The 61,601-nt window shown below is 50.0% G+C and overlaps 2 protein-coding genes across 2 annotated transcripts in view; both read left to right on the forward strand.

Annotated features, from left to right (window-relative positions):
- Window positions 1-9,965, forward strand: part of NWD1 (NACHT and WD repeat domain containing 1) — a 55,184-nt gene extending 45,219 nt beyond the window's left edge. Inside the window, 4 exon segments of the mRNA XM_023763285.1 lie at window positions 2,595-2,871; window positions 5,481-6,031; window positions 8,019-8,124; window positions 9,664-9,965. Coding sequence (XP_023619053.1) covers window positions 2,595-2,871; window positions 5,481-6,031; window positions 8,019-8,124; window positions 9,664-9,965 — 1,236 coding nt within the window.
- A 9,173-nt stretch (window positions 9,966-19,138) lies between these two features.
- SIN3B (SIN3 transcription regulator family member B) lies at window positions 19,139-60,167 on the forward strand. The gene is given in 21 exon segments (XM_023763293.1): window positions 19,139-19,257; window positions 19,509-19,615; window positions 20,796-20,949; window positions 26,920-27,120; window positions 28,943-29,089; window positions 31,022-31,165; window positions 38,915-39,037; window positions 40,308-40,397; window positions 40,860-40,978; window positions 42,724-42,931; window positions 44,831-44,965; window positions 47,186-47,424; window positions 48,140-48,323; window positions 50,266-50,905; window positions 51,373-51,542; window positions 54,837-55,010; window positions 55,566-55,658; window positions 57,074-57,168; window positions 57,831-58,003; window positions 58,006-58,034; window positions 58,143-60,167. Coding segments are annotated over 21 exon segments (3,561 nt in total). The 5' UTR covers window positions 19,139-19,152; the 3' UTR covers window positions 58,374-60,167.
- Window positions 60,168-61,601: the final 1,434 nt, after the last annotated feature.

A 61,601-nucleotide genomic window follows, 5' to 3' on the forward strand; every position in this document is an offset into this window, starting at 1 on the left:
TCTGCAGCGTTCTGAGCTCACCACGTCTTTACATTCTTAAAGGTTTTTGCGATACCCACCCCCCAAGAGCTTTTGTTTATGCGGATTATATCAATTTGATCTATATGTTTTTAGTAAGTGATTTATTTTGAAATACTTTTAGTATTTGAAGAAGAGTCATGTCTAAGAGAGCCCCCAAATATATATCTACTCTTCCCTTAGCTTGCCCCAACTGTCACATATCATATTATCTTGGTCCCTTTATCAAAACCAAGATATTAACATTGGAATAATACTCTTAACTGACCTGCAAATTTTGTTCCAATTTCACCAGCTTTCCCATAAATGTACTTTTTTCTTTAAAAAAAATATTTTTATTGATTTCAGAGAGGAAGGGAGAGGGAGAGAAAGATAGAAACATCAATGATGAGAAAGAATCATTGGTCGGCTGCCTCCTGCATGCCCCTACTGGGGATGGAGCCCACAACCCAGGGAATGTGCCCTGACCTGGAATGAACCATGACCTCCTGGTTCATCGGTCGATGCTCCACCATTGAGCCACACCAGCCAGGCCAGTTGTACTTCTTTTCTATTCCAGGATCTAATTCAGAATCCCACATTGCATTTAGTACTTATTGGCAATTGTCATATTAAAAATTAAAAATAAGGAAACCCAAAATTAATTATCCATTAATTCAGTAACATGAAATGTCAGCATAATATCTTACTTTTATGAAAATAATTCCATTTTCTGAAACAAACCAAATAACTCATCAGAAGAGTGTCACTGTTTCACATTTTAGCAAATCTCTTTCATGTCTGACTTAATAGAAGACTATTGAACTCTCCTACTTGATTCTGCATACTCCTATCTACACTAATAAAAGAGAAAAATGGTAATTGGCGTACGACCGCTACCCTTCCCATTGGCTAATCAGCATATCCTTATGCAAATTAACTGTCAGCCAAGATGGCGGCCGGCAGCCAGGCAGCTGGAAGCGAACATGAGGCTTGCTTGCTCCAGTGACTGCAGACTCCAAGTTCCCCGCCTGACTTGCCGGCCTCTGAGCTGGCAGTTTGAAACATTCTAACAAATATAGCCGGCTGGGATCTCAGAGCTGAAGTTATACATTGTTTCGATTATAGAACGGCAAACAAACCAGCAGCGGAAGCCTCAGAGCTAGAGCCAGAGCTAAAGCTGGCCCAGAAGAAAAAAAAAAAAAGAAAAAAAGGAGCGGTTGGGAGCTTCAGTCAGCCTGAAAGCAGCCCTCAGCCCCTCACCCAGACTGGCCAGGCACCCCAGTGGGGACCCCCACCCTGAAGGGTGTGTGACCAGCTGCAAACAGCCATCATCCCCTCATCCAGGCTGGCCAGGCACCCCAGTGGGGACCCCCACCCTGATCCAGGACACCCTTCAGGGCAAACCAGCTGGCCCCCAGGCCTCTATCCTATATAGTAAAAGGGTAATATGCCTCCCAGCACCGGGATCAGCGGAGCTGTGAGGCCTCCTGGCACCAGATCAGCATGACAGGGTGCAGCGCCCAAACCCCCTGATCACCCTGCGGCTCTGTGTGTGACAGGGTGCGGCGTCCCAACCCCCTGATCGGCCCTGCTCTGTGTGTGACAGGGGGTGGCGCCCCAACCCCCCCCCCCCACGGGCCCTGGTCTGTGTGTGACGGGGTAGAGCCATAACCTCCCCATCGGCCCTGCCCTGAGTGGGACAGTGGGAGCGCCCCAACCCCCTGATGGGCCCTCTCTGTGGGTGATAGAGAGCGGCACCCCAACCCCCTGATCCGCCCTGCTGTGTGTGTGACAGGGGGCGGTGCCCTAACTCCCCTATCAGCCCTACTCTGTGCGTGACAGGGGGGAGCTCCCCAACCCCCTGATTGGCCCTGCTCTGTGCATCACGGGGGGGGAGCAGTGCCCCAACCCCATTGACACTGCCTTGAGTGTGATAGGGGGTGGTGCCCCAACCCCCCAATCAGCCCTACCCTGAGCGTGACTGAGGGTGGCATCGCAACCTCCCAATCCGCCCTGCTCTGTGCATGACAGGGGCGGCGCCCCAACTCCCCAATCAGCCCTGCTGTGAGCCCGACCAGGGGCTGCACCTAGGGATTGGGCCTGCCCTCTGCCACCCAGGAGCAGGCCTAAGCCAGCAGGTCGTTATCTCCCGAGGGGTCCTAGACTGCGAGAGGGCACAGGCCAGGCTGAGGGACCCCCCCCTTCCCCCCCGAGTGCACAAATTTTTGTGCACCGGGCCTCTAGTCTGTTATAATATCACATGTCCCATAACTCTGGAAAACTCCAATGTTTGCTCGTGAGAGGAAAAGAATGGAAAAAGCAAATAATATCTTAGAATTATTATGAAAATAATCTTGCTTTTGCAGACAACGCTGGGGGGGTACCCTTCAGGGGTTCCCTGGAACACACTTTGAGAACTGCCATGATGGTAGACTGGTGAGATGTAGCGATGTTCTAGGGGGTGGGGAGACACAAAGGCCTTTGAACCTCAGCCTAAGAATTCACTTTAGTTGGACAAATGAACTTAAGCATATTTTCAAGCTACAGCTGCCTAAGGAAGAAGTCAGCTCTGCCCCTCTGCTCTCCATCCTCAGGTGTGGAGTCTGTCAGAACAGGGGACCCTGCTGGACATCCTGGAAGGCGTCGGGGCCCCCGTGAGCCTGCTGGCCCAGGGTGGGGCTCTGGTGGCATCCGCTTCCCAGCAGTCCTCATCCTTCAAAGTCTGGGATCTCACTTACACTCAGAAGCCGCGGGCCTCCGCCCCGTTTCTGGACCGCACTGGCCTCACTGCTGTGTCACACAATGGACGCTACATTTACTTCCCCAAAATTGGGGACAAAAACAAAGTCACCATCTGGGATTTGGCAGAAGGTTTGTATAAGCACGGTCAGTCTGTGTGGGTGAGCACTGAATCCTGTCTTGGTCTCTTTGGGCCGCTGTAACAGAACACTATCAATTAGGGTCGTGGAAACAGGGAAATTGCAGTAGCCAATTGAAGCTTATGGATAATGAAAGCATTGAAAAAACCGTGGGATGAGAATTTCTATGATCCATTCTTTTTTTTTTTTTTAATTGATTTCAGAGATGAAGGGAGAGGGAGAGAGATAGAAATATCAATGATGAGAGAGAATTATTGATCGGTTGCCTCCTGCACACCCCACATGGGGATCCAGCCCAAAACCCAGGCATGTACCCTGACTGGGAGTCAAACCATGATCTACTGGTTCATAGGTCGATGCTCAACTGCTGAGCCACACCCACCAGGCCTATGATCCATTCTTAAAATTTTTTATTTTTTGTTAATCCTCTCCTGAGAATATTTTTCCATTGACTTTTAGAGAGAGTGGAAGTGGGGGTGGGGGGAGATATAGAGAGAGAAACAACTATATGAGAGAGACCTATCGATTGGCTGCCTTCAACACACAACCTGCCAGGGCCAGGAATCAAGCCTGCAACCCAGGTAAGTGTCCTTGACCAGAATCGATCCCAGGACCCTTCAGTCTGCAGGCCGATGCTCTTTCCACTGAGCCACACCAGCTAGGGCTATGATCCATTCTTGATGCAGGCTTAAACAACAGACATTTATTCCTCACGGTTTTGGAGTCTGGGAGTCCAAAATCAAGTGTTGGCAGACCCAGTATTCAGTGAGGGTTCTCTTCCTGGTTTGCAGATGGCCATCTTCTCATCGTACCTTCACATGGTGGAGAGCAAAGAGAGAGCAAGTTCTCATGTCTCCTCTTAGAGGGGCCCTCCTCCTACTGTGAGGGCTCCGCCCTCATGACCTAATCACCTCCCAGTGATCCCCACCCCCAGATACCATCACATGAGGGGTTAGGATTTCAACGTATGAATTTGGGAGGGGCACCAACATTCAGCCCATATCACCCCCATACTACAGTAAAATTGAAGTGGCTGATAGGAAACAGGATTCGTTTTATAAATTTCTGGCACAAGGCAATTGATAACTGGTTGTCAGTTCTGTTTTAGTTCAGGTTCCAAGGAAAGCAGGGCATGTGATGGGGAGATTTGCCCAAGTGCTGTATGGAAGGGAGCGCCCAGGAGAAGCCTGAGAGGTAGTGAGGAAGCAGGCAGGGCCGGGGGTTCAGCCTGGTCCCACGGGGAGCTCCAGAGCATAAATCGCACCTCCGAGTTTTCCCATTCAAAGCAAGGGGGCCAGCATTCTGTAGCCCATTGGCCCGATGCCATCCTTGGGGGTGGGGTGGGCATAGCCCCCAGGCATTTCCAGATGAAGCTTCCCTTCTTCAGGGCAGTGGCAGCCTTGGGTCTGGGTGAACTGGCCCGTAAAAGGAGTCTGGGTGTTTTACCAACAGCACCGGCTCCCACGGTGTGAACAGAAATATAGAAATTCCTGTTTATGATAAAATAATGTAAGAAAAGAAATATATTCTCAAGTTCATGCACTCACTGATCTGACAGATGTTTGTTTAGTGCCAGGCTCTGGGAGGTGAGTAAGACAGATTGTCAAGGTGCTTGCCCGCTAGTTGTGGGGCAAAACCAGCCGGAAAGGAATGGAGTGTGGTTGGAGGTAAGATAGGAGCCTGCGAACTCTGGCCCACGGGCCAATTCCAGACACCCACTTGCTTATATGGTGTCCGTGGCCGTTTGGCGGATACAAAGGCAGGGTTCAATGGTTGCAACAGAAAGCATATGTCTGCAAGGCTAGAGTATTTCCTCTTTAGCCTTTACAGAAGTCTGTAAGGAAACATTTGGGATGAGGTCAAAGAGGTCATGTGAGAGGAGTGGGAAGTCACTGGTCAGTATGCAGAGCAGTGAGATGGTGGAATTTTCTTTTCTTTTTGGTTAATCATCACCCAAGGATATTTTTCCATTGACTTTTAGAGAAATGAAGGGGGGGAGGAGGGAGAGAGAGAGCGAGCCAGAGAGAGAGATCAATATGAAACACATGGATTGGTTGCCTCCTGCACGCAGTCTGACTGGGGCCAGGGATCAAACCTGCAACCCAGGTACATGCCCTTGACCGGGAATTGAATCTATGACTCTTCAGGCCACAGGCTGTTGCTCTAAACACTTAGCAACACCAGCCAGGGCGAGATGATGTAATTTTCTTTTTTAAAAAAATATTTTTTTTCCAAATACATTTTTATTGATTTCAGAGAGGAGTGGGGAGGGAGAAAGAGATAGAAACATCAGTGATGAGAGAGAAACATTGATCGGCTACCTCCTGCACGCCCTCTAGTGGGGATCGAGCCCACAACCTGGACATGTGCCCTGACCAGCAATCGAATTGTGACCTCCTGGTTCATAGGTTGGTCCTCAACCACTGAGCTACATGGGCTGGGCATAATTTTCATTTTTAAATCCTCGGATGGTTTTGTGGCAGGAGTGGAAGCAGAGAAACTTGCAGAAGCCAAGTTGAAGCTTATGGATAATAAAAGCATTAAAAAACCGGAAATAAACATGGAGTGAGCATTCTTGATGTGGTCTTGTCCCTGCGGCAGGTAAAGAACAAGATGCCCTGGACACCTCCAATGAGGTCAGGTGCCTGGAGGTCGCCCAGCAGGCCAAGCTCCTTTTCACTGGCCTCGTTTCCGGCATCGTCCTCGTGTTCCCGCTGAACTCCAGGCAGGATGTGATGTGCATCCCCCCTCCAGAGGCCCGGAAAGCTGTCAACTGCATGGCCCTGAGTAAGGGCGAGGAGCACCTGGCCATCGCCTATGACAGCATGGTCCTGGTGTTGGACATTCACCCTGGGGACCCCTGTCCAGTCATCGATGGGCCAACCTACACCTTCTACACCCAGCTGCCTGCGACCATATCCAGCGTGGCCGTTCTGGCTGACTACTGTGTGATTTACGGCATGACCAGCGGCGACCTCTTCCTTTATGAGTGTGCGAATTCCAAAGTGTTCCCTCTGGAGGCCCATGGGAGCCGGGTCACCTGCGTGGACGTCAGCCACAAGGAGCAGCTGGCCGTAAGCGGGTCCGAGGAAGCCCTGCTATGCCTCTGGGACCTGGAGGTGTGCAAGTGGAAGTTCGAGATGAGTTACACGGTAGGTGGCCATGCTAGGTCCTGGTGCTAGAAAACCAATGACCGGAGTCGTTTATTAAGCACACACACCACGGGTCATTGACCAGGGTCGGGACTGGGGTAAGAAAAGTGAGGCACTCGCCTTGGGAGTAGAGTTTAAAGGGGCACCCAAAACTCAGTAATGAAGAGAAATAATATTTTAGTACAATGTTTTTTTAAAAATCACAACAAGCCCTAACCGGTTTGGCTCAGTGGATAGAGCATCAGCCTGCGGACTCAAGGGTCTCAGGTTGGATTCCGGTCAAGGGCATGTACCTTGGTTGTGGGCACATCCCCAGTAGGGAGTGTGCAGGAGGCAGCTGATCGATGTTTCTCTCTCATCGATGTTTCTAACTCTCTATCCCTCTCCCTTCCTCTCTGTAAAAATCAATAAAAATATATTTTTAAAAAATCACAACAAAGGCAAAAGATCCACGAAGAAAAAAAAAATCAACATTTTAAATCAAGACAGGAAAAAATCCTGCACTGGCACAGCCCCGCCTCACTCGCCCCGATCCTGACTATGTCGTTCTTTCACTCACTGGCTCTGACTGCACAAGCCATGGCAGGCTTCTTTCCAGCACCGAGGAAGCAGCTGTGACCAGGGAAGACACGCACCGTCCCACCTCTTGGAGCCATGTTCTGTTGGGGGAGACACTAGATCCCTGTGAGGGCAGAATTTTTTGTTTTGCTCATTGAGATGGTCCCCATCCTTAGGGGAGCTCCTAACATATCCTCAATAAAAGTTTGTGAAATAAAAATAAAGCAGTAAATATGTGATGGATTGGGGAACAGGCCTTTGGGAAAAAATAGGACAATGTCAAGAGGGTGGAGAGTAGCATTAAGTGCACTCACCAAGGGGTGCTGGTTAAGGTCAAATAAGTCCTGTGGAACAGCATTCTAGGCAGAAGGAACAGTAGCTGCAAAAGCTCTGAAAAGGGAAACCAGTGACTCCTTTATACACAAAGTATCTTGGAGTCCACACTGCCTATCTCCAGGAGCTATTATAATTTTGTATTAATATTATGAAGAACTATATTATATATTCATATATTCAAATTATATACACATTATATAAAAATTTACATATTAAAATATTCTCTAATTTAACCCTCACAATGCTCTTGTACCATTGGGGTTATTATTCCAGTTTTTCAATTAGGTAACAAAGGCTATACCTTAGGTTGCAAGATGTAAAAATTGTTAAACACAGGGAGATGACCTTGTATTAAGTGAGCAGAGTATGAATAGTTTCATCTTAAAAAACCTTTGTCCCACCTGACTTATTTCTTTTTATGAAGCCACTATGAGGCTGGGATATAAGTAATGTTTTGTCTTGTTGAGATGGGAAATGTCACTGTTGCAGTTAAATACACCTAGCTTTCTGGTTTTGTTTTGTTTTCTTAAAAAAACAAACAAACTTAATTTTGGAATGATTTTAGAATTACAGAAAAGATTTACAGGTAGTACAAAGGTTCCCATTTACTCACCCTTCACCCAGCTTCCCCTGGTGTTAGTATCTTATGTAAAAAGAATGTGTTTGTCAAAACTAAGAACTTAACATGTTAATAATATTTTACTAACTAAACTATCAACTCTATTGGGACTGTATGTTTTTGACAAATTCCCTTTTTCCATTCTAGGATCCAATCCAAGAGCCCATATTGCATTTACACAGAGCTTTTAATTAAAGTCAATTATAGCTAATACTAGTATAACTGAGGCCATTTAAGAATTAAATCCTAGAATTTCTGCTCTCTAATGCAAAATATCTCTAAGACTCACAATCTAGTCCCAGTGAAGGTATGCTTTGATCCTGGAAATATCAATACTACCCGTTTCTCCAGGTTTTCACTGGATCCATCCTCCATGGGGTGCTTACAAGCCTTGCTTCCTACACACATGCCTTGGGGCTGGCGTCCTGTGTACCTTTCAGTCTGAAATCAAGATCACATTGTCTTTTTCAACAGAACTCTTACTGTCGAGGAGTCCAATGTGTTTGCTTCTCCAAGGATGACAAGTATGTGTACGCGGGCTTGAGGGATCGCTCCGTAATTGTCTGGAGTGTGCTGGATGGTGAGTCATTTTACTTTGAGAACAGGACTGAGCTTAGATCTGGAGAAGAAAGCCCTGTTCTGGGTCATGGGAGTCTTGTTCTGGCCTCCTCTAGCTGGTTCTCTCCCAGGTCTCCATAGACCAAGGTGACAGGCCTACCTGGAGCTACAGCCCCTTGTCTAGACCCATGCTCTAGGTACTTGGAACTCACCCTCCCCATCTGGCCTGCAGCCCTCTTTAGGGTCTAAACAGGCCTCTTCCCCGGGTCCATCCTTCTGGGGGTGGACCATGCCACCAATGTGCATACCTCTAGGCTCAGGGGGTAGCCATGGGGTACTGTGCAGGGAATCTGGATATGTGAGGCCTAGGAGTTTAGGATCAAGCTGGGTGTGGGAAGAGAAGGGAGCTGAGCCACAAACAGCTGGAGGTTGGCTCTCCCACACCACTGCCTTCCAGCATGGAACTGCAGAGACTGAGAATTCTCAACCTAAACTTGACCTTCCAAAGGTATATCCATCAATGTAAGAGGATATAATATATTTCATTTAATAGTTTATTAGCTGGATTTGCAACATTTACATATTGTGTCTTATAGGATATGAGCCTTGATTCATTCTCTTGCATCAGGCTTCATAAAAGTTAGGAGCAGCCTAACTTTTGAAAACCCCACATCTCTGGTCTGTTCAATATTACACTAAGGGAATATTAACAATAGTTAACCCTTCTTTTGTACTGGGTACTGCCACTGAGCCATTTAATTTTCTCAACAGTCACCCCCATTTTACAGAGTAAAAGCTGAGGCCCTGAGAGATGGGGTGACTTGCACAAGGTCACACAGTGAATAACTGGTAGGCTGTGGTTGGAGCTGGTCTGCCTGCTCCCCATGCTCACCTTTTTCACCTTCCTACACTGTTTCCTATAGACAGTGGCTGAGAGGTAAGTGCCATTGCCATTTGACAAATGAAGAAGCTGAAGTTCAGAGAGGTTAAAAGACTTTCCCAAGGTCACAAAGCAAGTAAGTGGCTGAATGAATATTAGGTAGAGTCAAATATATTATAATAGAATACATTATAATAGAATACAGTGTAATTAAACACATTATAATAGAATACATTTCAATCCAATACATTGTAATCTAATACATCATAGTCTATTACAATGTAGCAAAGATGCCTAGAAAAATGACACATGGCTCAAAAGCTCAAAAGCTGAGGTCTGTGGATTGTGGCCTTAAAAGCCCATCCTGGACAGGTTCAGAACTTCTCTTTCATCATCATCATCATCATCACTGAGCTCACTCTGGGATGAAATTGATATTAATCATGTACATGACATCTTCAAACCTTCAGAATTCCCCTAGGCACATAGTTTCAGTTATCATTCCCATATTGCAGATGAAGCAAGAGAGACTCCGAGAAGTTAGATGTCATGCCTGGCCAAGTAAAGAGCATAGCAGATATTTGACCCCATGCAGCAAACTCTTGAACATGTGAAATTGAATTTTTGTGGCCCTGATTTTCTCATTTGTGCTGCCCTGACCTCCACCCCTACTCTCCGCAGGCACCCTGCTGGCCAGCCAGTTTGTCCATGCCATAGTGAACAGAATCATCCCAACCACCAATGGCTTCATTGCCCCCACCAGACATGGCTATCTCATCCGTGAACGATTCCAGTGCCCTACATCAAGAGCCTCACAACAGGACCCTCTCAAGAACTTCAAGAAGGCAGTGTGGATGGTCAAATCAAGGCAGAGAGAAGAGCTGGCTGCTACTGCAGGGGCACTGCAGGACTCAGGAGTAGGGGGTGCCCAGAGAAATGAATGCAAATCAAACAAACGCTCACAAGTCTGCCTGATAGTGTAGAACCACCTGTGGGGGTATGGGGCTCCAATCTGGCTAAAGTGAAGAAAATTATGTATTGATGTATATCTGGACACAAGGCCTCATATCATGGGACCCAGATCTTGCTTCTCAACATCTTTCCATTCCTATATCCTCCTTGTGGGCTCTATTTGCAGACCTGCCATCCCTAGGTTAGCAACATGGTAGCCAATTCAGTAGGAAAGAGAGCTTCCCTTTCCCTGCAGTTTGAACTAAAGTCCTGGCCTTAATTCTATTGATCCCATTTGGCTCATATGCCCATCCCGGAACCAATCAATTGTCTAAGAGAATGTAGAACTGTGTTAAACCATACTGACCCAATGACCCAACTGCCCACTTGGGCTGAGCATGGAGTCAACACCATCCAACTATGTGGGCTGAGAATGGGAGAAGCTATTCCCAGGACAGAAACTGGGGTACTGGTACCAGGCAAAGTGGGGATGGCTGGATGTGAGACTGACCAACCACAGATGTGGATTACAAAGCTTTACAGTTATAAAGCACCAGGTGCTATGGTCTGATCCTTATCACAGCCCATACTTCAGGAAGGGCATGAGTTTCTGCGTCCATTTTACAGGTAAGGCAGCTGAGCCTCGCTGTGATTTGCTCAAGGTAACAGCCCTAGGTGCATGAGCTCTGAGAAACAAGAACCAAGAGCCTTCCTGTCCCATCCTTCTTGTACCACCTGGCTCCAATTTTAGTCTCACAAGTACAACTACCTATTCCATAGGTGGCACGCTGACATGCCCACAGGGGCCAGTGAAAAATCGTAATGATTATCATGCATCTGGGAGAGGAGCCGAGAGTGGAGACAATGGGAACATGGAGGACATATGCTCGGTCTAGGGTGGGCATGGGCACCTTGGCTGTACCTCAGAATCTCCATGAGGAAAGCAGACTACTTTTGCCAGAGCTTTCTGTTGTCGGCAAAGCCAGAAGTCTTGACTTTTACGCAAAATATTTCCATTTTTACAAGTTGGTGATTGCCTCAAATTTACATCTCCAGACACCTTTAGCCCATGTTTCTCTAATTCATAAGCTGACTTCATGACCCAAGCTGGCATTAAAACAATAAACTCGTTAGAATTCGTCCATCTCTACCCTCTAGCTCCCAAACTTTGAGGATAAAGATGCTTTTTTAAAATCTTAAAAACCGGAGGCTCTTGGAAGCAGACGGAAAAAGCTGCCAGCATCTCCCTGATATGCTTTTGGACCATCTCTGCCCTGTGCAGGTTCAACAGCCCAACTGTTTCCATTCCACTCCAGCAGATCTTGCTTCTGTGTCCGTAGTCTTCTAAAAGACCCACTTGGTTCTGGGGCTTTTGTTGAAGGAGAGGAGAGTCCAAATCTTTAAGGTGCTATTCCTTCTTCCTTCTGTGATATTCAGAATTCCACAAAAAGTAAACTTAGAAAAACAGAAGCTTTTGAACTGGATGTGACCTTACTATCTTGTTTAGTTGTTTCCAAGGAGGGGCTTTGGCAGTTCTGCATATAGCATCAAATTTTAACTGTAATTATAAAGCATGCTCAGGTGCATTGGGCAGCAAGGTTTTAAGGTGTTGGAGATAACTACCTTAGGATTCTCCTGCCATCTGCGTTTAACTTAGAGCGCAAGGGGGACCCTGGAAAAATTACTTACTCTTTGCCACCAGTTCTCTGTCAGTCAGGGAACAAAGTGGATGTGTGACCAAGTAAGATTTCTGGTTTAACATGTACTAGTATGTGTCCATCTCAACCGCCTCAGTGAGAATCAATTGCTGTATAAATACTAAATTAAACATAGAAAAGGAATTTTTACTTAAAAAATGCTCTTCCGAATTGTTGCTCACATTGGAGGCTCTGCAGTGAGTTTTCACTTGAGAAAGAGTTTGGTTGCTGTGAATGTTTGACAAGCGCTGTACTTGGAGGAGGGACTTACCTCAGGTCTCCCCGCTGTGGAGGAGTCAGGATGAGAGTGGGGTTATAGAAATCCTCACGTTGTTCTCTTATGCTAAGTAGGACCATGTAATGTATCATCCAAACAGGGATACGTTTTGGGAGTAAAAAGGGATGCTTTTACCAGTTATTCCCAGAGTACCGGACTAAACTGGACTGTCCCAAAACTACTGAAATCTACAACCCCTCTAGCTGTAGCAAGAGTTAATTTGTTAAATTCTAGAGACTTTTAAAACTTGAGATATAAGTGGCATATGACATATTAGTTCCAGGTGTAGAACATATGATTCATTATATGTATAATTTGCAAAATGAGTCTAGTTAATATCCATAACTGCACAGTTACAATTACTTCTGTTTGTTTGTTTCTGTTGTTGTAAGTTTGTCTTAATTGCTTTTGTTTTGTTTTGTTTACTGAGGTATAATTTACCAATAACATTACATTAGTTTCAATATAACGATTTGATATTGCAAAATTACCACCACAATAACATCTATTACCACACAAAGTTACAAAAATTCTTTCCTTGTGATGAGAAATTTTAAGATCTATCCTCTTAACAACTTTCAAATGTACGCTACAGTATTGTTAACTATAGTCATCATGTTGGACATTATATCTCCAGGACTTATTTATTTTATAACTGGAAGCTAATGACAATGTTTATGCATTTCACGCACCCCTTATCCCTCCACCCTTTGGCAACTACCACTCTGTTCTCTGTATCTACGAATTTAGTATTTTAAAATTTATTTTAAATTTTACTTAATTTCAAAGTCTAAAGACTATTTGCTTATCTCAACTTGAAAAATGTTCAAACTTACAGAGTTGCAATATTCGGAGAATGAACACACATTTACTCACCATTTTGGGATTCAACCATTGCTCTATCACTCTCAATCTCCTGCTAAAACCATTTCAAAGTGAGGGCTGGGACTCGGGTGAGGAGTGAGGCACTCATCTGAGGCACAACATTTAAGGTGGCACCAAAAAACTCAGCAATCAAGATAAATAGTATTTTATTACCATGTTTTAAAAAAATCAATATGAATTTTAAAATGCATGATGAACAAAATATCAGCATTTTAATTTTATTTTTAGTATGTTTTTTTGATTTCAAAGAAAGAAAGGGAGAGGGAAAGAGAGAGAGAAACATCAATGATGAGAGAATCATCGATTGGCTGCCTCCTGCACACCCCCTACTAGGGATTGAACCTGCAACCTAGGCATGTGACCTCCTGGTTCATGGGTCGATGCTCAACCACTGAGCCACACTGGCCAGGCACTATCAGCATTTTAAATAAAAATGGAATTTGACCCCACACTTGCACAAATTTGCCTCACTTGCCTCACCCTAATTCCAGCCCTAGTGACATCAAGACACATTCCCTGTAAATACTTCAGGACAAATCTCTTAGGAATAAAGTCATTCTCCTACATAACCACACACACACCTTTAAAAACTGATAATCATTATGTAACATCTTTGAATAGGCATCCCTAATTTTCCTAATTAGCCCTAAAACATATGTTATAGCTGTTCCTTTCCAAATGGGACCCAATCAAGATTAGTTCATGCATTGTATTTAGTTGTTTTGTCTCTTTAGTCTCTTATATTCTAGAGCTGGAGTCAGCAAACCACAGCCTGTGAGCCTGCCACCTGTTTTTGTGAATAAAGTTTTATTGGAACATGGCCACGTGCATCATTTACATAGTGCCTGTGGCGACTTTCATGCTACAGTGACAGAAAATGTATGACCCCAAAGCCAAAAATACTTGTCATCTGGCCCTTTACAGGAAAGTGTGCCACGCCTGGCCTTAGACTTGATTAGATTCAGGGTAAATATTTTTAAAATAGACTTTTTCTTTTAGAGTCGTTTTAGGTTCATAGCAAAATTGATTGTAAGGTACAGAGAGATTTCCCATATGCACCTGCCCCCATACATGCATAATTCCCCCCATGATCAGCATCCCCCACCAGAGTGATAAAATTGATGAACCTACAATGACACATCATCATCACACTATAAACATTTTTGACAAGATTACTTTATCAGAGTATTAGTTACTTATTGCTGTACTAGAGGCCCAGTGCACGAAATTCATGCATGGGTAGGGTTCCTAGCGGCTGCTGGCTGCCGGCCGGGAATTCCCCCCCCCCCCCCGCCTGCCGCCACCGCCGGCTGGGTCCTCCCTTCACACCTGCCTTGGCCTGGTGCCGGCTGCACCATCCCACCGTAGTCCCACTCTCATCAGAGTCCATTGGGGTCAGCGGCACCTCCACTGCTGCCCGCTGCCAGCGCCATGTTGCTGACGCCCACCATATTCCGCGCTGCCCCCTGGTGGTCAGCGCATGTCTAACTCCCGGTCGGTCAAACTCCCACCCATGGGGACAATTTGCATATTAGCCTTTTATTATATAGGATAACAAGTTACCACAAATCTGGCAGCTGAAAATAACAGCCATTTATTATCTCACAGTTTCTGTGGGTCAGGAGTCAGGGTGCACTATGGTTGGGTTCTCTGTGCAGGTTCTCTGTGGGGGCTCATGGAGAAGCCGAGAGCCCTCTTCTACACTCATTCAGTTTGTTGGCAGCATTGAGCTCCTCGTAGCTCTAGGCCTGGGGACCTCAGCTCCTAGAGGCTGTCCCTCTCCCTAGGCAGTTCACAGGCTGGTTTCTCCTTCAAGGCCAGCAGGGATGCACCGGCTTGCTGCTTTAAGACTCTGCCTCTAGACTGTCTTTTAAAGGATGCTCCTGATTAGGTCAGGCCCACCCAACACAATCTCCCTTCTGATGAACTCCCCATCAACTCATTTGAGACTGTAAATACACCTGCAAAATCCCTTCGCCTTAGCCATGGTGGCATAGCCTAATCTCAGGAGTGGCATGCATTGTCCTCCCAGGCCCCACTCACCCTCCAGGACGGGGGATTCGGCGGTACCAGGGTGTGCACAGCAGGGCCGAGAGTCCCGGTGTCCAAATTGGAATTCTGCCACAACACGTGATTCCGGACTTTAGAGATTTGGGTCATAAAGTCTGCCACCTGGGAAGACTGGATTAAAACAGGACCTTTTGATCTTGTCTTTTTTTAAAATATATTTTTATTGATTTCAGAGAGGAAGGGAGAGGGAGAGAGAGATAGAAACAACAATGATAAGAGAGAATCATTGATCGGCTGCCTCCTGCACACCTCACACTGGGGATTGAGCCTGCAACCTGGGCATGTGCCTTTGACCAGAATCGAACCCGGACCCTTTAGTTCCCAGGCTGACGCTCTATTCACTGAGCCAAACCAGCCAGGGTTGATCTTGTCTTCTTAACCTCGCCAAAATACTGTCTAAGAAAAGACCTACTTAAGAATCTTACCTTAATGTTAAATTTTACAACATGTAAGGAAATTTGTGTTCCAATGCTGGTCTTTCTAAACTGTCAACTCTAAGGTTTTCAACTTAATCTGTGTAGATGAAAATGGTAAAAAAAAATATTTAGCTTGGAAACTTGTTATGCTTTCTAAAAATAAGAATGAAAAGATGTATGTGTACCATTGTCCACATGTTGACACATGCACATACACATACACATACAGGTTCAGGAATAGCATGGGGGGCAGGAAATATTGTTGTGATCATTATGGGAAAATACCTCCTGCTACCCAGGGCACTTAACCTAATCTAGTGGGGGTTGAGGAAGGCTTCTTGGAGGAGGTGTCATTCTAGCTGAGTTCTGAAGGATGTATGCATGCACCAACACACACACACACACACACACACACACACACACACACACACACCCCTAAGGTGGGACTGGCCTGTGGTTGCCTATTCTCCAAATGAGTGAGAGCTTCCTCTGACCATATGCCATCTATGAAAAGAATAGAAAATGAAAAGAGATCCTTAAATTTTGAATGGAATCGCAATCCTTGGAGGCAGGGAGTATTGTGTGAGGACTCTGTCAGCATGTCAGAAGCTTATACATGCCATTGGTTCTCCAAGACAGTGACTTGGTAATAGATTGCCAGGTGGCATTGGTGTGAAAAGGACTATCGGGGCATCTGGTGGCCCAGTCCACCTTAGCTGCTGTTCCTACAGGAATGTGCTGAAACCTTGCGGAATTCCTTTCTGGGCTGGGAGCCATGGGCTGCTTCCTTCGCCCTCAGCCCGACTTCCACCCAGCATCTTATCCTCTGTGTTTTACCTTCTAAATAGCGCTCCCTTCCACCCCGTCCTCTCCACCTTCACTGCTCCCATCCTGGTCTAAGCCACCATCGTCCTTTGCCTAAGGCAGGGGTGGGGAACCTTTTTTTCTGCCCAGGGGCATTTGGATATTTTTAACATCATTCTCAGGCCATACAAAATCATCAACTTAAAAATCGGCCTGCTATATTTGGTCAAACATTTAATTAATTTACCCCTAATGCCTTGGCTGGGCCAGACCAAATGATTTCACAGGCCTTATAGGGCCCTCAGGCCTGGTGTTCCCCACCCCTGGCTAAAGGATGAAACAGCCTCTTTGCATTCACCCTCGAATCCCCTCCAATCACTTCCCAGCAGAGCAGCCAGAGTCCTTTGCTTCCAAATTCAAAGCTGCTCAAACACCTCTTTGCATAAGTTCCATGCACAATTTCTACCAGTGTGACATGCCAAGAACAAAATTCTTAACTCATCCCATCAGGTTCAGGGGTGGGCAAACTTTTTGACTGGAGGGCCACAATGGGTTCTTAAACTGGCCGGGGGTTGGGGGGGGGGGGGGACAAAAGCATAGATGGAGTGTTTGTGTGAACTAATATAAATTCAAAGTAAACATCATTACATAAAAGGGTACGGTCTTTTTTTTTAGTTTTATTCATTTCAAACAGGCCGGATCCGGCCCGAGGACCGTAGTTTGCCCACGGCTGGTTAAGTGGTCTGCCCCCTCTGGCCTCTCCACACTTATCCTGCAGTCCCAAAACATCGGGTTTTTTTTTCTTTTTTAGTTCAAATGTGCCGCATTTCTTCCCATCTCAGGGCTTTGCACTGCTGTTCCCTCTGACCTTCATGGTGAATGCCTACATCTTCAGAAGCTAGCATGCCGCTTCCTCTGGGAAGCTTTCTTCATCCCTTCCTAGCCTGGGTTAAGTCCCTGCGGTGGCAGGGGATATTTTCCCCAAATGGCAAGATTTCCTGTCCCCCATGCTGTTCCAGACCCTGGCCACTCCCCAGCTTCTAGAATCTGTTTGTCCTTAACTTGCATTTGGGAGGGACTTGGTCATAGCCACTATGGAGAGACTGCAATGGAAATGATCCCGTGTGACCTGAAAGACTAGATCAGAAAAGGAGATATTGTCTACGGCTTCCACCTGGCTCAGTCGCTCCTCTCCTCAGTACGACTGCGCTGGGAACCCAGCTGCCATGTGGGGGAGCTCGGGCTGCATGGAGAGGCCACAGGCAGGTGCTCCTTGCAGCAGCCCCAGCGGACAGCTAGCAGCAACTGACAGACAGGTGAGTGAGTAAACCTTCAGAGGACTCCAGCTCCAGCCTTCCAGCTACCCACCTGACACCAAACCTGCCCAAACTGCAATTATTGGAGAACAAAATAAATGTTGTAATTCTACATCCCTAACTCTTCAAGAAATGGGGTGGCTTGCCCTAGCCGGTTTGGCTCAGTGCATAGAGCGTTGGCCTGGGGACTGAAGGGTCCCAGGTTCGATTCCAGTCAAGGCACATGCCAGGGTTGTGGGCTCGATCCCCAGTAGGGAGCGTGCAGGAGGCAGCCAATCAATGAGTCCCTGTCATCATTGATGCTTCTATCTCTCTCTTCCTCTCCTTTCCTCTCTGAAATCAACAAAAATATTTTTAAAAAAAGAAATGGGTGGCTTGTTACACAGCCACAGTAACTGGAATATAGTAACTTATATTTGTACCTTCTCTTTAAAGTATCTGTTATAGTTGAAATTTTACTTGTGTGTGTGTGTGTGTGTGTGTGTGTGTGTGTGTGTGTGTTTATTTGATTCCTATCCTTGAAAGATTAAAAGCTCGAGGAGGCCAAAAGCCTTGTCAGTTTTGTTCACTTTTCTATTCCTGACACCTACACTCATTACCAATGTATTCTCAGCTTTCCCACACCTCTTCACATATAAAAACAGCTGTCATTTGGTCATTGATTGTATGCTCATTCATTTGATAAATGCTCACGGATGGGGCTCTGTGTCAGGAATTTATGATGAAGCATGAAAAGATAATGTCTATAAGGGACTATGGGAGGGCAGAGAAGGGGTCAGTTTGATGGTGTTTTGAAGGATGCATAGGTGTTCTCTGGGTAATGAAGAGATAGAACACAGCTTCTGGCAAGGGAGATGGTATGTGCCAATGCATGGGGCCAGGAAGCAGGCAGGCATTAGCAGGAAGTTCTGCACACATAGAGTGTGGATGAAAAATTCTTCAGGAAATGGTTCGTAAGGGCCAGGTTCTGATGGCCTTCAATGCTGGGTGTAAATGTTTATAATTCAACACACACACACACACACACACACACACACACACAATAGGAAGACTTTGAAAGTTTGGAAGCAGCTGTAAAATTATCCCAGTTCTTGATAGCACCAGGACTGGGAAAACTGGTTAAGTGGCTCCTGAACTGGCCCAGTGGGGAAGTGATGGAGCTAGGACTAGGGAAATGAAGATAGGAGGAGAGGAACTATGGCAAAAGCCACTTAGCAAAATTTCACCGCCTAGGGCCCTGTGTTCAGCTGCCCTGTCACAGTGTTACATCAACCCTAGAAAGCAGGGGTCCACCAACATTTTTTTAGTAAACATATCAGGTTCTACAAACCTCAGGATCTGTCTCACCCACTCATCCTACTGCTGCAGCGCAAAAGCAGCCAGAGATGATGGGCAAATGCGGGGGCGTGCATGTGTTCCAATAAAACCACAGACATTGCAATATGAATTTCAGGATTTTCACGTGTCACGAAACAGTCTTCTCTTCTGGGCTTTTTCTAACTTTTCCAAAATGTAAAAATCATTCTGAACTTGCTTGCGAAGTCGGGCAAAAGCAGGTGGCAGGGCTTGGTTTACCCACCAGCGCTGTAGCAGGCGCTGCTTAGCACTTAGGTAGGTTTCAAGGCTAAGAGCTTACACAGCGAGGCCCCGCCCTCCCTGGCACCCAGGCCACGCCCCCCATGGCGGGGCGGGGCGGCGCATGCGCGTCCTGCCGGCGGGCGGGGGCGGGGCGGACCGCGGCTCTGACTTCCAACATGGCGCACGCTGGCGGCGGCGGCGGCGGCCCCGGGGGCCGGGGGCTGAGTGGCGCCCGCTGGGGTCGCTCGGGCTCCGCGGGCCACGAGAAGCTGCCGGTGCACGTGAGTGGCGCCCTAGCCCTCCCTCGGGAACCCCGTCGTCCGGCCCCGCGCCCCCAACCTGGGCCCCGCCCGGCCCCACCTCGGCCCCTCCTCCGCGCGGCCCGGGACCGCAGACCCCTGACCCCTCCCTTGGGTCCCCCTCGGAGGTCGGCCCGGCCCGTCCCCCTCCCCGCCAGAGACTTGCGTCCCCAGTTCCCTGCACCGACCCGGGCCCATGGGGATCCTCCCCCACCCCTTCCCCTTCCTCGCAGGTGGAGGACGCCCTCACCTACCTGGACCAGGTGAAGATCCGCTTCGGCAGCGACCCTGCCACGTACAACGGCTTCCTGGAAATCATGAAGGAGTTCAAAAGCCAAAGGTACCTGCGGGGCCCCTCCCCGCCCCGGGGGGCGCCGACGGCCGAGCCAGTGGCCGTGCCCCAGCTGCGTGACCTTGCACAGGTTGCCGAACCTCTGGAAGCCTCAGTTTCTGCGAAAAACAAACAAAAAAACAAACGAGAGAGTAGAGTCTTCCTTTGTGGAGCTGTTATGGGGGTTCCTGGAAGGAGGGCAAGTATGGGGGTGAGGCGAGAGAGGCCAGTCCGACCAGCAAAGAGCCTTTCTGCAAAAGGTTGATTTTTTTTAAAAATGAATTTTTTTCATCCAGGACTTTAAAAAAATAATTTTAAAGCACTGCATTCAAATGTTACTTGTCTTGATTATTGACTGTTTGGGCGCCCTCTCCCCCTTAAATCTTGTCCCCAAGGGGAGTTGTCTCACTCACATCATCCCAGTCCCAGGCCTGCGAGGAAGTTATGCACATAAAATGCTTAGTAGGGGAACTGGCATTTTGGAAGGCATTTAAAACACATTAGCCGAGTTTGTAGGCACAGAATCAGGAGGGTTAGAGGTCCGTGGGGGACCTCACAGCCATGCCCTTGTGTGACAGGAGGCCCACAGAGGCTTAGGGGACAGTGTCAGGATTAGAACTTGGGTCCTCTGAGTCTTAGGTTCTCGGTGATCACATACCTGCCATGCTGCTTCTCCCTCTGAGGACACATGCAGGGCCTGGTTTCTTCCACCAAGGCCTTGACCCTAGCTGCAGCCACAGGGGAGACCCCATCCTGCCCCTCGAATTCTTAAGCGATTCCCATACGTGTAGGGCCGTTGGTATTTATGCATTGTAATCAGTTGCTGGGATCAGCTGCTATGTCATAGTTGAGCCCCAATTCATTTAAAATAAGGGAATTTATCTCATCATTTAGGGGGCTTGAAGTCCAGGACTCACAGTCACTCTCCTGCCATTCTTAGCACTGAGTTACAGGTGCTTGGAGTGTTTTGGGGAGCTGTGCTGTGTGACTGTTCTGTGGTTCTCTCCAGGGGCACAGGGAGCCCAGGCCTGGCTGCTCTGGAAGTAGATCACTGTCAGCAGATTCACCCCAGTCACATTAGGGTGCTTTGTGGTCAGTAGCTGGTTACATGGCACTGTCATGGGAGTCTAGAATAGATTTTACTTTTGTTTCCCGGGACGCCTTTGCCCACTCATGATCTTTATTCCAGCATCGATACTCCTGGAGTCATCCGCCGAGTCTCACAGCTCTTCCACGAACACCCTGACCTCATTGTTGGATTCAACGCTTTCCTTCCCCTTGGGTACAGAATCGACATTCCCAAGAATGGCAAGTTAAACATACAGTCGCCTCTGTCCAGCCAGGTATGCTGCTGCAGTGGGTTGGGTGATCTTGGCCTTAACACAGCCTTCACTGGTTCTCCGGGACTCAGGTCGGACAGTACATCTTGTGTATTGTATTGCTGGAAAACCAGTGACAATCAGTCTTTTTCTAGACATGCTAATCCTAGCACAAATCAAAATAGATAGAAACACCTATACAGGCAGCGTCTGCTTCCCAGATTGATCCGTTTGGAGGGGCTGTGCTTGTGAATGTCTGGGAGGCATTCTCTTATACTGTTTTATGTCCGGTCATAATAACCGCATCCTCATGGCCAAACTCTTGCCCTGAGGCCTTCCCTGTGAGGGCACCAGGCAGGTCACGCTTGTAGTTGGGCATGTAGTCACTCTGATCACCCTGGGTGCCACCCACAAAATGAAGCAGTTGCAATGTGGGCGTTAATGGCCATTTTTATAATTACCAGCAGAGTCATTGGCTCAGCTCAGGCTTGTGGCTTTGGTCTCTTCTCTCGGGGACAGCTTGCTGTCTCCTTTATCTGGAATCCGAAAGCCTGTTTGAGCCTTACTTTTATAAAGTCATTATTGTTTTCCCCACCTCGGCCCTGTTGCCATATAAGGTATAACGTTTAGCTGTGGGTGCCGGGGGTAGGGGGTGTCCAGAGCAGTGAGGGATGTTTAGTAGTGTCCCTGACTCTACCCACTAGGTCCTCACCCAGTGGAGACAGTCAGAAATGTCACCAGACATCGCCAAGTGTCTCCTGAGAGTAAAATTGCCCCTGATGAGTATACTGGTCTAAGTGAACCTGCTCTTACAACGTCCTCCATCGCTGTCCCGGGGGTTCTAATGGGGAAGGTAAAAATCTACTGTAGGAAAGCATTTTGCAGGTTTCTCTGATGAAGGGGTGTCCTTTTAAAGGGGGGAGTCCTATTTGAAAGGAGAACAGTGAGAGGCCTACATAAGTTCCACCTTCAGTGTGTTGTCGCATTAAAGCTGAGGAGCACATCTCAGTTTTATAAAGGAACTTGGAAGCCTGTGGCTGCTGAATTCCAAAGAGCTTCCATTTCACATTTTCAAATGGAGCCGCAGGATCCAGATGTGGGACTCATGCCTCCAGACAGTAACAGCCTTGGCAGGATTGACCTTTGAAATAGTCACAGCTGGGGGAGGAACCCAAGCCCACTAGCAGTAGTGTGCACAGAGCACTGTGAGTCTGAAGTGCCCTATAAACTCAGGTGTCATTACCATCATTTGCTGAGAAAGAGCAGGATGGACGTTCTGAATCGTGCTCACTCTGTGGACACGGCCTTTCTCAGTCCCTGCCTGTGGGAGTCCCTCTGCTCTGGGGCTGGATCTCCACATGAACTGCCCAGCGGTGGCCCTGCCCAAATCGCCACGGGGCCCTGCTGTTCCACACTCCAGGGAGGGCTCTTGTAGAGAAAACAGACCAGATCAGTCTTGTCTCCCCCTGGCTCCCTCAGGAGTCGAAGGTTCATTAACTTGAAGAAAGGCGGGAGAGAACTTAGTTAACAGCCACTTAAAGGGCTTTATAGTCTGGTTTCAGTGGGAAGAAGCCACATCCAGGGCCTGCTCCCTCAGCTGGAGAGGTGCATTCTGGAACACGCCAGCCCACACAGCTTCAGTCAACACTAAGGACCAGCAGGGTTGTTAGCCTCCTTTGTTGGTAGTCCTCAATGCCAGGCACAAATGACATGGCTTCCTGGCTTCCTGGAGTTCTTTGAAGGCTAGAATAGCTGGAGATCTTTACAGGATTCCCTATACACCAGGGCCCTGGTGACTTTTCAGAAATTGGTTTTTATAGTCTTCGCTGTTTTGAAGTACAGCTTTATTCTTTTCATTTTTCACTTTTTCATGAATCCTGTCAACTACAGACAAGGAGAGAGTAGCTCTGAGGTGCTGAGGAAGAAAAATAAGGGTGCTCCAGCCTTTGGGGAGCCCTTCGTGTGGGGTTTCTCAGCCTTGGCACCATTACCTTTGGGGCTGGATTATTCTTTCTCTTGGAGGCGTCCTGTGCACTGTAAGGCTCTGAACAGCATCTCTTCTCCACCCACCTGATGCCAGCAGCACTCCCTCCTCCGGTATGACAGCTTAAAACCGTCTCCGGACATTGCCAAGTGTTCCGAGAGGCAGCATCACCCCAGCTGAAAACACTAGTCTATAGAGGAGGACTGACGGGCATGTGCCATGATGAGGGAAGCGTGGCCAAAGGGGGCCAGGGACCATGGTGGGAAGAACGTCCCCTTGCTGGGGCCACAGCCTGCTGAGTCGGCACCATTTTGGATCTGGTCATCTGGGCCTCATTTGTCACCTCACCTCTGCAGAGTCCCTCCACTGTCACCTCCACGTCATTCTCACACCACACTTTTTTGTATATTTCAGAGTAGCAAAGGCAGGGAAAAAATTTAAAAACCACTGTTTCTTGTTGATTTGCCTTCCCTGGAAAACTAGGAGTCCTCCTGGTCAGGCATGACCCTCGTCTGTCGTCGTCATGACCGTGGCCTCCTTTTGGCACATGTTGTCGGGGAGAAACGATGTCAGTGGGTCCCCTTGAGGGCAGATTCTGTCATCTCAGAGCTGACTTTTATGCTTGGCTGGGATGAAAGCCAGCTAGGACAGAGACAAAAAGATAAACCTTTAGGTGCCACTTGTAAGAAAGTGGCCCTATTGCATTCAAAGGGAGGCCTGCTTTCCACTTTCTGGGGAGAGTCATTTGGAAGTTCAGACACTTCCTGGCAGATCATCTCTGTGCTTAAGTCACTCACAGAGTAAATATAGACATCTCCTGTGTGAGGCCTTAAGGTTTATTGGAAGTTCTAGCTCTTGAGGTGCTTGCTGCGATACAGATGGACAGATAGGACGTATGAGGGAGTTCAGCACTGCAGGCGAAAGGTGGCAGGGGCAGGGCTTGAGGAGGGCATCAGGAGCCGTGCCTGTGTGTGGGTAGGGATGGGAGTCTCCCTGGTGGTAGGGTAAAGGCCTGAGGTAGGAATGAGTGGGTGTGCTTGAGAAATGTCCAGAAACCCAGTGGGTTTGGGACATGAAGGCTAGAGGGTGGGCTAGAGAGACAGGAATGTGGGGAGTTGGTGGGGAGTTCAGGAAGGCTCATCAGTGTCTAGGAGGCGTTCTAACTGTGCCTAGACCAGGCCAACCCCAGCTGGCAGAGAAGAGAAAAGACTGGATTGTTCCAGAAGGTTCAGACCAAGAATTGGCAAACTATGGTCCTTGGGCCAAAGCCAGCTTGTTTTTGTATGGCCAGTGGTTTCTGCATTTTCTGAACGTTACATTTAAAAATATTTTTAATTGTAATATTTACAAAACAAAATTCATCATTATAACCATTTAAAAGTGTCCAGTGGTTTCTTAATATATTCGCAATATCGTACAACTACCACCATATTCCTGAACATTTCTATCACTCCAAAAAGATACTATACCTCCCAGTTCTCCCCTGGCAGCCACTAATCCACTCCTCTCCCTGTGGATTTGCCTGTTCTGGATATTTCATGAAAATGGGATCACACACTATACGATCTTTTGTGTCCGGCTTCCTTCACTCAGCATGGCGTTTTCAAGGTTCATCCATGTTGTACTGGAGTGTCTATGAACCAGAGCTTCATTCCTTTTTATGGCCGAATAATATTCCACCGTATGGATGGACCACATTTTGTTCATTCAGCTGACAGACACTTGGGTTGTTTCCACTATTGGTGATTTTGACACCTGTTTTCAGTTCTTTTGGGCTGATACCCGGGAGCAGAATTGCTGGGTCACATGGTAACTATGTTTAACTTACTAAAGAAATGCCAGACTGTTTGCTATAGCCACTGTACCATTACTGTCTGGCCCATTTTTTGGAGCCCTCGTCTCTAGGGATGGTACTCTGTCTTGTCACAGTGGCTCACTCCAGGGGGGTGAAAGAGTAATGTGGTGCTTGAAAATGCCCCCTCGGAGTGGAGTCATGGGGAGCTTCGGGTGAGAGCACAGCCTTCTGTAAAGCAAACCCTGACCCAAGGCTGCTCCCTCTCCCTGCTCCTTCCATCTTCCACTGGGAGGTAATGAGGAGCACCCCCAGAGTGTCTTAGAATGAACTCCACTGCCCAGGAGAAGTGGTGTTTAGAATTGTGACTGCTCTGGATCTGTTGTGTGTCTGCTTTCCTTGGCTCAGACTTTCTAGAGTTGCCTCTGCACCCACTGTTATGAGCTGAATTGTGTCCCTTTCCCAAATTCCTACATTGAAGGCCTAACCCTCAGTGTGTTAGAATGTGACTGTATTTGGAGATAGGGTTTTTACAGTGATAATGACCCCTAATCCAATCTGACTGGTGTCCTGAGGAAATTTGGACACAGAGAGACCCAGGGTTGGGGGTGCACACAGAGAGACACCGCGAGAAGGCGGCCATCTACAAGCTAAGAGGCCTCAGGAGAAACCAACCTCCAGACTTCCAGCCTCCAGAACTGTGAGGAATAAGTTCCTGTTATTGAAGGTGTCCAGTCTGCGGTATTTTTTTTTTAAATATATTTTGATTTTTTTACAGAGAAGAAGGGAGAGGGATAGAGAGCTAGAAACATCAATGAGAGAGAAACATCGATCAGCTGCCTCCTGCACACCCCCCACTGGGGATGTGCCCGCAACCAAGGCACATGCCCCTGACCGGAATCAAACCCAGGACCCTTCAGTCAGCAAGTCGACGCTCTCTCCACTGAGCCAAGCCAGTTAGGGCCAGTTTGCGGTATTTTGTTATGGCATCTCCAGCAGATTAGTACACCCACCCAGCTGATGGGCAGTGTGCCCAGCAGTCCCCATCCCGCTCCAGAGCCTTTTGGTCAGGGGTTGGTGCAGGTGGGGTGCTGGGTGCCTGGGCGATGGGAACAGTAGACTCAGTTTGTTCCTTCATCTGTTCATCTGATCATTCCCCAGCAGTGGAGGAAGCCTGCTCTGTCCCAAGCTCTGTTCCAGGCACTGGGGATATAGTTGTGAACAAAGTAGAGTCTCTGTCTTCATGATGTTTGCCATCTGGTCAGGGTGGGCAGACAAAATAAGTACAATATGCTACAGTAAGAGAAAAACAGCAAGAAAGGGGCTCAGAGTGCTGGGAGACGGGCATTTAGTTGGGCACAGGATGGTTCCAGAAGACTGCCTGAGAGACAGCCCCTGCCTGCTGGGGACCTGCAGGATGCCGAGGGTCACTCCTGACGGCCCGGCTGCTGTCAGTGGCAGAGGGAGGCTGTCATCAGAACCACACCCAACATTCCAGTTTAGAAACATAAATATCACCTTGGGCATCGGTCCTGTCCCACTAAGAACCAGGATTCAGAGTGCACAGGAGAGAGACGTGTGTGTCTGTTTTTTTATTTGTATTGATGGGAACACACAAATGAAGGGCGTGCTTGATGACTGGTCAGGGCCCATCTCTGCTCTCAAGTGACTTGCCCTGTGCTTAATACCAAAAGTCCCGCAGTCCCATGTGGCCTGGACAGTGGGCCCCCCTTATCGGCAGGGTCCCAGTTTTATACCTGCTAAGAGCAGGTGCTTTTACAACTGAAAACAATCTCACTGAAATGGGCTGACAAAGTGTAGGAAGATTTATTTTATAAAGAGGTCGAAAATCCACTCTGAAAAGGATTAAGCAATCCACATTTTACACATTTCTTGCAAATGCTAATTTTTTAAGTGTAGAGTGTTTCTGAAACCTTCATGTTCTCTGAATCAGTTGGAAAGGATCAGGCGGAGGCGAGTTCATAAGACTTGCCCAGGAGAGCACAGGCCCACAGAAGGCCCAGGAGGAGCCATCTGCTTGTTCTGTGGGCTCCCCCATCTGCATTCCTCCCCCCAGGCCCAGCACCTTTTTTCTGCATCTAATTGAAATACTTGGCTTTGTGCGAGGTTTTGCCTTTTCTCATACAGATAGTGGCGTTTGGTCACAATCTGTTCCTGGTGTCGGGCCGACAGTCACTTACTGTCATATTGTTGTCAGGAGAATTCGCACAACCACAGCGACTGTGCTGAGAACTTCAAACAGCAGCTGCTGTACAAGGAGGACAAACCCCAGGTGCCCTTGGAGTCGGACTCTGTGGAGTTCAACAACGCCATCAGCTATGTGAACAAGATTAAGACCCGCTTTCTGGACCACCCTGAGATCTACAGGTCATTCCTGGAGATACTGCATACTTACCAGGTAAGAGCCTCACTCAGGCCACATCTCTCTGCAGCTCTTCCCGGTGTAATCCAATGTCAGGTGCATTTTCTTGTCTGAATTCATGGAATCCTGTAAAAATCTGGTAAGCTCTTGTTTTTGCATTAATTTTTTTTACTGTGATAAAATACAGATAATGTAAAACTTAGCATTTTAACCATGTTTAAGTGTCCAGTTCAGTGGCATTAAGTACATTCACATTGTTGTGCAGCCATCACCACTATCCTGCTCCAAAGCTCTTTTCATCTTGTAAAACTGAAACTCTGTCCCCATTAAACACTAACTTCCCATCCCCTTTTCCAGCCACTGGCACCCACCATTCTTTCTGTCTCCATGAATTTTTTGACTCCTCTAGGGACCTCACCTAGTGGGATCATAGGCCAAATAATATTCCATTGTGTTGATGGAACAGATTTTGTTTATCCATTCATCTTTTGGTGGACATTTGAGTTGCTTCTACATTTTGGCTGCTTTGAACATGGGTGTACAAATACCTATTGGAATTTGGTTTGGTTATGGTTTTAATATACTCCTTGAGGCAGCTCTGTACCCAAGGAAACATACATCAGAAGGATTAAAAAAGAACCTAAGGGGATGCTCTTGTTCTAAGACGACTTCGTTATTGTTTAGGCCACACAGCTTCTTTTATTTCTGCTGAGTACAGTTCTGCGGGCACTGAGGCCGCAGAGGTGAATGGTTGCTGCTGCTTAGGAGTTCAGTCTAGAAGTGGGAGAAACTTGAGATGATGAGGGTGGAAAAAAAGGGAAATGCAAAGAAGTATGTCAGGGTAAGTGGTTGCCAACCATGTAAGGTCAGGGAGAAGATACTCAGGTTGAATCTTGACAAATGGGCCAGAACCATCGGATAGACAGGTACAGAGAAAGGATGGGCTCTCGTGTTGGGAACAGCCCACGCAAAGGCCCAGGGGTCAGAAGGAGACTTAACAGGAAGCACAGGCAGGCAGTGGTGAGGGACATCTGTGTCATGTAAGGGCTTGGACGTCATCCTCTTCCAGACATGGAGTTTCTGACACCTTTTATTTTTCTAAGCAGCAGAACCCACTTTAAAAAATGAAATCTTCTGCCCTGACCGATTTGGCTCAGTGGATAAAGCGTTGGCCTGTGGACTGAAGGGTCCCAGGTTCAATTCCGGTCAGGGGCATGTACCTTGGTTGCAGGCACATTCCCGGTGGGGGGTGTGCAGGAGGCAGCTGATCGATGTTTCTCTTTCATCGATGTTTCTAACTCTCTATCCCTCTCCCTTCCTCTCTGTAAAAAATCAATAAAATATATTTTTTTTAAAAAAATGAAATCTTCTGTACAACCTTGATAAGTGAAATAAAGAAGTAGGATTCTCTTTAGCATAGGTGTGTACGGTCAGATAACATTTGCTCCCTGAAAACGCAGCGGAGCTGTTTTGACACAACAAACTTTTGCTAGTGGTGCTGGCGGTGTGCATGGCCCCATCTGGCTCATGTCTAGTATGTAGTGCTTGTACAGCGGTAAGAACTTGCTTCTCACAGATGAGCGATTGCAGTGGCAGCTGTGAGCATTTGATCTGGGGGTGGGGGCAGTGATGTTTGGGGTCATAGGAGCTTATGGGTCCTTCAAAGATTCCATGGGGTCGTCACAGCTTAGGGGCTGGAAGAACCATTATAGAGAGGAGACTGGGAGGTGTCTGTTCTGTTAATGGTAATGGGGAGGCAGAGAAGTTCGATTTATTTATCTAAGGTCATATTGATGGGGCACAGACTCATTCAGAGAAGACTCAATGGTGAAGGTACAGCTTGGTGTCCTCCAACCAGAGCCACTGGGGGTTGGTGCCTGGAACTCATCCCAGAGTTATGACTCCTCACATCTGGCCCAGTATCTGCATTTCAAACAAGCCTCCTGATGACCCAGACCCGAGGCCGTCCGTTTCTTCAAGAGGAGCTAGGAGTCTGAGTTTTTGTGTGAGTTATCTTGATTTTAGAACATGGGCTTGAATTTTTAAAAGACACTGAGGCCCAATGCAAGCAGCGCTGGTAAATTTGGCCGTGTGTCTCTTAGGTCTTAATTCAGATCTTAGCTCTGCCACCTGCGCCCTCAGAGCCCTTTCCCTCGCCCCCCTGAACCTCAGGTTCTAATCTGTAAAATGGCTGTAACACTGGTGGTGCTGCTCCTGGATTAAATGCAGCTTTCACTAAGGTCACCGACTCACAGTGCTTGCCTTGGGTCAGTTGTGGAGAGCTGGTCCCGTTACCCACCTGCATACAGCTGTCTCATGTGTACCGGGGTGAGCACAGCCAGTCCTGCCCCGATGTGACGCTTGACATTCCTAGAAGTGACCTTGCTCTGGAAATCGCACCCGCCACAGGGCTTATGGGAAAACAGGGTCAGGGCACAACACTGGAAAACTGTTAGCAACACGTTAAAAAAAGGCACCTACTAAAAATGGTAGCGCCATTGTAAACATTAAATGGCTAAGAATGACATAAATACCACAGCACTTGACCTTGGAAAGCCTTGTGGTTCACTCGTGGGTGTGGGAAGGTTGCAGGCTGTAGTGTGGGTCACTGTGAGAGCTGGGAGGAGGTTTCCTGAAATGGCACGAACATTGTAACTCCCGACGGGGATGGCCGGTCGCTCCGAACAGATGTTGAAGGGGGGCAGGTAGATTCCCACACTACTCAGGTCAGCTCGGTGCAATGTTCTGCTCTTGCCCAGGGCTTCTCCCACATAAGCAGTCGTAAAAATCCACACTGCGCTCAGATGATTCCTTAGGACATGTGTCAAGCTCAAACAGATGCGTTTTCAAAACAAATGTTAGAACTGACCATCTCTGGGGACATTCCCAGAACGTGTGTCCCTAAGTCAGGGTGTGCGCCCGTAACGTGGTCATAGATAGCACCACGTTTCCCTGTGCCAGCCTTCCTCTCCGCCTTACGGTTCCCACGTCCTCATTGGAAAAACCAGTCCTTCTCATCTTTGTCGATCTGATGAGCGAAGTGGCACTGTTAGATGTTGTTTTTCTTTAAACATCACCCAGTGTGATCATGGTTTCCTGTGTATAGAGGTGACTTAATTCTCTGAACTGAGTGGTCTTCGCCCGTTTCCCCTTTGTCTTTCACGTGTCCTGGTGGCTTTGGTGGGGGGCGAGGCAGTTATTTTTCCCCGTCTTAAACAGGTGCTACAGGTCAGGATTGAAAACCAGCTTCCCTCAGTGCAGCAGGCCGGGAGGAAGGGAGACATGGCTCGTTCCCTTTGTAGCTGTGGAGTAGGCATACTGATGGGAATGCCCTTCACTCTGGGAGGGCCCCAGCCTCAACGCCTCTTACTTGGTCATATCCTCAGGTGTAGCGTTGACAGGAACTTATTTTTAATATCCAACTTGAGTTTCGCTCTCAGCTTCCTGCCCTCCCAACCCAGGTCCCTGCCGGTCTTTATATTGTTACTTTGAGCTGTGAGTCAGGCCATCTTTCTTCAAGTGTTGGTGACTCTGGTGAACCGTTTTGTTGGCCTTGAAGTGCCTTCCCTTCTCTTTACCCTCTTCCCTTGAAGGCCCAGCACTAGTTCCACACTTCCCTGCCCAGCAAAACATGCTCCCTTGCCCTTGGGAGGGTGGGGACCATGTCCTTCCACGGCTGTGTCCCTGTCCACATCCCCCCACTCTCCTAGCACAGACCCCATCCGAGGCCAGGGCTTAGGCTGTGCTGTGAACTGGGTTCAGACACAAGCACATAGGACTGTTCTCCAGGCAAGGGGGCCCGATATGGGGCACCCCAAGGTGGGCCCCTCTCTCCCAGCAGCCGTCCTTCTGTCTCCACAGTGGTTTGCCTGAATGTCACAGCCTAAGTACCTGGTTCCTTGGCTAACGACTCATTTTCTTTCCCAACAATTGGCAGAAGGAGCAGCTGAGCACAAAGGGCCGGCCCTTCCGAGGCATGTCTGAAGAGGAGGTGTTCACCGAGGTGGCCAACCTCTTCCGGGGCCAGGAGGACCTGCTCTCAGAGTTTGGACAGTTCCTGCCCGAAGCCAAGCGGTCTCTGGTGAGTACAGAGCACCCATCTAGCCCAGGGGCACCTTCTCAGCCAGGGCCCCGTGCCTCAGTGCAGCCCCCAGAGCCAGGCCAGGCTTGTCCAACCCCCAGGACATACTGGCTTCCCCCAGGAGTCACCCAGCATACAGACTCCCAGGGAGGCTCCTATCACAGGCTCCACCTCCATGTCAAGCGGGAGTAGATCCTGAAGAGGGCTTCTCAGTGGACAGTGCCAGATGGCAAGGGCTGCTTTGGTAGGTGGAGACCAGGGGAGGGGACCTTGTATTCCTCCTGACCTTTAGTCCTGTGACAAGGACTGCAGAGCCACCTGCCTTGTAACCAGGGCTCTGTGGGTAGGTGCAGGGGAGGGGCTGGAGGGGGCGGCGGAGGGCTGAGTCTTAGCAATGACAGGAGGCAGAGAGCAGAGGAGGGACGGGGCACAGGGGCTATGAGGACACAGACTGCATTGTTAGTCTGTCTACCCCTGTTGTGGCCCGAGTTTTGCTGGACTACCCTTTCCATTTCCTCTTTTTCATGAACATAAGGTGATTGCTTTTGTTGTTGTTAATCCTCACCCGAGAATATTTTTTCCGTTGACTTTTTTTTAAAATATATTTTTATTGATTTCACAGAGGAAGGGAGAGGGAGAGAGAGATAAAAACATCAATGAGAGAGAATCATTGGTCGGCTGCCTCCTGCATGTCCCCTACTGGGGATCGAGCTCACAACCCAGGTATGTTCACTTGACCAGAATCAAACCTGGGACCCTTCAGTCCGCAGGCCAACGCTCTATCCATTGAGCCAAATCGGCTAGGGCTCCATTGATTTTTAGAGTAAAAGGGAGGAACGTGGGGGTGGGGGAGAGAGAAACATGGATTGGTTGCCTCTCATGTGCTCCCCGACTGTAGTTGGGGGTGGAACCTGCAATCCAGTTGGTGCCCTTGACCGGGAATTGAACCCAAGACCCTTCAGTGCTTGGACTGATGCTCTAACCACTAAGCAACACCAGCCAAGGGACTTTTTTTTAAATTAAAGTAAAATTCACCATTTTAAAGCATACACTTTAGTGGTTTAATACATGTATATGTTGTACAAGCACTACTCTCCAGTTGTTGAACATTTCCATTACCCCAAAAGGAGACTCTGTCCCCATTAGCAGTCACTCTGCATTCTCCTCCCCCAGCTCCTGACAACCACCAATCTGCTTTCTGTATATGGGTTTTCCTGCTCTGGACATTTCATATAAATGGAATTATTTAACATGTGGCTTTTTGTGTCACATGCTGTGACTTCTCTCCCTCAGAATGTTTTCAAGGTTCATCCACGTTATAGCATGTGTCAGTGCATCATTCCTTTCTATGGCCTAGTAATAGTCCATTGTAGGGATGGACCATATTCTTTTTTGTTAATCCTCACCCAAGGATAATTTTTCCATTGATTTTTAGAGAGTGGGAGGGAGGGAGGGGGAGAGGGGAAAAAATCGATGTGGGAGAGACACATCAATTGGTTGCCTCCTGCGCGTGTAAGACGTTGGAGTTGGGGATTGAACCTGGAACCCAGGTACGTGCCCTTGACTGGGAATCAAACCCAAACCCTTTGGTGCGCAGGCCGACACTCTGACCACTGAGCCCAGCCAGGGCTGGACCATACTCCTTTTATGCTTTAGTTGGCACTTGAGTCATTTCCACTTTTTGGCGATTGTGAGTAGTGGTGGTGTGCACATGTGTATAAGGATTTGTTTGAGTCCCTGTTTTCAATTCCTTGGGTCTATACCTAGGAGTGGAATTGCTGAGTCCTGTTGCAACTCTGTGTTTTGGAGGAACTGCCGAACTGTTTTCCATAAGCAGTGGCACCATTTTATGTTCTCACGAGCAATTTCTCCCCATCACCAACACTTGGTAGTTTCCCTTTTCTTTTTAATATATTTTTTTTATTGATTTCAGAGAGGAAGGGAGAGGAGAGAGAGAGAGAAACATCAATGATGAGAGAGAATCATTGATCAGCTGCCTCCTGCATGCCCCACACTGGGAATTGGGCCGAAACCCGGGCATGTGCCTTAACCGGGAATCGGGTCATGAACTCCTGGTTCATAGGTCGATGCTCAACCATGGAGCCGCATGGCCGGGCTCCTTTTTTTTTCTCTTTTTTTTAAATTATAGCCTTCATTGTTGATGTGAAGTGGTATCTCATTGTGGTTTTTATTTTTATTTCTGTGCTGGCTAATGATATTGAACTTTTTTTTTTCATGTACTTATTGGCCATTTGTATCTTCTTTGGAGAAATGTGCATTCAAGTCCTTTGCCCATATTTTAGTTTGTCTCTTTGTCGTTGAGTTGTAAGAGTTCTTTATATATTCTGAACACTAGATCCTTATTAGATATTTTCCTTCATTCTGCGGGTTGTCTTTTTTTTTTTTTTAGTGTCCTTTGATGCACATAAGTTTAAAGTTTGATCAAGTCCAGTTACCTATTTTTTCTTCTGTTGCTCATGCTTTTATTGTCAAATCTAAGAATCTATTGCCAACTCTTCTGAATCAGGAAGGCTTCTCCATGTGTTTTCTTCTAATAGTTTTAGCTGTTATATTTAGGTCGTTGATCCCTTTTGAGTTAGTATTTATATAGAGTGTGAGGTAAGGGTCCAACTTCATTCTTTTGCATGTGGAGATCCAGTCACCCCAGCACCATTTGTTGAAAAAACTATTCTTCTGTTCCCATTGAATGGTCTTGGCACCCTTATTGAAAACCAGTTGGCCATGGTCATATGAGTTTATTTATGGACTTTCTATTCTAATTCATTAATCTCCATGTCTTCCCTTATGCCAGCACCACACTGTCCTGTTTACTGTAGTTTTGTAATAAGTTTGAAAGCCAGAAGTGTGAGTCCTCCAGTTTTGTTCTTTTCTAAGAATGTTTTGGCTATTCAGGGCCCCTTGTAATTTCATATAAATTTGAAGATCAGCTTTTTCATTTCTATGAAAAAGGCCATTGGGATCTTGATAAGGATTGCAATGAATCTTTCAACTGTTTTGGGCCATCTTAACAATAGTAAGCCTTCCAATCCACGAACATGAGCATCTTTCCATCTATTTAAATCTTCTTTAATTTCTTTCAGCAATGTTTTATAGTTTTCAATGTACATGTCTTACACTGCCCTGGTTAAACTTATTCCTAAGTATTACTATTTTTTTGATGCTAATGGAAAGGAAATTTTCTTAATTGCATTTTTGATCGTTCATTGCTAGCATATAGAAACACCACTGCTTTCTGTGTGTTGATTTTGTAACCTGTAGCTTTTCTGAATTCATTTATTAGCTTTGTTTCTGTGCATTTGCTAGGATTTTGTGTGTATCAGATCATGTCACCTGCTAATATAGTTTCCCTTCTTCCTTTTCAATTATAATCCCCTTTTCTTTTTCTTTTTTCTTTTTCTTTTTTTTTTTTTTGGCCTAATTGCCCTGGTAGAACCTCCAGTACTGTGGTGGGAGCAAACATCTTTGTCTTGTTCATGATCTTAAAGCAAAAGATTTAAGTCTTTCACCATTGAATGTGCCGTGAGCTGTGGATTTTTTCATAAACACCCTTTATTGGATTGAGGAAGTTCCCTTCTCTTCCTAGTTTGTTGACTTCCCCTTCCTCTTTTCATTTTTCCTCTCTGTCCTGATGACAACTTGGAGTGTGAGCACAGAAATTGCACACACACACACACTTCACACTTCATCACCACCTCTCGTGGTTTCTGCTTCTGAATGAAGATGCTGTGAGGGCGGTCTCAAAGGGAGGAGATCAGGGGCAGCAGGAGTCTGGGTTTGGATGCCTTGAAGACGCTTGGTCTAGTCAGGCAGACTTCCTGTACGAGGGCTGGGGCTAGTCGCACGTGCCGACCCCCTCTCCCCCCGCCCGTGTCACTGTCTCCAGGACACTTAGTGATATCCCTAAGCAAGGATGCCACCAGGAAACACTTCCTGATTCCAAGTTGGAGAAGCTCTGTGCCTATCAGTGGGGCTGATATTAAGTGCTGGAGCTGCAGCCCATCCTTTCAACCTGCTTGGAGCCCAGTGCATCCTCACTGAACCCTGTGAACACAGCCTGGACCATGGCACTTGCTTAGCCTCCTTGGGCGCTGTAGGTGGGCTTGGCCAGCGCCTCCTGGGCCTTGTTTCCTTCCTGCCTCCTCCTCAGATGGGGACGCGACAAACTGTTGCTCTTCAAGTGCCTTCTGCAAGGCCCGGCATGTGCTCAATGCTCCATCTTTCTCTTCTCGGCAAAAGTCCCTCCTCTTCCTTCTGCATCCCTGGTAGTTCAAGCTGCATCCTGTCATACTCTGAAGCTCCGTCTTGCCCCCTTGTATGCTTTGTAGACCCCTTGGGTCTCATCCTCTTGGATCTGGGCCTTGCATCTCAGCCTTGGCAGCTTTTTCCTTGAATTCTATCTTCGTAGGGAGATAGACACACAGTAATGCCCTGACTGGCCTTCCCAGAGCCAGCCGGCAGCGCTGAGTGGTCCAGGGACAGCCCACCTTCCTGGGAAAGAAGGTCTGGCTGAGTCCCAGCCCACTTTCACTACTCTGGCGGAGGTGAAGGGGCTAGCGATGCGTCCTTCTCCACACCCCAGGGAGGCTCGAGAGAGCAGCCCTGCCTTAACCAGAGATAGTGGGTGCAGTGCCTGGAGCAACAAGGGCTCATAATTGCACACCTTGGTTCTAGTCTCACTTTGTCACCTTCTTGCTGTGGGAGCCTGGCAGGTCACTTTGGGAGCCTCTAGGAAGTGACCCTCTCTTCCTGGGCCAGTTGGAAAATTCCTTAGGGAAGTACCTGGCCCGAGTGAGCCTGGGTCTTTGCTACTGAACCACCCTGGCAGTCAGTATAACAGGTGGAGAATGCTGTCCATTGGGGTTATGGGGGGCATTGCACAACAACAGACAGTAGGTAATTGATAAAATTGTCTGTCTACACTGTTTGTTCCAACTCATAGCAATTTTTGGGCAAGGGTGGTCTTAGTTCTCATGAAATTTCATCTTGATGATGATGATGCTTCAAGCACTGGTGGATGGCCAGTGAGTGGAGCCTCTTGTCCTCTCATGGATGTGGTTGCAGCACCCCCTGGTGAGCATGACTGGAAATTTACAAAATTGGGCATAGATAAAGCCTGTCCTAAAAAATTAAGCATTTCCCCCAGAAAACTGCCTGCCCATCCATTTTTTTAAAATGGCATTTGTTATCAATTCAGTTTTTTAGAGTATACTAGGTGATTAGAGCTACCTTATATATTTAGAAAGATTGAATCAATGTTTAAATTATTAAAAACACCCATGTACAATTTGTTATATAAAGTGAACTTTATATTATGGTCCTTTGTATTAATATTTGGATTTCTATTAAAATTTCGGGAAAAAGAAACCAAGATGAAATTTGATGTTGTCCTAATTAAACCTGACTGTTTGGCCTAGGTCAGAGCTGGCAGATGTTTTCCTGTGAAGGGCCAGGTATCTTGGGCTTTGCAGGCCAGGCATCCTGTGTTGCAAAGACTCAGTTCTGCTGCCCTTTGGTGTGCAGGCCGGCGCTCTATCAGGAAAGCAGCCTTGGACTGTATGTCAAGTGGGTGTGCCTGTGTGCTAATAAAACTTCATTTACAGAAACAGGCGAAGAAGCATGGTGGATATGCCAACCCCCAGCCAAATGGGCTTTGGGTCCATGTAGCTCACGTGTTCATAAATTGGAACTGTTAACTAATGTTAGCTAATGTTGCCCTTCGGCTGGGCAAGCACTGGGTTTCCCCGTTGGCCCCCAATCTCCGTCCCACTCAGTGCATGTCATAGTGCCACTGCCGGTCTCCTTTAGGAATTGGTGTTTTCACCTATTCTTACAGCCACAAAAGAGATGAGAGAGAATTTTCCACTTAATATTCTTAAGAGTAACTGACTCTTTAGATGACTATTCTCCAAAGAAGTTTTTCCCTTAAGGGACAAGTGTGGCCTGTAGTTAACGATAAGATTTTATTACTGTCATTATAATTATTATAAAATAATAGGTGCTCATGAAAAAAATAAGTATCAGTAAGAGTATCAAGTATGAAAAGTAAATTTCCCTTCCTCTCCTCAGTTCCCCAGTCACTGCCCTCAGAGGTCAGCACCCACAGTGTCTTACATTGAGTCCCTCTAGAAATTCCCACTGCATGTGCGAACAGATGTTTATCCTTTTTTTTTTTTAATATATTTTATTGATTTTTTACAGAGGGGAAGGGAGAGGGATAGAGAGTTAGAAACATCGATGAGAGAGAAACATCAACCAGCTGCCTCCTGCACATCTCCCACTGGGGATGTGCCAGCAACCAAGGTATATGCCCTTGACCGGAATCGAACCTGGGACCTTTCAGTCCGCAGGCCGACGCTCTATCCACTGAGCCAAACCAGTTAGGGCTGTTTATCCTTTTTTATTAATCCTCACCTTGAGGATATTTTTTCCATTGCTTTTCAGAGAAAGAGTAACAGGTAGGGAGGGAGAAAATGGGAGAGAGAGGGAGGGCAGGGGAAAACATCGATGTGAGGGAGAGACATCGACTGGTTGCCTCCCACACGCACCCTGACCAGGGCTGGGGAGCGAACCCATAACCGAAGTATGAGGTACGTGTCTTTGACCTCTAGAGTTGAACCCGTGACCCTTTGGTGCTCAGGCCGGTGCTCTAACCACTGAGAACACTGGCTAGGGCTATCCTTTCTGTTTTTTTTTTTTTTTAATGGCATCCTGTTTATTCTGCTTAGATTTTTTTTCTTTTCTGTTTTACGTAACAATGTATCATGTACACTGGTCTCAGGCAGAGACACACAGATGCAGAGCTCACTCTTACCTGGTAGATGCTGCTGTATTTTTGGGGGTGCAGCATGATGTGCTCACCCAGCCCACACTGTGGGCCTATAGCGCGTCCTTTACGTGGTGTCTCCCTGTCCAGATCCCATGTTGGGGTGGGAATGACAACGTGGTGAGTGACTTTGGAGTGCCTCCCCCCGCCCTGCCCACATCCTGCAGGAAAGCTGCAGTCTGTCCACCTTCCTCCACCCACTCCAGCTTTCCAGCACATTCACATAGATGCAAGTTCTCCCAGAAGCGATTTTTTGTAAATGTTGTTAACCCCCAATAGATACCCCACTTGGGAGAAACAGCCCTAACCTGTTCCTTGATGGCTGGTGTAGAGCCTGCGAGTACTGAGTGCTGACACTGCTCATTCATAGGAAAGGATACAGACTTGGCTGGAAACCCACCCCCATCCCCACCCCGTCCCCACCCAGTGACCTGGAGGCTGTCAGCTGCTTCCTCTTGCTGCTGGGGCTCTGTGCGTGCCATTCCCCTTGTCGAAAGTGCTTTTCCCTTCTGGATGCACTTGAACACCAGACCCTCATTATCGGTGGTCCACTGGGTGAGCCCCACACACCCAGGCCCAGCTCCCGTGTTTCACCCTAAGGCCTCCCTCGCCGGTCAGGACCCAGCCTCCATCGGTGCCTTCTGTGAGCCTTCTCCCAGCCTCATGGCGTTTGTCACACTGTCATGATCTGGGTACACGGGTCTCTCCCCAGTAAATGTGAGCATCTCGAGAGTTGGGATCACCTCACATGTAGACAGAGCCCCTGGCCCATGGCAGACAGTGCTCTCTGGAGCCGAGGGCCGAGCTGAAGGCTATTGCGGGCATGCGGACAAGTAGAGAACCAGCACTGATGGGCCCGGCCATGTCCCCCTAACGCTAACCACCTCCTGTGTTTGTGTCCTTAGTTCACAGGAAATGGGCCCTGCGAAATGAACAGTGTCCAGAAGAGTGAGCACGAGAAGAGCCTGGAACACAGCAAAAAGCGCTCCCGGCCCTCACTCCTCCGTCCTGTGTCAGCACCGGCCAAGGTAATCGCCAGCCTCGGGTGTGGATATACGTGTGTGAACCCACGGCAGCCTTGCCTTCTCTGACCTGGGGAGCAGCATTCGCAGGCCCAAGCAAGTAGGCCTGGGCAGGAGGCTGAGTCTAGGCCCTGGTCTGGCTTGAAATGCCCTGGCGGTGGGACCTGGGAAGTCAGCTCACCTCCAAGGGTGCTGCTCCTCTGTTTCCCTGGATCACAGGTAGTTGTGAGGAGTGTCGCCTCCTCCTCGAGAAACCAGAGGTAATGCTCACTCTGCTCCTGGGCACCGTCACGCCTCTGTGATGGGCAGGGCCCATGTACAGTTGTGCAGGTTGGTCCCCGTATCGGGTGCCCCGCTGGGCACCGTCACGCCTCTGTGATGGGCAGGGCCCATGTACAGTTGTGCAGGTTGGTCCCTGTATCGGGGTGCCCGCTGGGCACCGTCACGCCTCTGTGATGGGCAGGGCCCGTGTACAGTCGTGCAGGTTGGTCCCCGTATCGGGTGCCCCGCTGAGGGATGGAAGGGGCTGAGGACTAGCTCCTGTTGCTCTCATCACCCCTGGTAGTGATGTTCTCATTCCATCATTGTTTGTGCATTTACTAGGTGACTTTCTACTGTAAGGAAGGACTTCCCTTTACCCCTTTATTCAGTTACCTGTGTCAATATGAACTCCGGGTTATAATCCATAACTATTAGTTTATCTTGATGCCCAAACTGTCCCAAAATGGGTCAGTACAGCCCTTTCGGAGTGGCTCCTATGTTCCCTTGACACGTTTCCATCATTCTTCAGGCATCGGAAGATGGTTTTGTAGCCTCAGGAGTGTAGCCAAGTTTAGGTCCTAGTCTAGCTTAGAGACAGAAGTCTTCCAGAGCCTTAAAACCTGGGCCTCTGTGGGATCCCACCAGTGCTGTCCTCTTCCTGTCCCTTTCCCATCACTGCATGGCTCACAGGATAAAACAGGCAGGGGAGGGGTTTCTGATATTGTATCCAGTGGCATAGCTCCCTTGCTATTCCAACTTTATGATATTCCTGCCTGTTATCAAAAGCCCTAAGCTGTCGAGACTTAGATTCCAGATTATGGGTGGGGCAGTCCTGTGACCTTCACCCGTCACTAGGTCGTGGAGGTGAGTGGTTCTGAGACGGTCATCCACAGGGGTCCTGGGCAGACCTCATCCAGCACCCAGTGACAGTTCCTGTCAGAACTCAGTGCTGGCCGTGCTGACTCTGACAAAGATGGATGCACAGAGCACTGACAACACGAATTTCTCTCCACAGAAGAAAATGAAACTGCGTGGTACCAAAGACCTGTCCATCGCTGCCGTGGGGAAGTACGGGACTCTGCAGGAGTTCTCCTTCTTTGACAAGGTGACTGGTGGGACTGAGGTTTGCAGAGCGAGAGCTTCTAGGAAGGGAGCAGGGGGAGGAGGGGAGCTCTTGAGTGGGTCTGGGAGGAGGGGCAGGCACCAGCTTTCACAGTGGAAGGGAGTGTGGGCCATCATTGAACAGATGGCAGGTGGTACGCTGTAGGCGTAGAGCTCGGGGCCGAGCGGATTTGAGAACACACATCTTCCACGCCCCAACTGTGTGACTTTTCTAAAGCAGAGCTCATGCTGGGGCTCCCATGGGGTCAGTGGCCTGCACCAGCGAGATGGCCCATGCTGTCTGAACTGTGAATGCTCACGGAGAGCGTTGCCATGCAGACCACGGCCAGTCACTTTAGAGCAAGCCCATGTTGGTGACTCATGTACCTAGTGATGGCTAAGCCAAGTAGGCACGGGCCAGGGTTGGGCCCAGCCCGCAAAGCCTCCTGACGTACTCTCCCTGCAGGTGCGCAGGGTCCTGAAGAGCCAGGAGGTCTATGAGAACTTTCTTCGCTGCATCGCACTCTTCAACCAGGAGCTCGTGTCCGGCTCCGAGCTCCTCCAGCTCGTCAGCCCGTTTTTAGGGTGAGCAACACTGTGCCAGGCTCTCCACAAATTTTGCTTCTGTAAACTCTGTCCACCTTTCTTTGGGCTATTGTTTTGAAGATGATAGGTACTTTTTTTGATACTGTCTTTAAATGGAAATTTTGTGGGGATTGTTATAGATTCACCGGCAGTAGTAAGAGAGAACACAAATCCTAGGACTGGTTCTCCCCATGGGAACCTCTGAAATCAGCACTATAACCAGGATGGTGACACTCGGGCAACCCACCCATCTTTGCAGGTTTCCCTGTTTCTAGTTCGTGTGTGTGTGTGTGTGTGTGTGTGTGTGTGTGTGTGTACAGTTCTATCACCTGGGAAGGGAGTGTGTCCCACTGCAGTTACGATACTCAGTGGCTCCAGAACCACAAGGATACTGTGCTGACCTTTGATACCCAGGCCTGTGTCCCTCTTGCTTCCTGCTCCAGTCCCCGCCACAGCCCCCTGACAACCATCTCTGTGCTCCATCTCTAACACCTACACGACAAAAGTGTTACATAAATGGAATCAGGATCAGCTCTTTCCACCCAGCATAGAGCCCTGGAGAATCTCACTATGTAGGCTTTTAAAATTCTAACAATCAGAAATTGCAGGAAGAATGAAAGACTGACTAGCATCCCAGCCACCCAAAGAGAAACACTTAACCACCAGCTTCCAGCACATCCTGCTCAGTGTGTGGGCGGCCCCAGGCCCGGGCAGCCGCTGGGAAGGTGGGGATATTCTAGGACAGCAGTCGCCAACCTTTTGGACCTCACAGACCACCGGTTGGTGACCGTTGTTCTAGGAGGTGGACGCGAACGCCGAGTTCGTGCACAATGAGCGTTAGGAAAGGGGGTTGGCCAGGTCCCAGCATTGCCTCCCCCTCACCTGCCCTGTCACGTTGGGCAGGTTTCTTCTTAGCCAGTCTGACCTCAGTTTCGGAAAGCTCCATGCAGGCTCTGCGCATAAGACCCTTCAAATAGAATCCATAATATGGTGAGTGTGCATTATAGACAGCTGTATTAGTGACCTATGTAGCCCCAGTGAAAACCCCAGGGGAGGAGCCTGCCTGGCTGTTATGGCAGGATCACCGTGCCAGCTGTCACAGTGACTGCACTCTCGCAGTAGGCCTTGACACTCATTTAAACATGAATCCAGGTGACATTGGGGTGGATTGCCTGAAAACCTTCCCATCAGTATGCATGGTGGTTTCATTATGACTTTCGAGAATGTATCCATAGAGGGTGCTCCTAGGAGGAGGAACAGAGCTTTCTCCATGGGGGAGAAAGACTCCGGAACAGAGCTTGGCAGACTGATCTTCAAGGGCCAGGGGCTAGGACTGCCTACCCCACTCCGGCATTGTGCAAAAGAAGCCACAAGCGGTGTGTCAGGATGGACATCGCTGTGCCAATAAAACTTGATTTACAAAGACAGGAGTGGGCAGGTTGGCCAACCCTGGCCTCTTCCAGTCAAGGAACGTTGCCGACCCAGCTTCTGCCAGTCTAGGTTGTCTTTTCCAGAGTGTGCAAGTGGTGGGCCTGACTGGTGACAAAGTTTTGGGGGCAGATTCACTCCCAGGTGGGGACTTTATGCACTTCTGGTGCTAGGTTCCACCTCCTGCCTCTCCTCCCTGAGCTTGCATTCGGACCATCTTTAACCACGGGTGTCTATATGGAGCCATTCTGAAATCTCTAGATCACTCCCAGAAAGCCCTGGGGGTGTCGACTTACCATTTGTTTTTATTTCTGAAGGAAATTTCCAGAACTTTTTGCACAATTCAAGTCCTTCCTGGGGGTGAAAGAACTATCATTCGCCCCACCCATGAGCGACAGATCTGGGGATGGAATAAGCCGGGAAATCGACTATTCATCTTGTAAGCGCATTGGATCCAGCTATCGGGCGCTCCCCAAAACTTATCAGCAGCCCAAGTGCAGTGGGAGGACGGCCATCTGCAAGGAGGTAGCTCCCTGGGGTTTAGGTTGGCTTGTGTGGTGCATGTACTCCCTCCAACCCCCCCCTTCCCAAAACACCCATCATTCTCATATATCAGATAAAAGACTGAATGTCAGCCCCCTAAATGTTGAGTAATGGATGTGCTGGGATGTGGCAAAACAAAATACCTGAGCAGAGGTGAGTTTCTTACCCTGTTGGCAGTTTTGGTAAGCCACGGAGCCCACGGCACCAGCGTAGGGTTGGCACATGCCATCATTTTGCTAAGTCTGCTCTGTCCTGGGTTCACTGCCCTCAGTATGTTTTTGTTTAGTGTGACAATTGAATACATCTTCAGGGTTAGAGGACAGCCTGTTACTGTATATCCAGAATTCAAGACTGCTGGGTTCCAGGGTTCAGCAAGGAACCGCTTATGCGCCAATTCCCAGGCCAAAGCTGGTCCATTGGTTGTGTTTGTCAATAAAGTTTTATTGTCACACAGCTACGCCCATTGATTTGCATATTGCCTGTGACTACTTTACTAAGACTAAGGCAGAATTGAGTAGTCCCCGCAAAACTTAAAATATTTATTATCTGGCTTTTAAAAATATATATATAAATATTTTTATTGATTTCAGAGAGGAAGGGAGAGAGAGATAGAAACATCAATGATGAGAGAGAATCACTGATTGGCTGCCTCCTGCACGCCTCCTACTGAGAATTGAGCCAGCAACCCGAGCACGTGCCCTTGACTAGAATCGAACCTGGGACCCTTCAGTCCACAGGCCAAGGCTCTATCCACTGAGTCAAACCAGCTAGGGCTTTAATATATATTTATATTGATTTTAGAGAGGAAAGGAGAGGGGAGAGAGATAGAAATATCAGTGATGAGCAAGAATCATTGATCGGCTGCCTCCCACATGCCCCACTCTGGGCATCGAACCCACAACCCAGGCATGTGCCCTGACCAGGAATCGAACTGTGACCTCCCAATTCATAGGTCAATGCTCAACCACTGAGCCACAGTGGCCGGGCTCATTTTTACAATTATTGAGGTAGATTTCCACGTCTCAGGTGGCTGGGAAATCACTGACAGTCTCCAGTTCCAGTAAGCATCTGGGCTGAAATGAGATGGGAGCCCAGGCACGTGATGCCTGCCTTGTAGTGTAGGCAGATTCATGGAGTGAGCCCATGGTTAGGTTAGAAGCTCTGATTCATAAATGCATTGTGCTGGGGGTATTGCCCTGAGAAGGTGGATTTACTGGAGGTGTAGTTCTCATTGGCATGTATGTGCATGACATGTCCCTCCCTCTCTGATCTTCCTGTCCCAACTAACTCTGATTCAGGATCAGTGGCTGCTTGGCACTTGCTTACTCTTTTATTAACTCTACTAGAGGCCCAATGCACAAAATCCATGCACTGGGGGGGGGGGGGGTCCTTCAGCCCGTTCTGTGCCCTCTTGCAGTCCAGGAGCCTTGGGGGATGTCTGACGGCCATGGAGGCAGGAGAGGCTCCTGCCACCACCAATGCACTCGCCAGCTGTGAGCCCAGCTTCTGGCTGAGCAGCACTACCCCTGTGGGAGCACACTGACCACCAGGGGGCAGCTCTTGCATTGAGTGTCTGCCCCCTGGTAGTCAGTGCGCATCATAGAGATCGATCGTTCTGCTGTTTGGTCGATTTGCATGTTAGCATTTTATTATATAGGATGACTTGAGAAGCCATCCAGTGGGAGTGTGCATTATCTGGCTTTTTACAGAGAAAGTTTGCCAACCCCTAAAATACTGTGATTTGTTCACTTGGTCACATTTACTGTTTGTATGATAAGGGAATTTCCTATAAAATCAAGGTGATATTTCTTCTTATATTTTCTACATTGAACAGTACCGTAAACAGTTCTGGCAGCCAGGGCTTGTTACCTGGGGTAACAGCATCTCTTCTTGATGCAGGTGCTGAATGACACCTGGGTCTCATTCCCGTCTTGGTCAGAGGACTCCACCTTTGTCAGCTCTAAGAAGACACCCTACGAGGAGCAGCTGCACCGCTGTGAGGACGAGCGTTTTGAGGTGTGTATGCTGGTGCTGCAGGGCCCTCTGGGTGGCCCTGAGTCCTGGCCAGGATGGTGGTGACATGGGGTGTGCCTTGTCCCCCATCCTCCATGGCACTATCCTCACTCTCCCCTGCTCATCTCCCTCTCCATCCTGGGATATATCCTAACCCTTTTTTTTTTTTAATTTTGTTTTATTGCTTAAAGTATTACAAAGAATTTTACATAATGTCTCCTCTCTTTTTTCCCCTTGCCCTCCCCCGGCCTTCCCCCTACCCCCAGTGTCTTGTGTCCATTGGTTATGCTTATATGCATGCATACAAGTCCTTCAGTTGATCTCTTACCCCCCTCCCCACCCTCCCCGGCCTTCCCGCTGTAGTTTGACAGTCTGTTGGATGCTGCTCTGCCTCTGTATCTATTTTTGTTCATCAGTTTATGATGGTCTTTATTATCCATAAATGAGTGAGATCATGTGGTATTTTTCTTTCATTGACTGGCTTATTTCACTTAGCATAATGCTCTCCAGTTCCATCCATGCTGTTGCAAATGGTAAGAATTCCTTCTTTTTTACAGCAGCATAGTATTCTATTGTGTAGATGTACCACAGTTTTCTAATCCATTCATCTGCTGATGGGCACTTAGGCTGTTTCCAAATCTTAGCTATGGTAAATTGTGCTGCTATGAACATAGGGATGCATATATCCTTTCTGATCGGTGTTTCTGGTTTCTTGGGATATATTCCTAGAAGTGGGATCACTGGGTCAAATGGGAGTTCCATTTTTAACTTTTGAGGAAACTCCATACTGTCTTCCATAGTGGCTGCACCAGTCTGCACTGACCCTTCTTAACCTCCCCACTGCACCCCACCCCCGTCTCCTCTTGAGTATCAGGGATGCCAGCACTTTCCAACAGGGCAGGTCCTCACAGATCTCTTTTCTGCCTTGCTTTCCTTCAGGCTGGCTAGGCAATGTATTTGAATTTAATTTCTTTAATTAAAATTAAGTTAGCTTTCCTGGCCGGTGTGGCTCAGTGGTTGAGTGTCGACCCAGGAACTGAGAGGTTGTGGGTTCAATTCCTGGTCGGGGCACATACTGGGTTTTGGGCTCAATCCCTAGTGGGGGTGTACAAGAGGCAGCTGATTGATGATGTTACTCTCTCATCGATGTTTCTGTCTATCTATCCCTCCCTTCCTCTCTCTCTTAAAATCAATAAGAACATATTTTAAAATTTAGTTAGCTTAAGTTAGTTTTTTAAAAATTTTGCTGACATGGAGCGTAAGAAATGACACAGCAATCAGGTTCCCTACCCCAGTGGTAACAGCTCATGAGTCCCTGTCACAATATCACAGTGAGGTCCATGACATTGGCACATTTGCCCCGTTGGACTGTATTTGTGTGTGCATATGTGGCGTGTGCATGTGTTGAATTGTGCATACACGTGTATTCAGCTCTGCCTGTTCCCACCTTTGGTGGTTCCTGTTTACCACCACAGCCAAGATACTGAGTGGCTCCCTACCACTAGGATCCCTCCTTCTGCCCTTTATATCTGAACACCTCCCTCTCAGGCCCGCCCAGCCCTGACCCCTGGCAACACTGACCTGTGTTCATCTCTCACTGTGGCACAAATGGAGTCACATGGTATGTTCCTTTGGGGATTGGCTCCCCCTGCACATGCCCTGAGAGTCATCCAGGGGCTAAGTACACCACAGGTCCGTTCCCCCCTTTTTTTTTTTTAAAGATATATATTTTATTGATTTTTTACAGAGAGGAAGGGAGAGGGACAGAGAGTTAGAAACATGAATGAGAGAGAAACATTGATCAGCTGCCTCCTCCTACACACCCCCTACCAGAGATGTGCCTGCAACCAAGGTACATGCCCTTGACTGGAATCGAACCCGGGACCCTTCAGTCCCCAGGCCGATGATCTATCCACTGAGCCAAACCAGTCAGGGCTCCGTTCCCCTTTTTTGCCAAGCAAAGCTTACTCTCTATGCCTGAGCAGGGGGTCAGCCAGCAGTGAATAGCCAAGTCCCTCAGCACCAAGTCCTGCATTTGTGCCTCCCCTGACTGGATGCCAGCTCAGTAATCAGTTATCAGCCTCACTTGCTCAGGGCCCCACCTTCTAATGCCCGTCACACCCCTCAGATGTGGAATTCGTTAGCTCTGTCCAAGCATCCCTTCTGCCAGCCCAGGCTCTTCCCTAGGGCCCCACTGACCCCTTCCCACCTTCCTCTCCATAGTTAGACGTCGTCCTGGAGACCAACCTGGCCACCATTCGAGTGTTGGAAAGCGTGCAGAAAAAACTGTCCCGGATGGCACCGGAAGACCAGGATAAGTTCCGGCTGGACGACTGTCTGGGGGGCACGTCGGAGGTGATCCAGCGTCGCGCCATCCATCGCATCTATGGGGACAAGGCTCCTGAGATCATCGAGAGCCTCAAGAAGAACCCCGTCACCGCTGTCCCGGTCGTTCTCAAAAGGTTTCCTCAGCTCTGGCCCCTGGGCACTCGCTCTTTAGTGTTGTTGGTCACAGATGCCATCACAAGGTGGGGAGGGGGCGGGGAGGTCCCTGGGGCCTCAGGGTGCCTTACTGGGTGTCTCAGTCGTCCTTTGACTTCCTGTTGCCCTCCCGAGAGGAAAGCATGGTTAACACTTGTCCTAGTCCTTTTCCACCACGCACATCATTAGGTCGAAACATGAAGAGTGGGACCTGTATCACAGCTTGCCTTGTACTTAGTATTGTGTCTTAGGAACTTTTCCATGATAGTGAATAGGTATGAAGTGCCGCCCTCAGTTGGGTGCTAAGCTTGGCCCTGGGGTTGCAGAGCTGAGCAAGACCCACACAATCCCCTCATGGGGTTCACAGTTGAGCCAACAGCTACCTGGAATACGGTCAGTGGCAGAAGCCAGGACAGGGAGGAGGTTGGTTCCGTGGCAGCGACGTTTGAGAAACCATAAAACTGTTCACATTGGTCCTCCAGGACCATGGCTCCCTCCTTCCCTCCTTTACTCAATACAGACAGGCCTGGCGCTGGCTGTCCCCCTGTGGCACAGATGGAGTCACATGGTATGTCCCCTAGTGCATGGCTAGTCTGTGGATGGAAGACAGGCTGGTCCTAGTGCAGGGATGGCTCAGGCAGGTGTCACAGGCTGTTCCCATGCTGTCCTTGTGCTGAGCCCCTCTGGCCCCCACAGGCTGAAGGCCAAGGAGGAAGAGTGGCGGGAGGCCCAGCAGGGCTTCAACAAGATTTGGCGGGAACAGTACGAGAAGGCATACCTCAAGTCCCTGGACCACCAGGCCGTGAACTTCAAGCAGAACGACACCAAGGCCCTTCGCTCCAAGAGCTTGCTCAACGAGATTGAGAGTGTCTATGATGAGGTGAGGCCCTCCTCTGTGCGGGGTCTCTGCCTGTTTCCCAGCGGGTAGGCGGGCTTGGTGGCATTGCCCTCACGGCCGTGTAGGGGTGAGGATGGAGGTTCCTGTAGCACAGACCAGGGCTGGTCAGGGAGGACTGGGGCTCTTCCCTCCTCCCTCCCCCTGTGGGCCTTGATGGACCTTCCTTCAGATGCCTGATGCCAGCAGCTTTCCTTTCTCCACAGCCAGTGGGTACCAGATAGCATTTGAACCCCCAGAAGGAACATCCCATAGAACCCTTGCTCACACACTCCTATGCAGTACTGTTATCCAAGTTTTAGTTTCCTCAGTGAGGAAATAGGCACAAGACGTCACAGGAGACCAGAGCTCTGAGCCCTCGGGCTTCACCTCCAGCAACTGCACTGTGTCCTCTTGCCAGTCTTAGACCATCTAGGCTCATGGGCCCGGAATCACATAACTGAGGCCGGGCTGGGCTCTCAGGCTCTGAGAATCTGGACCTTTGAAAAATGCATGGAAGAAGTGGCCTGGCAAGGGGGTGGAGGCCCTGGGGGGGCAGTCAGGGAGGTTGCGGGTGCTACTCTCAGGCTATGCCCAGAAGACAGGGACAGAGCAGCATCAATGCCTGAGCACTTGCCTGGGCAGGCTCACTTATTCCCTTTTATTCTTCACATAAGCAGCAAGCGTCGTACCTCCTCTCATAGTATGGAAATTAAAGACAGAAAAGCCAGGCCACTGGGGGTGTCTCCACATAACTGGAGACCACCCAGGGCTGCGACCCTAAGACCCTGCCCTTCAACCTCCCCCCCTTTAGGGTCCCTAGCCCCAGGCCCTACTCTTCAGCTTGTCTGACCTCCTCACTTGAGGAAGGACCTCGAAGTCTGCGACCTCTCCCCACCAATGGGGTCTGTGGTACATTGTCAACTTGGGGGTGATGAGGTAGCCCAACAGACCCACCACTGACCACTGAGTTCCTGGCTCTTCCCTTGGGGCCAGAGGGGAAAGGGGTGTTTAGCTGATGAGGACCAGGGCAGAGTGGGAGGCCCCATCTCCATTTCCTGCCAGTCACTAGTTCTGTTTGAGGAACAGCCTTTGCCTCCTCCCTCCCGCTGCCCTGCCCTCAGGAGGTCCCACCTACACGGATGGCATCCACACTCGGTTTTTCCAAGAGCCTAGACGTCCTCCGTCCCCCCGTGCTCAGGCAGTCTGGAGGAAGTAGCCATTGTCTAGGTTTTCTGGAAGAAAGATGATTAGCAAAAAACAGAGAGGGGTGAACCCAGGGACGTGGTTCTCCAGGGAGAAAGAGTAAACAGGCTCATGCAAAGGTCCTGCACGCCTGAAGCCTCAGAGGAGGAGCCATGTGTGCTCTGCAGGCCTGCATGCCAGAGGCTGGAGTCCTCTGCTGACCAGTGTGGGAGGGCCTGGTGGGGGTGGTAGAGTTGGCTGTGCTCCTATCGCCATATTGCTCTAAACTCGGTGAGGAGAGTGGTTGGAGTGAGCAGGGAGGAGGCCTGCGCAGCAGGGTGATGGGAGAACTGTGGAGGGACTGGTGGTGGGTGGGAGGGGGGCAGAGGCAGGGTATGGGCCAGGTGTGAAAGGCTGAGGGAGAAGAGGCTGACATGTAAGTAGTCCCAGGTCTTCATGGTCTAGCCGAGCATCCATGAATGAATGATGGTGGGCAGAGAGGCCCAGGGTCCACCTTGAGCCTTCCTCACCCCATTAGAGAGCTTGGATTGGGCACCTCGGGTCAGCTGGAATTTGGTGACCAGTGCACTGCTCCCCTCAGATCCCCTGGCCCCTAGGCACTGCTGCAGGCAATGGTGGTGGGAGGGAGGTTGGCCCTGTTCTGGTCCTGGCGCTGAGCAATGTGACACTGTTAAAGCTGAGGGTGCAAATCTTGGGTTCTCCCAGCGGGTTGCTTCCTGCCTGACATTCACCCTGTTCCCAGCACCAGGAGCAGCACTCAGAGGGCCGCAGCGCCCCCTCCAGTGAGCCACACCTTATCTTCGTGTATGAGGACAAGCAGATCCTGGAGGATGCAGCCGCACTCATCAGCTACTACGTGAAGCGGCAGCCGGCCATCCAGAAGGAGGACCAGGGCACCATCCACCAGCTGGTGCACCAGTTTGTGCCCAGCCTCTTCTTCTCCCAGCACCTGGACCTAGGGGCGTCTGAGGACTCTGCTGACGAGGGCCGGGGGAGCCCCCAGGGGCAGAGTGTGGAACCTGGTGACCGGAAGAAGCCGGCGCCTGGGCCACAGAGCAGCCCCCCGGTGGAGAAAGGGCCCACCGGCGAGGGCACCACCCCTGAGCAACAGCCACCGCCGCCACCACCACCGCCACCGCCTTTACCACCACCACCACACAAGCCCATGGATGACGTCTACAGCCTCTTCTTCGCCAACAACAACTGGTACTTCTTCCTGCGTCTCCACCAGACCCTGTGCTCCCGGCTCCTGAAGATCTACCGCCAGGCTCAGAAGCAGCTCCTGGAGTATCGGACGGAGAAGGAGAGGGAGAAGCTGCTCTGCGAGGGCCGTCGGGAGAAGGGCAGTGACCCCGCCATGGAGCTGCGGCTGAAGCAGCCCAGTGAGTCCCCAGCCCCTGTCAGAGCCCACGGATGACATGCAGGCGCTGGGAGACGGGCAGTGGCACCAAGGGTTTCAGTTCACAGCTTATGATCGGAAATGTCCCCTTGTGTTTTTTTCTGGCTTTTCATTTTGAAATAATTACAGTATCTCAAATGAGAAGTCACAAAAATAGTAGAGTCTCGAACACCCTTCCTAGCCTCCCCAAGCAGTAGCACTGCTTCTGGCTGTGGTGCCGTAGTAGGAGCAGGAAACCGGCATCGCCAGGCCACAGCCACAGCGCTTCTTGCCTGCCTCCCAAGCTGGGCCTCGTGCAACTACTGCCAGTCCAGCTTCCATCCTGGAGTCGGGCCACCATTAAGAAGCCCGTGGTGGGAGGAACGTGGGCTGCTTGATTCTGTGGAGATTCTGGATTCGCCCTGTGGGGTCTTGTGGTTACAGCCCTGTGTGACCTGTCTCCGCCCTTAGGTGAGGTGGAGCTGGAGGAGTACTACCCGGCCTTCCTGGACATGGTGCGCAGCCTGCTGGACGGCAGCATCGACCCCACGCAGTACGAGGACACACTGCGCGAGATGTTCACCATCCATGCCTACGTCGGCTTCACCATGGACAAGCTGGTGCAGAGCATCGCGCGCCAGGTGAGCGGGTGCAGGATGGGCAGCGAGCAGGGTGACAGGAGGCCTGACACACGGGGCGACAGCACCTCCTCAAGATTCCTTGCCAGTCCCCAGCTTTGAAAACCTGCCCTTCTATCACTCTCATGCTGTGTGGTTGGTCCCATACCAGCATCTTTCCTTTTTTTTAACCAAGGTAGAATTCACATAACATAATGTTAATAACCATTTTATTTTATTTTTTTTACTTACTAGAGGCCTGGCGCACAAATTCATGCACCAGTGGGGTCCCTCGGCCTGGCCTGCAGGATCGGGAGAAACCAGCTCTCTGACTTCCCCCGAGGGGTTCCAGATTGCAAGAGGGCACAGGCCAGGCCGAGGGACCCCACCGGTGCACGATAGGGGCCAGGGAGGGATGTGGAAGGTTGGCCTGCCAGGGAGGGACAGTGGGAGGGCTCCAGGACATGTCCTTCCCATCTCGCTCAGCAGCAAGCTAACCTACCGGTCATAGAGACTGATCTACCAGTCAACTGTCTGCCCCCTGGTGGTCAATGCACATCATAGCGAGCGGTTGAGTGGTCTTAGCATATCATTAGCATATTATGCTTCGATTGGTTGAATGGATGACCAGACACTTAGCATATTAGGCTTTTATTATATAGGATTTTTTTATTGATTTTCGAGAGGAAGGGATAGGGATAGAGAGATAGAAACATCAATGAGAATCATTGATCGGTTGCCTCCTGCACGTCCCCCACTGGTGGTCAAGCCCAAAATCTGGGCATGTGCTCTGATTGGAAATGGAGCCAGTGACCTCTCAGTTCATGGGTCGACGCTCAATCACTGAGCCACACCATCAGGGCACGTTAACCATTTTAAAGTAAGTAATTCAATAGCATTTAGTACATTCACAGTGTTATATAATCTTCACCTCTGTCTAGTTCCAGGACATTTCTCTCACCCCAAAAAGAGACCCTGTCCCCATTAGCAGTCACTCTCCATTCCCCTTTGCCAGCTCCTCCTGACTACCACCAATCTGCTTTCTGTCTATGTGTTTACCCATTCTGGACATTTCATATACATGGAATCATACAGTATGTGGTCTGACTTCTCTTACTTGGCATGATGTTTTCAAGATTCATCCACATTGTATCATGTCAGTGCTTCATTCCTCTTTACGGCTGAGTAATATTCCATTGTAGAATGGACCTCATTGTGTTTATTCATTTATCCATGGATGGGCACCTGCGTTGCTGCCACCTTTTGGCAATTGTGGATAATGCTGCTGTGAGCATGAATTTGAGTCCCTGCTAACAACCCTTTTGTGAGGGTGACTTGGCATTGTGTAAAGAATTTTGGCCCCCTTCAAGGGGTGTGGGGCGGATATCAGTGACGTTCCTCAGCACTCAGTATCATTTATAGTAGCAAAACACTGGCAATAGCCAAATGTCAAGGAGAGGAAATGAGTCATAAAATATAAACAACAGCCCAGACAGGTTGTTGTGGTCCTGGGACATGTGTCCTCCTGGTGGTATTCTTCAGCTTGACTTTTGTTTCCTGATTACCAACTAAGGCTGTTCACTTAAAGTGGAAGAGAAGCCAGTAAAATAATGTTATTCCTCTCCCACCCAGATACAGTCATTGGGAACATTCTAGAAACGTCATTTCCTTCTAGGTTAGAAAAACTTCTCATTGAAGTAGAACACACAGGAAAGTGCCCAAATCCTAAGTGGGTGGCCCAGTGGGTCTTCACATGTGGATGCCCTCACCCACAACCCCTCCCAGCTACTCCTCGCCATGGGCACCCACTGCCCTGATTTCTGAAGCTGAGGTAGAGTTCCTGTCTTGAGCTGTGTGTAAATGGAAGTAGACCACCCGTCGGGCATCAGGCAGTGTGATTCTGCAGCATTCCTCTTGCAGTTGTGGCTCCTTCATCCTGGCGGGCTCCAGGGAACAAACTCCCCTCTGGGCCCTTGGAGCAACACTGCTTGTCTCCTGGTGGACATCTGCGAGTTTCCTCCACTCCCCTGGGTGGGGTGGAGGCAAGCCCACCGGCTGCAGTGGAAGCTTTTGGTTTTCCAGTGGGTACTCTGTCCTGCCCAGAGCTGGGATTGGCGGTCTCTCACCTCTCCTGGGCTGAGGGGCAGCGGGATCTCATCGTGTTTTACATTGCATTTCCCTGGTGGCTCCTAAGGTTGGCACCTTTTCCTCCCTCTGTGGCCATTTGGATGTCCAGTGATGGGGAAGCACGCATGGGACCTTGCACACAGCTCCAGGAGACAGTGGCTCGGGGGACACCATGGGCAAGCACTTCACCCCCCGAGCTGTGGCTTCATCAAACCCCACTGGAAGCGCCCTGGGCCAGATATGCTCACAGGGCTCTCCCATGCTGACACCTGTAACTTACCTTAGCAGGGGTTCTCAACCTTCTGGCCCTTTAAATACAGTTCCTCATGTTGTGACCCAACCATAAAATTATTTTCGTTGCTACTTCATCACTGTAATGTTGCTACTGTTATGAATCGTCATGTAAATATCTGATATGCAGGATGGTCTTAGGCGACCCCTGTGAAAGGGTCGTTCGACTGCCAAAGGGGTCGTGACCCACAGGTTGAGAACCGCTGCCTTAGAGGGAACATATCCGCACCCTTTGCCCTTTTTCCATTATTATTAACGTTTCTTGTTTTCAGTAACAGCAGCCACTATTTGGGGAACTTGCTGTGTGCCAGGCACCATATGAGATCCCTGATACTCGGGGCCGAACCCAAGGCCCTGCTGCAGCCAGTGGTGGCAGGGCTGACTCACACCAGCTCCATCCGACCCTGTGCCTCCGCTGTCTCTGTATTCATTTCTTCTTAAACCTTATGGTTTTAGATGTTTGTAGGAATTGAAGGCATTCATTGTGTTTATTGCTGAAAATTTAGGGAAAATAACCTTCCTCCATCCCACCACTTTCAGATAATTACGACCCCCATTTTGGAACATTTTCTTTTGCATTTATTCATCTGTTTCTCAAACCCAAGCAGGGTTTGCTGGTCTGGTCTAGTTTGAACTGGTCTGCTTGGCTCTGGACTGGTCTGCTCTTGTCTGTTCTAGTCTGATCTGGGCTAGTTTTTCTGCTCTGGTCTGCTCTGCACCCTGTGCCGAGGTACTTGCTCTGCATGGCCCGTCTGATCCTGGCCTTCATCCCCATTTCATGGACTTGACCATGTTGTCTTTGGGTGAGGTGGGGACTCCAGTAGGCAGTGTGCTCAGAAACTGCTCGCCCCTTCGGAGGGGCACACGCTCCAGGCACCCACCAGCTTTCCTCCCCACCAGCTGCACCACCTTGTGAGTGACGACATCTGCCTGAAGGTGGTGGAGCTCTACCTGAACGAGAAGAAGCGGGGCGCCGCCGGTGGGAACCTGTCCTCCCGCTGCGTCCGCGCCGCTAGGGAGACGAGCTACCAGTGGAAGGCTGAGCGGTGCATGGCTGATGAGAACTGCTTCAAGGTGAGAGACAGCCATGCTCAGTCCCATATGAGGCTAGGGGTGCAAGGGGAATGCCCAAAACAGGAGGGGCCGGCCATTGTGTTCTGGCCTGGGGGGCGGGATTGGACTGAACATGGCTTTTTCAGCCAGTCAGATTACATGTACTTCCTGGGCCTCTGGATGCTGGTCCTGGCCTCAGGGCCCATGAGGTGGGTACCCAGCACCTGATCCCTGGAGGAAGGGTCTAGGCCAGGGGTGGGCAAACTTTTTGACTCGAGGGCCACAATGGGTTCTTAAACTGGACCGGAGGGCCGGAACAAAAGCATGGATGGAGTGTTTGTGTGAACTAATATAAATTCAAAGTAAACATCATTACATAAAAGGGTACGGTCTTTTTTTTTTTTTTTAGTTTTATTCATTTCAAACGGGCCGGATCCGGCCCACCGGCCGTAGTTTGCCCACGGCTGGTCTAGGCCCAGAGGCTGGCAAAGGTGGTTAATTGATGAGCTTTTGACCTCATCCTGTGTCAGCTTGGACTGTTCTGTGGCTTCAGGCATTGTCCCCCACCTTCCCCAGGTGATGTTCCTTCAGCGCAAAGGGCAGGTGATTATGACCATTGAGCTCCTGGACACCGAGGAAGCCCAGTCGGAGGACCCCGTGGAGGTCCAGGTGAGGACGACGGCCCTGTGCACACTATGGGCCAGGGGAAGCCATCGTCAGCATCGTGGAGTTCCCGCCCCACGGGCCGCGTGCACAAGCACAGGCCACAGGCCTCCATGGAAGCCCGAGGGAGGGCCCGAGTTTCAGGCAACCCCTCAGCAGTCCAGGGTGTGTCCCAGGGCAGGACCCTGGGTCCTGATTCCTCCCACCTGCGGCCGGCGTGGACACCTGAGCCGTGTGACCTCTGCACTCTGTATAAAGCTCAGGGCTCCGGGTCCCGAGCCTTAATCACCAGGAGAACATCCGCCCGGCCACGCTCTGAGTCACACATTCCACTAGACGAGACATTTCCCGTGTTGGTTTTCTGCTCTTACAAGGACACCAGGCATTGGCTTTAGGGCCCACCTTACTCCAGTGTGACCTCACCGTGATTACTCTGTTTCCAAATGAGGTCACATGAACAGGTGCCAGGGGCTAGGGCTTAGACATGTCTCTTTTGGGGACACAATTCAACCCACAATAGTGAACAGCTTGTCCCAGTTTACCTGGGACATTCCTGGTTTTATCGCCAAAGGTTCACATTCCAGAAATTGCTTGTTCTCAGACGAACCACAGCGATTGGTCCTCTGACACGTAGCTGTATCAGACCTTTGCTGGAGTCAAGCAATATGTAACCAAATAAGTAAGGACGTCGAAAGGAATCATATTTCAAAAAGGTGTTGCTGCTTTTTTGACCTTGAGTCAAACAGCCAAGATCTGTGGACCAGGAGCTCTGTCTGGAGAAATGGGGAGGTGCAGTGACACTCGGCGCCCTCACACCGGGCCGGTAAGCCCAAGCCTCCTTCCCAGAGCTGGGGGCTCACCACAGCCGCAGGGGCTCCCCTCCCAGCATCCTCCCTGCCGACCTCAGGACTCCCCCACACAGGAAGCTCCAAGACGAGTGAGAGTGGAGGCCTGCATACCTTGTACCTTCCGGAAGTTTCCAGCAAATGTGGTTTTATTAAGTTCATGTCTGCAGGAGCCTCTGGCTTTAACAGGGCGGTGAGCAGATGGTCACTGGACACCACCATGCCCTACTGCACCTGGGTGGCCCCTCCCAGCACCACCTCCTGTTCACTCCCACCTGTGACCTGGTCTTTCCCTCTTTCTGCTGCTCACGTCCAGATGTCCATTCTGGACCTTGCATTCCTCCATGAGGGGGTCCCCGTTCCCTGTGTGAACTTGAATAGGTTGTTACACAGCAGGGACTTCCCCACTTCAGCACGGAATGCCGTAAAGTGTCTCATTGTAGCTGGTGTGCACGTCCTGCCCCAGCTGCAGTCTGGTTTCAGTCACACATCAGGGTCTCCAACAGCCACCATCCCTAACACATCCCCAGGAGCCCTGAGCAGGAAGTCACGGCCATGTCTCCTCCTGTTCCCCAGCACCTGGCTCGGTACATGGAGCAGTACGTGGGGACCGAGGGTGCGTCCAGCTCCCCCACCGAGGGCTTCCTCCTGAAGCCCGTGTTCCTGCAGAGGTGAGAGGAGCCACAAGGAAACCCTGTGTCTTTAATTGAGGCTAAAGACACTTTCCTTCGTCTGGAAACACTAATTGGGCACCTGATGTGAACAAGGTGTGGCTGTGCCCTCCTGAGGTCTGGGGTGAGCAGAGCAGTCGTGCAGTCATCCCAGGATGAGAGGGCTGCCCTGCCTAAGGGAGCAGAGGGGCTGAGGCCCTGGAGGGAGAAGCTCCCGGAAATAGCAGCCATTGGGCCAGAGACAGGAGCGCCAGCATCATTAGACCCTGGACCTGGGCCAGGCAGAGCCAGATCTCCCCTCAGGCCAAGATCAATGGGGACTGTTGGTTGGTGTTTCGATTCGAGTGAGGACCCATTGCCTGGTGGGGGCCAGCCTGGGGGTGGGGTCCCAGGCCCACTGATAGAGGGGAGATGGGACCAGGTCTGGGAGGGTGGAGGTAGGGAAGGGGGTCCTGGGTGAGGGGCTCCCTGTTGGAAGTACATAGGAAGCAAGCGAGAGGAGCCAACAGGGCTGGCCAGGCAGCCCCTTCCAGGGTTGCTAGCACCCCTGTGTGACTAGAGTTGGTTTTCTCTGGATTGAAGGGTTTGGGTAGTGGGTTTTTGCTTCTGTTTGCATCTCCCTTACATTTTTCCTGATCTGCAAATCCTCCTGTGACCCTCAGGAACCTCAAGAAATTCCGCAGGTGGCAGTGCGAGCAGGTGCGGGCCCTGCGTGGTGAGGCCAAGAGCTCCTGGAAGCGGTTGGTGGGGGTGGAGAGCGCCTGCAACGTGGACTGCCGCTTCAAGCTCAGCTCCCACAAGATGATGTTCATCGTCAACTCCGAGGACTACATGTACGCCGGGGGGGCCTTTGCCGAGCCAAACAGGTACGCCTCCCACTCTGCCCTGGGACCCTGGGTCAAGCCCACAGCCATGTCTCTGAGCCCAGCTAGGGGCGCCCGATCTCTTGACTCCACCCCACCCACCCCCTGCAGGTCCAGCCCCTGGTCCTGCTGCGGCACCACCAGCACTTTGAGGAATGGCACGGCCGCTGGCTGGAGGACAACGTGACCGTGGAGGCAGCTGGCCTGGTGCAGGACTGGCTGATGGGCGAAGAGGATGAGGACATGGTGCCCTGCAAGACACTCTGCGAGACGGCCCATGTGCATGGCCTGCCTGTGACCCGCTACCGCGTGCAGTACAGCCGCCGCCCTGCCTCCCCCTGATGCACCTGAGCAGCCATCACAGCACGCAGTTTGGTGTGGTTGCTTCCTCAGGCCTAGGTGTCCATCTAGACCATTTTCCTGAACCACCCGAGGGAAGGAGAGCATCCCCCAGCCTTGCTGCTACAGGCTGCCGCTCCAGAGAAGGGGTTGTGTCAGCTTGTGGCCCCCTGCTGCCATCACTCTCAGCTCCCCAGCCTCCTTTGGGCCAGTCCTGTGCCAAGCCTGAACCCCCTGCACTTGAACTTGGGGCTCAGTCCCCAGCAGAAAGGGGAGGATCCACCCACTGCCTGAGGAGCAAGCAATTGTGTTCACACACCTGCCAGGCACTTACATCACCTGTGCCAAATCTCTGGGCGGGGCTGCGCTGGTCATTTTGTGCACAGGGCATCTGGGAAAGTCAGTGACCAGCCATGTGAGGGCACACGTTTGGGAGGGGCCGGCATTCAAAGGCTCCCAGCGTAAAAGGAGTCGGGCAATGCCCAGATCTGACTGTGGGCATCAGCTTGGCCAAGCACCAGTGCTCAGATCCTCGTTATTTTATAAGCAGGAAGAGCCCTTTTAGCCAAACTGTGGTGTGGTGTGGGCAGGAGCATCAGAATGGCCCAGAAGACCCCACTCTGGAAAAAGGACTGCCAAACCCTGCATTGATCCAGCAGCCGGACTCTGGGTCTGTGGGGGACAGGGCTCGGCCCCATACCCACCAAGCGAGTGGCCCATGTGGGAGGGCTCCAGGGCGGATCGTGTACCAAGATGGACACTCCAGAAAGACAGGTGCACACCCCTATTTATTCCTCTACGCTCTCTGTGGTGGCACTTTTCCAACAACCACGTCCCAAGGCTTCTAGGGACTGAGAGCCTCTTCATCCCCACCCGACACCGCTGTTCCTGCAGCTGCCTCCTGGCGTGTATGTGAGGGGCTGGGGCGACTGTCCCGTGGAGGCGTCATGGCTTTCTGGGCCAAGAATGCCAGGCAGTTCAGGCTGGGGACCAGCTCCTTAGAACTCACCGCACACGAGAAGCCCGGGCCGGGCCCTGGCAACATCATACCGAGCGGGATCCGCTGACAGGTGGGCCCGAAGCAGTCCCCGCGCAGCCTCTGCCACCACAGCCTCGCCCTCCTGCTGAGCTGTGCCAAGCCCACGGTTCCCGCACGTGGAGGCGTGTTTCTAGAAGTTGCCTGTGGAGCTCAAGGTTTGTGAGGCCTTGACTGTGGGCCAAGGCTTACTTATCCCTCCTGGGGTCTCCCTGCCCTGTTTCCTCAAGTGTAACCCAGGCACTTTGTCTGATCCCTTGTTTTGTAAGAAGGGAACTTACCAGAACTGCACCAGCCCCGGGAGGCAGCCCCTCTGTGCCTCAGCGGGGGCCTGGGGTGTTTGCCAAACCCCTGATCCCCTACCCTGCATGCTTCTAAGGAGCTCTCTCGTTTTTGAAGAATTTCTCTTCTGGGGCTTGAACTTCCTTTGCAGCTGTTTTGAATGTAGTTTCCTTTTCTATTTATTTGCACATTAAAGTGAACAATTAAATATTGACCTGAAGCTGTGAGCTTCCATCCGTTGTTTCCTGTTAGTGAATCCCAGGCGGCTTTTCCCACCCAGTGAATTCAGGCAGCGGGACCCACAGGGAGGTCTGCACCTGTGCACAGTGGTCCCCAGACCTCCCGGTTACGTTTCCCGCGGGTGGTTCTCCGTCCTCATACCAGAGCATTTTCTAGAACATTCCAGTTCAGTTGTTATGTTCAGTAGAAATGTGAAGTGTTTCCTTCTAATGTTGTGCATGCAAAAACCAATTACAACACCCGGTGTCTGCTCGGAGTTTTCTCTGCCTTGTGCGTCTGATGCCAAGTCCGGAGGCTCATGGGAGGTGGATGGGACATGGCGGGGGGTGGGGGGCTTTGCTTCCCCGGCCCCACAAAACCACCCTCCATACTCTACCTCTGGGGCCACACCCTTCCACCTCTTGCTTCTTTCCCATCACTGTCCTCTGAACATCTCTAGGACCCCCTCCCACTCTAGGACCCCCTCCCACCTGGCTTGCTCCCACCCTCCAAGGATCAGGGGAGCCCACACCTCTGCTCAGGGGCCTTCCAGCTGCACCATGTACCTGCCTCCCCTCAGCCATGCCCAGTGCCTACCACCAGGTTCCTGAGCTCAGTTGGCACTGCCCTGCCCACCTGGCCAGTCCTCTCCCAGAAGTTGCCCACCTCCCAGGGGCCCCTCCACCCATGTGGGGGCCCTCATGGTCCCTACTTCCCCCTCCAGAATGTCAGGGGTAGCAGGCAACTTGGAGAAGGAGGCTCTACTAGCTTGGATTCATGGCACCCACCATTCTACTTGCTGTCTCTGGCTCTGACTAGGAACCGTGTAAGTGGAATCATACAGTATGTCCTTTTGTGTCCGGCTTATAGTGTCCTCAGCGTTTATCCATGTAGCATGTGTCAGAATTCCCTTCCTTTTTGAAGCTACCTTCCTGCTTTTTTAAAAACGTAAGTTTTTATGGAAAGTGACACATGTACAGAAAATTCCAGTAGTACAAAGAAGCACACGAAGGAGTCGGGGCCCAAGTCCCTCTCCCCAAAGGCAGCTGCCCCAGTCACTCACCATCTCCTCCCCCTGTGCTCCAGCCGTCAGGACACGGGGGTCGGGGTGCCACCCTCAAGGCTGAGTCCCAGGGCCAGGGGCCACAGCAGCAGGAGCGCCCACATGTGATCGGGCCGGGCGCCGGCTGCTCTGGGCTTCAGCCAACTGGCCTAGGGCTTCCTTCTGCTGGACCCCCACCCCCAGCTTCCTGATTGCAGGCGGAGGGCAGACACCTCTGCACCACTTGTCACCCAGTTGGGACAGGACAGCAGCTGACACCTCCCTGTCTGGGGTCCCTTCGTTCTGCTGGCACAGGGTTGTCTCCATGGGGGGGGCGGGGGGGGCCGTCAATGGGCAACCCCTCCTCCCCCCTCCACCCCTGCCCTGCCCTGGCTTGCTGGAATAGCCCCTGTACAAATACATTCCTGCACACGAGTGTCTGCCATAAATTCAAGACACACAACTCCTGAGTCAGACACACCCCTCTTGGGGCCCCCACTCTGCCCTGGACCCGGTGGTCCCGTCCCCAACTACCCCTGCACAAATTATCATGGAGGGTGGGATGGGGTCCCAATCTAGGCTATCAGTGGAGGACGCATAATACTATGTCATCATCCAGCGCCCAAGGATGGGCTGAATTAGATAACGGGAG

Source organism: Myotis lucifugus, unplaced genomic scaffold (genome assembly GCF_000147115.1).
Source record: "Myotis lucifugus unplaced genomic scaffold, Myoluc2.0 scaffold_280, whole genome shotgun sequence".
NCBI lineage: Eukaryota > Metazoa > Chordata > Mammalia > Chiroptera > Vespertilionidae > Myotis > Myotis lucifugus.